General features: G+C 45.9%; 1 protein-coding gene across 2 annotated transcripts; it reads right to left on the bottom strand.

The window, feature by feature from the left end:
- Positions 1-15,943: 15,943 nt before the first annotated feature.
- Positions 15,944-54,867, bottom strand: LOC142573118 (uncharacterized). Of its 2 annotated transcripts, none has more exons than XM_075682638.1 (2): positions 54,398-54,867; positions 15,944-17,063 (listed from the first exon to the last, which is right to left on the bottom strand). In XM_075682638.1, the coding sequence occupies exons 1-2, from the start codon at positions 54,452-54,454 to the stop codon at positions 16,692-16,694; spliced, it is 429 nt and encodes a 142-aa protein (XP_075538753.1). In that variant the 5' UTR covers positions 54,455-54,867; the 3' UTR covers positions 15,944-16,691. The 2 variants fall into 2 exon arrangements, with proteins under 2 accessions (XP_075538753.1, XP_075538754.1); XM_075682639.1 differs by lacking the exon at positions 54,398-54,867 and adding an exon at positions 44,288-44,406.
- Positions 54,868-72,089: the final 17,222 nt, after the last annotated feature.

The raw sequence follows: 72,089 nt of genomic DNA, 5'->3' as shown, positions 1-72,089 counted from the left end.
CTGAAGCCCTATGTCCCCCCATTAAGTGAGGCTCTATAACTTGCACCGGGACGGAGCTACTCCGCCAGGAGGGTGATGTTACGGTGAAGTGAAGGAAGAAGTTGGATTGAACTAGAGGAAGACGAAGTCAGCCTGTTGCCTGAACGTAATTTACCTTAGTTGTAAATATACATTATTTTACACTGGGGGCCTGCTTTCTTCCTGCAACAATACTATTAAAAGTCATTAGTCAGAGCGCTTGATATTGAAGGCATTGAAGGGCGTCCAGGTGACAGTAATAAGTGTTACCCCAAGACGAGATACAATAGGAGAGATGACTGTGAATGTAGGAGCAATATAGTGAAAGAATAGTGTGTCTCTGGAAATAGTTACGGTATTTAATTATTACGTGAATGCCAAAAGAAACTTTCTGTATTAGTGAAAGAACAAAAGATTTTATTTACATGCTCGTCTAAAGTAACACCAAAAGCTTGGTGCAATTAGTGGCCGGTATTACTTCTTGTCCTATCGTGAGCCCCAGGGGAGCCAGATTTAATAATTGTGATTGAAATATTACGTATGCAGTTTTTGAAGGGTAATGCGCTGATAGTTATTCTTGCACCAAATGTTGACATTATCGAAATTAGCAGGTAGCTTTTCTTGCAATACCGTGATGTTTTTGTGAGATGAGTATACAGTTGTATCAACTGTATAGCAAAGGGCCTAGAATATATCGTTTAGGTACTCCTTGGTTAGTAATCTTGGCACTGGAAATGCTACTATCAACTGCGACAACATGCGACCTGTTTTTTAAGCAACTTTTTATAAGATTCGAAGCTGGACCAGTAAGTCTGGAAGTCTCGAGTTTATGAATGAGAATGGTGTGCCTAATAGTGTCGAAAGTTTTAGTAAGGTGAACAAAAACTGCACCAAATAGTGTGCCATTACCAACAGCAAGTTTAATTTGGTCCGTGAAATTAATGAGTGCCGGTTCAGTTGACAACCCTAGACGGAAGCCAAACTGAAGGGGGGAAGTAAGTTGAACTTTTTAAACTGTGACATTAGGCGTTAGTACAGAAGCTTTTTGATTAATTTGGTAAAAAATGGAAGAATGCAGATTGGACGGTAGTTATTTGTACATTCGCGGTCACCTTTCTTGAAAACGGGAGCTATCTTTCCGTTTTTTAGGGTGGTTGGAAACGTGCCTTTCCTAAACATTTTATTGATGATGTTAGCAAGAACAGGTGATACTGTATCATTAATTAGTTTTATTCTTGAAGGCTGAATGGGATCTAAATCCGACCCTGTTGCTTTAAGTGATGATATGACCGAATCAACTTCTGCACTAGAAACTGGATGTAAGTAAAAAGGAGGGGGGCAGCTCGACAAATGGGGAAATGATAGAGGGCGTTGAGTGCTTTCGGTGCAAGTAAAATGATCTATAAAAGCGTTGGCAATATCATTTGGTTCAGTATAAGTGCTCCATGCAAGGTTTAACATGGCTTAGTGAGCGTGGGAATGGTTTTCGTCAAGAAACTCTTTAATGAGCTCCCAGTTTCGTTTGTTGTTACTTCCATTGAGGAATATACGCTTTTGAAGGTGGTCCCATTTTGCACGTTTAAAAACTGGCCCAAGTGTATTCGAATATTTCTTAAAGCGAATAAGTAGTGCTGTGTTGAATGGTACAGATTTTAGTTTTTTGTGCATTCTATCTTTTATAGAAATTGACCGCAACAACCCATTTGTGATCGACGGGTTTCTTCGCGCACTAAACCAACGAGTCATTGAGGTGGGCGATGTACTCTGTTTTATGCAGTTTGCTATCAGACTGGAGAATAAGTTGTAAGCTTGCTGAGGAGATTCAGCTTCTGTGACATCAATCCAATCTAATTTGTGAACTGAGGTAACAAACAATTCTGTGTTGAAAACCGATTTAGCATATTTTATTCCGTTTGAGTGACGGGACGAAGGAGCAGATACTGAACCTCTGTTTGCCACAGCTCGAACTCCCATCCGCCGTCTCGTCGTAACATCAGCAATATTTAGTCCTTCTCAAATATGTTCAAAAGTGTGCCCCACGTTTCATCGCCAAAGAATGCAGTAGGCATTCTAGCGTTACTGCTACAAAGAATTCACTATCACTGCCGTCTCTTAAATGGAAAAGGACAATAACTCTGCTTTGCTTACTGCACGAATTCAGTCACAGTCAACACGCAAGCACGCTACCACTTTCTCCATATTTTCACACATCTCGCTACTTATGTAACAAACACAGTTCTTCAAGTGTGTTGGGCCGCGCAACCGTATTTAATAAATCTGCATTACGTCAGGAAATAGAAGCTTCCAACGAAATTCCAAGCCACATTGTTGAAATTATTACCCTGGAATCTTTTAGAGAAACATTTCAAAAATGATTCCGTAGTTCTGCACACGTACATGTTCTTCCATTTGCCCCATGCGACGTAGCTGTTGTCACCTATGTTTCTTGCCAGCTATTTATATGTGTACATACGTTTCGCAGTCCTTTGGCAAAGGTTACACTGAGCCATGCGCGTTTCTGATCAACCAGAGCGTTAGTGTTGCTGGTGTTCGTTTGGTTGATATTAAACAGCGTCCTTTTACATTTGTTTGATTTGCTGTGTTAGTTATGTTTTCCTATGTTCACCATATGCTATTTCCTTAGCCCCCTCACGCAATGCTCCAGTGTGAAGCATGTATATACATAAAAAATTAATAAATAAATACGGAAATTGGTGGCAACTTGCTAAGAAAGACTTATAGCGAAACTGCTTACATCTGGCCCCTGTATGCATCTCTCGCATGCGTTTCCAGGGGGGTGCGCCGACCGGCTTACGTCCGTATAAGCGAGAGGAATGAGTGCACCAATCTCGGCGAAATTACAATGCGTTACAATTACATACGTTCCCAGAGGGGATACCAGGGCCGGCCTACGTGCGCAACACGGCGCGTGGACAGCAATGCGCGGTCCGATCCCGGGGATAGTGCAATATCGGGACTACCCGTGGCGGAGGTGAAGCAGGTTTCAAACACTCTGCCAACACACACCCACGCACACGCACACACGCAGACACATTAGAAAGTGTACTTAGTGTAGGAAATTGGCCTTCATGGGCTTTGTTTGTTTGAAATTCTCTTTGACGAATAATGAGAGAGGAAAAGAGCGTGGCTATGGCGCTTGTGAACGTTGGCTGTGAACGTTGACGCGCATCGGTGCTGCTACAGCAGCGGTTACAGCAGATGCAAGGGAGGCGCTGTGACCGCGGTGGCGCTTCTTTCGATGTAGTGTGGTGCGTTATTAAAAAAAATATGATTCCATAATGTATGCAGCCATATATGCAGGCCATGTCTGCAGCCTGACAGTTTCGCTGGTAATCCGGCCTCTTGATATAAATGTTGCTTCCCCACGAATTTTGTTGACTTTAAAAGAATGATCGGCGGCCGACCTGTATATTAAGATGTGCATTGTATGTACTAATATATGTGATTCGTTGTCCGTGATTACCGACACAGTTCATTCGATATTGTCGTGCTGACCGAAACGTGCATGACTTTCAAGTAAAACCAGCGATCGCGACATAGTGGTTCCTGAAACCACTTACCTGCTCTTTCAGTATGACCATGACCTACCCACGGGCGGTTGTGGGCTGATAGCTATCAGTGAAGGGATAGCCTAGATGCAGTGTCCCAGCATGTACGTCACCTTTGGAATTGTTAGGCGTGCGTATACGAGTCGGGCGCAGGTATTTAATCTTTTATGCATGTTGCACATCCCTCACTTTATACAGCACATTTCATTAAGACATTCAAGACGCCCGAAGAGGACATATTGTCACGCGTATAAAACTATTTACAAGATGTATTTAAAAGGCCTATATATAACAGCAGCCGAGAATCCCGAGAGGCTGTTGCCACTACATCGTCTTTACCATCGACGACCTTGTCCTCTTTTCCACCGTAACACGACCCCCGGCAGAAAAAGCACCGGGACGGGGCCATCGGTAAGGATATAGTACGGCTTAAGCCGAGAGACGTGTACGACGTCAGGTGATGTGGAACCGGGTGGCATGACGGAGGTCTCGGGGATTATCTCGTAAGTGACATTGGTCACTTGACGTAGAACACGGTAAGGGCCTTTCTAGCACGGGAGGAGTTTCTCGTAGAGGCCCACTCGGCGGCAAGAGGACCAAAGTAGCACGAGAGAGCGTGGTGAAAAATATGTGCCACGATGGCGGCGATTGTAAGCGTGTCGTTGCGACTCCTGTGATTCCAACAGACGAGTACGGGCAAGCTGGCGCGCAAGGTCAGCGTGGCTGATGGCGTCGCGGGCATACTCGGTCCTCGGATCCTGTATCAAGGTGAGGGAAGCGTCCAGTGGTAATACTGGGTCATGAACGAAGAGTAAGTAAAAGGGAGAATACCCAGCAGTATCGGGGCGTGACGAATTATAGGCGAACGTGACGTAGGTCAGCGCCACATCCCAGTCCTTGTGGTCGGGTGAAACGTATTTCGATAGCATGTCAGTAATAGTCCGATTAAGTCGCTCAGTAAGGCCGTTGGTCTGGGGATGATAGTAATAATAATATTTGGGGTTTTACGTGCCAAAACCACTTTCTGATTATGAGGCACGCCGTAGTGGAGGACTCCAGAAATTTTGACCACCTGGGGTTCTTTAACGTGCACCTAAATCTAAGCACACGGGTGTTTTCGCATTTCGCCCCCATCGAAATGCGGCCGCCATGGCCGGGATTCGATCCCGCGACCGCGTGCTCAGCAGCCCAACACCATAGCCACTGAGCAACCACGGCGGGTTGGGGATGATAGCAGGTGGTCAGTTTGTGCTTGGTGGAACATTAGCGTAGGATATCAGCGATGACTTGGGAGAGGTAAGTGCGGCCGCGGTCAGTAAGGAGCTGTCGCGGGGCGCCATGTACTAAAATCATATCCCGGAGTAGGAAATCTGCGACGTCGGTTGCGAAGCTCGTGGAAAGTTCCCGAGTGATGGCATAGCTCGTCGCGTAATCAGTAGCGACAGCGATCCACCTGTTACCGGAGCTGGACTCGGGGAAACGCCCCAAGGAGATCCAAACCCACGCGAAAGAACGGCTCAGGTGGAATGTCGATCGGCTGTAAGTACCCGGCAGGAAGCGTTGATGGCTTTTTGCGATGTTGACAGGGCTTGCAAGCAGCTACATAGCGCCGTACGGAGCGTGCGAGGTCGGGCCAGTAGAAGCAGCTGCGCACGCGGTCGTAAGTGCGAGCAAAGCCAAGGTGTCCGGCAGTTGGGGCGTCATGAAGCTCCTGAAGCATGGTTGAGCGGAAGTGTTGAAGAACGACAAGGAGAAGGGGAGGATCGTCAGGATGAAAACTGCATCGATACAATATCCCGTCGTTGAGAACGAACCACCGTAATGATGGATCAGTAGGAGCAGATTCCATTCGGTCAATGAGGGTCCACAAATCAGTGTCATGGCGTTGCTCGTTGGCCATGTCCAAAAGCTGGGAAATGGAAAGAACACTCGCGAAAGCGTCCATGTCGGCGTTGGCGGGCGTGTGTAAAGGGTAACGGGACAAACAGTCGGCGTCCTTGTGTAGGCGACGAGACCTATACACCACCGAATAGGAATACTCTTGTAGCCGCAAAGCCCATCGCCCAAGCCTCACTGTGGGATCCTTTAAGGACGAAAGCCAACAGAGGGCGTGGTGGTCCGTTATAATAGAAAAGGGCCTGCCGTATAAATAGGGGCGAAATTTCACCACTGCCCACACAACGGCCAAACATTCGCGCTCGGTAATATAGTAGTTCCGCTCCGGAGGTGACAAAAGACGGCTAGCGTACGCGATGACACGTTCATGGCCGTGTTGAACTTGTGCCAAGACGGCACCGATTCCGTGGCCACTGGCATCGATGCGCACCTAAGTAGGGGCGGAAGTAGCGAAATGTCTTAGAACCAGTGGGGTGGTGAGCTTGGTGGTAAGGCGAGAAAAGGTGGTGTCCTGAGAGTATCCCCATGAAAACAGCACACTTTTCTTCAGGAGATCTGTGAGAGGGCGTGCTATGGTAGCAAAATTTTTAACAAAGCGGCGGAAGTAAGAGCAAAGGCCCACGAAACTTCGGACATCTTTTGCGGAGTGTAGAACAGGGAACTCTTTCATGGCGCGAATTTTCTCTGGGTCCAATTGGATTCCAGTCGAATTGACGACATTTACAAGAACAGTAATCTCACGATGGCCGAAGTTACATTTCTTGGAGTTGAGCCGTAGACCGGCCTTGCGAAAAACGACAAGTACAGCTGAAAGGTACTGAATGTGTGTGCTGAATGAGGGCGAGAACACAATAACATCATTTAGGTAGCAGAGACAAGTCGACCACTGTAATGAGTAATGACCACTGGAGTAATGAGCCCATCATACGCTCAAAGGTAGCCGGAGCGTTGCATAGCCCGAAAGGCATAACTTTGAAGTGGTAAACACCATCAGGCGTTATAAAGGCGGTCTTTTGACGATCTAGATCATCGACAGCAATTCGCCAATATCCGGACCGTAGGTCGATGGACGAAAAATACTGTGCACAGTATAGGCAATCGAGGGCGTCATCGATACGAGGTAGTGGGTAGACGTACTTCTTCGTGATGCGGTTGAGGTGGCGGTAGTCGACGCAGAATTTCCATGAGCCGTCCTTCTTTTTGACCAGCACGACAGAGGACGCCCACGGACTTGAAGATGGTTCTAGGATGTGTTTCGCTAGCATCATGTCTACTTCCATTTTGATGACGTGACGCTGCGAAGCTGAAACTCTGTAGCGTCTACGATGGATGGGTGGATTATCGCCTGTATGTATACGATGTCTGACAATCGACGTCTGGCCTAAGGGACGGTTGTTCAGGTCGAATATATCCTAGTAGGAAAGTAATAGGCTTTACAGCTGTTCAGTCTCCGCAGGAGTGAGATTCGGGGAGATCATTTTCCTAATGTTGTTGTCAGTACATGTGGCAGACCGGAAAGACTCACAGGAAGCGTCGATGGCAAAAGTGTCAACGCATCACTTGAAAGCGTGCCTCTAGAGGCAGTATGCAGGCAACATGTGCATGTTTTGTCAAAGAACTAAACATATTGTCCCGGGTGTAAAACTATTGACAAGATGTATATACAAGGCATATATATAACAGCAGCTGAGAATTCCGAGAGGCTGTTGCCACTTCGTCGTCTTTACCATCGACAACCTTGTCCTCTTTTCCAACGTAACAATATCATCAGATGACTACTGTATCCATAGTTCATCTTAGGCAACTTCGGCCATCCAGCCATGAATTGGTGCACTGATTTTCCTTCATTAACGGGAGTTATTCTGAGTGCTTTTCTTTCAATAATATGTTTCGAAAATGGAGAAGTGGCCGACAGGTGGAGTAGCCTACTCTGGCACAGAATTTACATAAACAGAGTAAAATAAAGTGGCTCAGAAAAGATTGTCAACGTTTCCATAGGTGCACCTATCTTTGTCAAAGGTGGCATTGTCTTCCTCGGCAGGTTAGGTTTAGAGGGTTAGTAGGAGGACATCACGTGCCGTAATTGTTGGCAGCGGCTGGTTGTAAAGAAATACGCTGAAATGAACATGAGCCCTCTCATTCGGTGTTTCAATTGCAACTTTAGGAAGCTTGCCCTTAAGCAACCTCAGTGCTCAACATAGTATGCTATTATTTTGACCTTAGCCGTCGCAATGACAACCGATCTAGTTTCCTTGATGACTTACTGACCAGGTCCAAGTAATCATTGTGTATTGCAGTTTGAGTTACAGGCTTCTCTTCCATCTGTTAAACCATCGACACAAAATCTTGAATGTAACATGGCCGGCTTCGACTCTATTAACAAAGTGTTAGTAGTGCTTATAACTAGCTAGTTTCCTAATTTCCACTAAAAAACTGCTGAATAAAGGTCATTATACTAACGCATAAACCTTTCACATCCCATTTAGACAATTCGTTTCTACGTTATAGACTCGCAGTTTTAACGCACGTCTCAAATGTTTTGTATATCAAAAAATAAAGAGGGTTTAATGGTGCAGTAAGGCAGGTAACAGTGCAGAGCATTTGTGCGCCTACGTTCCTGATAACTATGAATACGTCTGGCTTTCGCACTACTCAGGAACGAAGTTTACAAAGCTACTCGGCCTTCAAACCTTCGAGATAATTAGAGTAAATTTTCAAAATTATCATTGACAAGAAGTTGCCTTTCTGTTGTGCGATGAAAACACTTTTTCGATAAACCACGATGACTGCGGTGAAACCTTAAATAGTGTATTCGTCCCATTCTTTCCGACTACTTACACCATGGTTTACCCTGATATCTCGGTAGCCTATTACCTTGACATGAGCCGTGTTTCTTTCTTTTTCTGTGGGTGTCGATAACTGGACTGCAAAAAAAGAACAAAAGAGGAACAAACAAAAATAACTGATAAGCTATTCCACGTGATGAAGGCGAATGACCAGCACAGCTGTAGCACACCGTAGAAGGCTAAACAAGGGTAAATGTATTTATTTTCATCATTTGGTCATGGTAGTGATGATAACTTTGTTGCTGTGATATATTCTGACTGGTTCGGTTACAACCCTAGAGACAATCTTGGCCAATGTTGAACCTATACACTGCCGTTCCTGAGTAGTTGAGTGACTTGAGTTGGTCCGGCACTTCAAACCAAACACTTCTAGCACAAAGTCAATGAACCATTTTTGGTCTGTTTTAAACATGTCACCATTGAAGCCTCCAAGATGATCACAGAGTTAGTGTCATCACCTCTAACCTACGCAACGTGTGCGGTTACGAACTTTTCAGCATCACACTCAGGTAAGCTTGGAGATATATATACCCAGTGTATATCACAATTCCCTCTTTCTTTTGTGTGGAGCAGGAATCCCCAGGTGGCATTGTGCTCTTTCGAGTCAAGGGTGTATGGTCGCACATACATTTTGTCCTTGGTGTATATGGCAAGGCCTCCCGCTCGTGAGCGCATGTGCTCTTCACAAACGGTTACAGTAAACCTACCGACTTGAAACAATCCTTATTGATTCATTTCTTTCACTTATTACTATTTATTGTTGTTATTGTTAGGGGCGGAGTGCTTTAAACCTGCTTTACCAGCTCCTCCGGTCGGCCCGGTATTGCACTACCTCTGGGATTGGCCAACGTTCATCTTTTCGCGCACAGTCACTTGAATTCTGCGCCATACCTAAGGCATGGAAAAAGCCAAAGGCGATCCCGTGGCACAAATCAAGTCATACTAACTCTCCATTTAACTCTTGGCCTCACGTCATAAACTAACATACGTTATAAGTTCACGAAACATGCGATTACTCCAATTTTAGTGCGTTTCTCGAATATTACCCGTTCCTCACTCGTTCTAAGGACTGACTTGATTTTTTTTTCGGTGACGCTCAGCTCTTGGCATTTACCAATGATTTATTCTGAGATAGTGATGGTGGACGAACTATATATTGCATTATTTTGGCCCCTCCAAGAATTTTGTGGCCCACGAATTGCTGTTAAGTTGACTAAATTTAATATTCAAACGAATATCTTTTGTTGTATCCGTATCCAACGCTTCCTTTCTCATCTTTTTTAATGCGTATCTGCTAACGCACATGAGTCTATCAACGCTTTTATAAAGTCTGGGACAGCTCAGGGGTCTATTTCAGGTGTTTGATTGTTTGCGATGCTCATTAAACATCTATGCACGTTACTTCTTCCATAAGCCTTTTTGCCGATGAGTGCATAGTTCGTCACGTCATCACTAACAAACATGATTAGGTCGTACTGCAGTCCAACTTGGACACCATGTATAAATTTATTAAATAAATTATCGGTTTTTACGAACCAAACCACGATATAATTAGAAGCTACGCTGTAGTGGAGGATTGCGGATTAATTTTTACCACCTGTGATTTTTAACGTCGCCCCTTGCACAGGATACCGGGGTTCTAGCATTTAGCCCTCCATGGAATTGCGGCGGCCGCGGCCGAGATTTGATCTCCTGACCTCGTGCTTAGGAGCGGAACACCATAGCCGCTAAGCCACCGCGGCGGGTGACACCAAATCTTTGTGGCACTCCGGTAGGCTAGTGACCCTCAATATTAGTAAACATAAGATCACGGGGATCTCACGGATTTCCTCGCACACCAGTTCTTTCCCTAGTCTTTGTAATACAAGATTAGCCTTTGTTTTACCAGTATCTTAATACACTATAACTCGTAACCTTTCATGGAATGTGCATGTCAACTCATAGTTAATAAGGCTACGTGCAGGCTCTTTTCTTCTGCGTCGCGATTTTTCCAGTGCAATATTTCCTCTCACGTAACAGCTTTTACAGGGAAGCTGTATATGTCTAGCCGATTCGTCCGTCCTTCCGTCCGTCCGTCGGTTGCCTGTACGCCGAAAACTCCTCCGGCATAACTCCATGCGCATGCAAAAAGAAAAAGAGAGAAAGAGAGGCGCGCGATTAGCCAACACCACCTAGGTAGTGCAAGGCGTGTTTACTCCAATCCATGACGTCACACTACCTGGCCCGAAATATTCATTGACAAGGCCGGCTTGATGAAAGCGGTGACGTCAAAATTACTGCTGCCTACATGGAAGCATCCCCATTCGATTCTATGGCGGTCGGGCCAGGCAAGATGACGTCATGGATCGGAGCGAATAGGCCTCGGGTATCTCGGTGGTGTTGGATTAGCTGCGCCAGTAGTGATGTCGTTGTTCTCCGTCACAGTCGAGCGCGCGCGTGGCAGTTTCCCTCCGGATCCCAAATGGGTAGGCCACGTGCCATACGTACTCCTGAGGAGCAGGTAACCTTCGATCAGCAACGCTGCGAGCAGAACCGGGAACGAGCTCGTCTACGCCTTGCCGATGCTGCAGCCTGGACACAAGAACAGCGCGCGCACCCGAGCGCAAGCAGCAACTGCGCATCGAGGATCCGGCAGCCTACCAAGCCGTCGTTTAAAGAACCGTCGGTATTAACCCAGTGATAAACACCGGTGCCGCACGTTTCAACCTCGGTGATTAACCATCTGCACCATCTTAACCATCTGGTGGTTAACAAGGTGGTTAACCATCTGCTTGGGCGGTGAGCTTTAAAATTTTTTCGTACGTTGAAATCTAGCATATGCATATTTCATATCCGACCCTGCGTCATGCAAGTCTTGAAGATCTTCTACAATCACTTCAGAACACGGTCACCCATTTCATCACATCAAATTATTCGAGTCATGGAAGCGTATCAGCAATCAAACTTGTCCTCGAATGACGAGGCCTTGCTTTAGGTTGTAAGTTTATCCCTTAACGCCTCTTTCATGAGAGCCACTACACTAATCCTGTACTTAAATTTGTTATTTTCTTTCCATCTTGCAGTTCATCTCGAATCGATCCCCAAATGAAGTTCGGGATACCGTCACGCAATTGTCAACGCTTGGTTTCAGTCATCCATACCACAGAGCGGCGACGGCTGGAACCCTTCATCCCCCCCCGTCTCCATTGCTGCTATTTGTGCCGCCACTAATTAGAAGAACATAGTCAACAACTGCATAAACACTTATTACGCATCTTTCAGTGTCCGCTGGTTTTGGGCTTATGCAAATAAACAAATAAAGCAATCTCAATCAGGAAAATTCATAGGAAATGTGAATGTTCCTGCTAAGCTTCACAGGTCTTTCGTGAAACTCTGGTTTTCGCACAACAGGTAGAACACCGGTCCAACAAGTGTTTTACGTTGAGCGTGAAGACATACGTACCGTCAAATATTCTAGGTATACTCCTGCGCGGCATACGGAACAAACCAGAGAATAACCGCGCAAACAGCGCAGGCGCTGCAAATGCTAACATTTGAGATATTCAATATCTGCGCACGTCTTTCGCAAAATAAAAATAGGTGCGAGTTGCTCGAGCACTCTTACTCCGCTCTTTTTTTTTTTTTGCTGCTGGCTTATTGCTCCACAACCGTTGAACGGGTAAACAACGCCGCAAGAAGTGACCGACTATTTTAAGAAAATCAAGCATGCGTGGCGTTTGGACTTTCTCGAGAAATCCATGGCAATGTTTTGAATGATATTGCAATCTCTCTTCTTTACTAGCGGTTTTCGGTACCTGTCCATTGGTGGGCCGTAAGTTTTCATAACTCGCCATGGCCTGCATTAGTTTATTCGCCTGCGTTCACGTCTACACTTCTGCGGAGGAAAAGTAAAATAAGCGAATTTAGTGTGAGGCTGGATCGAAGGGTGTGTCCTATGTATGCGTGCAACACACACAGGCTTTACACATAATGCGTTTTTGAAGCCATTATGAGTTTCAAGGCGAGCTAATACGGAAATGCATATTCGTGCGCACTCATAAGCTGGCAACGCAGGTGAACACGTTTCGTGAAGTCAACTTATGGTTCGAGATCATGCGAACAAGCAGTAATTTATTGAAGAGATCTTTCCTCATTTGTTATTGCAGATCCGTGTAATTGTGGACGATCTGCTCTACGGAATCACAGTAAGCTGGTATATGGCAAGAAACGTGATAGCATGTCCCGAGAAAGGTGTATATCTTCTTCGGTATGACGCACGTGATGCGTAGAGAATATTTATTTTGTTTATTTATTCATACCTCAAATACCTCATTTCGGGTTTTACATGAGGGGTGGGCATATCTAGGTCATAGTTTCAATGAATGCCTTGAACGATGAATGACTGGAGTGGTGCGCCGCTTCAGCAGGTAGATAATTCCGGTCATTCGCTGCTTGAGCGAAGAAAGAGTTAAGATGAGTGGCGATGCGAGCTGGAGGGGAATCAACAGACTTTGAATGGCTATGACGAGATGAAGTGCGATATGCAGGCGTGATGTCCGTCTAGTGAAGCAGCCAGTGATAAAATTTGTAAAAGAGGCACAGTCTTGTTTTTGTGTGGCGGTGCCTGAGGGTGGAAAGGTTCAGAAGTGACTTATGTTTAGTGACTCTAGTGTGGTAACAGTAGTCAGAGTGGATGAACGTTGCTGCACGATTCTGTACGAATTCCAGTGCTGTTGCCAGGTTAGATTGGTATGGGTCCCACAGTGACCATGTGTATTCCAGTTTGGGCCGAACAAGTGGTAAATATGCGAGTAGTTTTACTGAAGGGGTGACAAGACGTAGATTACGGCGCAGGCAGCACAGTACACAATTGGCATCATTGCTAATGCCGCTAATGAGTGAGGACCAACCAAGGTTACTGGACAAGTTAATCCCTAAGTACTTGTAAGAAGTCACAGCACATATTTCAGAACCGGGGAAAACGGAATCAGCTGAAATAAATGATTGGCGACGGCGGAAAGTAAGCAGCGCCGTTTTTTGACGTTGAGAGATATTAGACAATTATTACGCCAAGTTTCAATGACGCTAAGGTTGGACGGGAGAGCATGAGAATCAGCGTCGTTAGTCAGCAAATAAAGAAATTTTCGAAGAACATAATCTCGGTAAGTCGTTAATGTTAAGAAGAGTAGTGGGCTCAGAACAGTGCATTGTGGCACGCCGGAGATAACGGGTTATAAATTAGACGAGCATTTGTTAGCGTGAACGATCTGTTGGCGGTTAGTGAGAAAGTTGTGTATCCATTGAAGAACACAAGGGTTAATAGGACGCGATAGTTTTAGGAAGAGCACCTCATGAGAACCTTGTCGAAAGCCTTTTGGAAATCTAGAAAGAGAGGGCATCTAGGGGTACATTTTGATCAAGATGTGAGCTGATGTCATGAACGAAGAGAGCTAGTTGAGTCTGGCAGGACATGCCTTTCTGAAAACCATGTTGATTAGGATTGAAGAAATTGGGGGTGTTACATACTTTACAATAACCGAATAAATTATATGCTCCATTAGTTTGGAACAAACGCAGGTGAAGGAAATTGGACTGTAATTGTGGCACAATGACGATGATGCTTCTTTTGGTACTGAAATTATCTTACCTATTTTCCACTCCTGTGGCACCACTGCAGATGATAATGATTGCTGAAATATATGACACAAAAATACACTAGCGATGTGCGCAGTATTCTTATGCATTTTGAAATCGGTTCCATCGATGTCGACCGAAGATGTTAATTTGACTGCCTCTATTATCTTGGTGAAACCGTATGCCTCAAGTGTTATGTCTAGACATGGTTGGGTGGTTCAGGCAAAGACAGTCTGGGAGGTCAGTGTTAGGTCCAGAAGGGAACACGGAAGAGAAGACAGAGTTTAGTACTTCAGATACTTTATGGTCAGTAACACGGTTATTGTCGTTATAATATAATAATAACGGTTTACGGTTATTTGGGTTAATATATTTCCAGAATTGTTTGGGATTGTTTTGCAACCTGTTAGGTAGTATTGAAGAGTAAAAGGTTTGTTTAGCTGTTGCGGCCAAAGAATCAAACGCCTTTCCACTGGCGTGATATTTTCCCCAGGCACGGGCGGTATAGGAATGTTTGGCTTTGCGAAATAATCTTTCTTGTTATTGTTTAGTTGTCTTAATTTGTTGTTGAACCATGGGGATGAAGGTCGCTTCGTTAAGGTGGTAGTTCGTATGTAGGTCTCAGTCAGTTCGATCATTTTATCTTTAAAAAGCGTCCAGTTGGTGTCTGCGACGCGCTTCGGGAAATCTATAATATACCAGCTGTAAAACTCGGTTACTGCATTGTTAATACTGATGTTATCACCTTTATCGTAAAATGTGACTTTCTTTTTCATTTTTTTTGCTGAGGTAGTTGCCAGGATAATTCTGTATACATTACTGAGTGATCACTTAGTTCTGGTAGATGTGTTACAGAAGAAACACTGTCGGGGTGGGATGTTAAGATAAGGTCGAGTATGTTAGAGCACAGTTCATTTTTTGTGTTAGGGTAGATACTAGCTGCGTCAAACCGAAGGTGAGGCATGTGTCAATTACATTCGAGGTTGTTCTTAGACAGCGTTATATATGGCTGGTTCGGACCATGTTATATCAGGAAAATGAAAGTCACCTTGTAATAGCCGCCAAACACAAGACACAGCAGAAGAAAAGTGATAAGGGGGTGTATGTTATATATATATAAATATATATATTTAAACTTTGGTTTAACCTGCACCGAACAATAAAAGACTAGAAGTACGGTTCTTTCCATCACGTGGGAAGTAATTATAAACAATAATGCAATAATGCGTAATAAATTTCAATGCTAGTAGAAATATAAACATCTGTCGTCCCTGTAAAACAACTGGTAAATCATTTTTACTGTTACTGTTTTCTTTTATTTCTTTTTTTTGCAGGTTGTTTTCTCAAGGAGAAAACACCATATTAAATCCCCATAGCACATATTCAAAACTTGCAATAAACTCGGCACAATTGTTTTACGCCGCACTACGCAAGCTGTCTTTCTCTGGAAACCTGTCAAGGTATCTTGCCTCACACATATGTATGTAGGTCGGGGTCACGCTATCTACATTTAGAGCTGGTGAGAGAGCTAGCATATGGTGCACGTGGTAGGGGCAGCGCGCCTACCAGCATGTCAGAAAGAACCGCCTGCAATTTAGCCTTGGCCTGCTAGGACACAATTTTTCTTTTACCATGTCTGTGAAAGAGGTAGATGGCATGCTGTATCAGGCAACGCTTGTTCGCCCTCGCAGTGCCAGCTGACCTAGCCTTTTTTGGTAAAGGAATACACAGGCGTAGAGACCCAGTTTTCCTCAAGGTAAGTACAAGGAAGATGCTCGTGTGCGCGCTATCTGAGCTATAGCCATGAATGTGATAAGATTTCTGCGTGCCGGTATGCACCGTGGTCACGAGGAATGCGTGAAGTTTTCGTATCTCCTAGGCTCAGAGGAGAGACGACAATATAACGCTTGGGGCAATTGGACTTCTTATGACGTTCTTGCACATATAGAAATATGTCGCAGACCTACCAATGGAATGCAGAAAGAAGAATACGCTGGAAGCTCTCTTTTATGAATAACATTTATCGCTGCAATGAGTTCCACAGCACTTCCATTGCTGATGAGATGACAGAAAAATGAAAATTATTAGCAAACAGGTTGTCCTTCAAACGAAAAGCAGCAGGTAGCCGCCACCACTTCTTGTGACACTATACATGGCCCTTGTTGTTCGGACGTGTTGGTGCCCTCTCGGCGAATTCGCCTGTTTGTCCCCATTGAAATACGGCCCCACGCATATACACACACAAACACACACGTCAGTAGTAGTTCTCATTTGCAGTGTTCACGCTTTCAGTCACTTTCACACAGCCCACACTCAGGCCAACGCAATGGTATCTTCGCTCAAAGTTAGCTGCAGCATTTCTTGCGCTTTCACTACTGTACTTGCTCTCGCGACCGTTCAGTCTTTTTCTTAGAGAGCCACTGTAACTGGTTGCTTGAGAGTTTCGTGGCAGTGTAGTCCATGTTGTGGAGGCTTCTGGCTACTCAAGCGCTTCAATCGCTGTTTGCTTTTTGTTGTTCTGAAGGTCTTAAGGTGCTACCATAGCCTTCACGGTATGGTCAGCGACCTCTTTTTTTTTCTCCGGTGTATAAAGATGGCATGGAATGGCCGTCCTTCGAGCGAGTAGCCTGTGGACAGACATGTAGGAGCGATGGAACAAGAGTGCCTTGGAAAGGCGTACGCCACAAGGCTGTCAGGCTAACAAAATTTTTTTCAGCCATGATTGGAGTCCAGTCGTTCAGGTGAGCGCTCACAAGTGCCGATGCCAGCATCCCTTGATGAGCGCCAGCAGAAAGAACGCCGCAGCCAGGCCCAGAAGTGCGGCCCCTAACAGTGTGGTGGGCACGTCGTAGTAGTCAGTCAAGCTGTTCACCTTGGGCTCGAGCGTGAGTGAGAGCGCTAGCATGACACCCCCGCCTACGAGCAGAAACGCTCCGGCCGCAAGGAAGGCGCACGACCAGCCGACCATGCGGTCGCGCGGACCGTAGCCGTCCTCGGTGAGCTCCTTGAGCAGCGCCGGATCGCCGTCGCGCCGCTCATTCTGAAGACACCGGCAGTCCAGGACCACCTCGCGAGGCGTCGTCGCCTCCGGTCCAATGGGGGATTCGTCCCTTGAGTACCTCTGCGAAGAGAGAACGAAGGTTAATCAGCGTTCAAGTTGACATACATGTCTTACTGTTAACACAAATGCAGAAATCCAATTTGTCTTTTCACTTAATTGCGCTACAGTATCCTGATAGCATAGCTAGGGTAAAGCCACGACGTATGCGAGTGTAGGTAGGAAATCGTGAATGATGCTGACTTAAATTCAGCTCGTACTGTCGGCGATATTAGGCCCCATGTCATGCATAGAGTGTTCTTTAACGCGTATTCAGTCTCTACTGGTACTTCTGAAACCATCGCATCATTGAATGCGGTAAGCTTTTCTTTATGGTGCGTACCTAATACCCTCCGTATTCCCCGTACCTCTAAAAAGAAGACAAAATTCGCCATTATTGCGATCGACGTCTCGTCAACAGCTTCACACACGGTGTCAGCTTCAGAGGGAGTAAAAAATACCAAGGAGCCAGATGTCAAGCAGTGACCCGATCTCCTTGATGTCACTAGTGCATTGTGGGCTGGTACACCCGCAGCAGTGTGCTTGCATGCAAGGACCAAGCCTAGTCACTTTCCCATTTTTGTCATTCTACGCTTCGCAATGAAAATTTCGTCGACCTAGAGACCCCGAATGTTTCAAGGCTACCATATCTTTCCTTTATGTTGAAGGCAAACAGGAATACCTCATTGTATTGCTGAGAACAACGTGTTCATGTGTTATTTTGCAAATGAGTAAAGGCTCTCGGATGCGGAGAAAGAGGGCACAGGTAATTCTTGGTGAACAATTGTTCCTTGAACTAATGAATTCAAGTAGCCGATTTTAATTTGATCATGATTTGTTCAACACAACGACGCCTCAGTCACCCCAAAAGACGGAACAGCTGTGTCAACACTGTCAAATTACTAATGAGCTTGCGAAATGGCGAACATATAAAGGTGCAATTCGCAAATGTGTGACAACTGCAGCGATAATAAAAGTGGTTATGAAATTTTAAAAATTGATTTGGTAGTTGCTACTTCTCGAAAAAGTAATGTCCTTATTGTCCTACAACTCACAGGTGATGGCGGTATTGTGTTACAGGGTGACCAGGTAGGTGATCCCTATCAAGCCGTACACTAGCCTACGGAAGAAATGCAGCGTAAAAGCTAAATGAAGTACCATAAATGGAAATAATAAGCGCCACAAGAAAACGTGACTTATACATACGTGTAACAGCACAACGGCAAAGAATACTTTATGGAGAATGAAATTGTAAAAGGTGCTCTTTGAAGCTAAAGCTTTAGACGGCGACCCCAATCAAATTATAGTGGTAGCAGAATAAATACGTAAAGATATGTAAAAAAAATCAGGGACAGCATGGTAAAAAGTGAACTATAGAACATTCGCAAAATGAATAAGCATGAAAGCAAAAGGCTTTAAAAAAAGAAAACTCACAGGAGCACATCGTAACGCTCGTTCTTTGTGTGAACATGTAGCACAAGCTGTGCCGAAGCACCAGCTTTTTTCACGGATATGTTTATGACCTGAATACTTTCTCATTCTACTTTATCGCTGCCCTGTGCTACGTACCATGATATGCTGATTTGAAAATAGCTGGACTGGCACGAGACCAAGAATACAGCTACGTGGCAGAGATAAGGTAGAACGAAACCATTTGGGTCATGCATATATCCGGGAGAGGATTCTGACGCCTGAACGCAGCCGCGATTTGCATTTGCCTCTCAAACAGGAAAGTAGGGCGTCCACGTGCTTTGACTTTGTCATCCGCTTGCACAGCTTTTCACTGCTTACGAAGATTTTAAATGCATGTTTATTTCTTCGCTGTTCAGCATTCCAACTGACGCGATCATTGTGTTTCTGCGGCAAATTTTATCGGTCCGACAACTTGATGATTCCTTTTGTTGCATTTATGGCTGCTTTACATGGTGCAGCTTAAACTTGAACGTGCACTTTAATAAGGACTTTCGTCTGCGCCTGTTTTCGTTTTGCAATGCGCAGTTGCCGTGAATGTTCGACAAGTTGCAGGAGCAGGTTGCGTGTTGTACTGTTGGATATTCTTCTGCAGTAGTTTAGTTTCAGTTTGATTGTGTGGTATTCGTTAAATGCATATTTGTTTATGAAGCCACAGAAGAAATTTTTAGTTATGGGCAGCCATATTTGTTGTAAGAAACAACTTGGAGTAGGTGTAAATTATTTCTCAATAATAATTTACAACTTCCATAACATTCTCCCTTCGTCACATGGGTGAACCTTCACTGGTTGAGCACGAAGCTGGCTTAGTTGATACGCGAATAGCATGGCAATCGGCGTAGCTGACAATACACGAGCAAATCATGTCCAGCCTTTCTTTCCTGTCCCGTCTTCCTGCGCTGTTGGTCGTGCTCTTCGCTCAGGGTGGTCGACTTTCGTTTGTTGCACACTGCACGTGAATGATTTAGCCATCGCTATAGCAATGACCATTGAATTACTCGTCAACTGTCTTGTAAAGAACGTCGACACAAGACGCAAACCTGCGGTATATTGCCTAGAACATAGATGCCATGAAAACACTAAGCACACGCACCACCCTATCGCGCTCTCTCTCTCTCTCTTTCGTCTCCGTTCGAGAGTTGACGTGGCATGGTTCGGCTATCGCTTCCTTTCCTTCAGACGTCAAATCTGACCGGGATACATAGCGCAAAAATTGCACAGGGACAAGCAGAACACAGGACGAGCGCTAACTTTCAACAATTGATTTATTGCAGCTAGTGAGTATATATATATACTCACTGGGACGCCACTACAATAGAACACACAGAAGGGAAGGGGGAAAAGACAGTCATATGACGATTATGCCCAAAAATTCAACCTCTTTCCTTGAAAGTTAGCGCTCGTCCTGTGTTCTGCTTGTCCCTGTGTAATTTTTGCGCTATTTATCCCGGTCTGAATGCATCCTACCAACACGCCCAAACTTCTTCCCTGCTAAAGTCAAATCTGAGCCTAGTGAAACATGTTTTTGTTTTGTTTCATGCAATATCTCGCTTTTTTGGTACCAACTCCGGTAGCTCAGTGGTTATGGCGTTGTGCTGCTGAGCCGACGAAGTGGCCGGTTCGAATTCAGGCCACACTAGAGGCATGTTGATGGGGTCAGAATGCATGAACGCTCACTATAGTTCTTCGATTTTGACGCATATTAAAGAACTCAGGTGGTCAAAGTTATTCCTGAACCGCTAACTTGGTCGTTCCTCTTAGCTTACTGTGCTGTTTCAGAATTTTGGAAACCGAGATAAAAATTTATAATTACACTCTGGGTGACCACCCAGGAGTAAACAATTAGGACTAACAACCTTATGATGATATCTTGGAGAAATAACATTTGGCTAAAATACTGATCACTGCTTTCCCTCCAGGTTCTGCGAAAGGCTACGCACGCCAACATTTCATTCAGGCATGCTCAGTGCGTTCTTGCACTAGGCCTTAACTGACATCTGTCCGCTCAGAAATTGCATCGTGAACATCGCTAATTGACGTGCGAGGTAGGCTAAAGGGACGGCGTACTGTGCTTGCTAAACATATCCCTAGAACAAGTCTAGCACAATGTTGGAGGAGATGTAGAAATCAGTGTTAGTGTGGTAAACAGTTATCAGCTAGGAATCCTCTTAGTTATTTAATATCCCATGCACTTAAAATAGAACTCAAAAGAAAACAGCAACATAAATGAATCCTCGTCGTTAGTTGAGTTCAAACAAAGAATCTTACTTCTTCGGTGCGGGCTCTCATACCCAGCCTCAGAAGTGCACGGCATTGCCCGTAATCAATAATGAACATTGATTGAAACTGCTGTCATTTCAAACGGAAGGGGTGGGGGGGGGGGGTAGGGTATGCGAGCGCTAGGGTTTTGTGGGCGAAGAGGGACTGTCATACTGCACTTGGTTCAATCTATACCAAATGACGTCTCGGTCCAGGTCCGAGCTAGTCATCGAGCAGCCTGTTATGCTGAGGCTCTACCCGGCCAGAAGCCTTCCTTGCACTGCAATTAGAAGCTGCTTTACCTCTCATATTTATAAACGAAGGCTACGCGTCAAAATGAGTGAGCGCTAATCCTTGTTCTCGTGTCACTGTACGGCCAGACTCTCAATTTCAAACGCGAAACATTACCAGGATCAATGATTAGGATTCACGCCTCAGTGGAGACGGATGTCACTGCCGTGATGAGAGGGGGTCGCCATTTCAGTACAGAATACAACACGATATGGCCTTGTTGTCATAGCGACAAAAAAGGCCATAACAGGCCACATTGTAGCTAGAATCAGAAAATATGAAATTACGTCTTTTGTAACTGAAATGAAACTTTAAAGGTGCCGTTAAATAAACTAAATGCGCTACGCTTGATGTTTACGAACGCTATCAAAGGGAGCGTGCAGAACAGCCTCAGCGAATTATTTAGACTCCGAGATGTAAGAAAGCGCATTCTGCGGTGCCGAAAGTGCAGAATACACACGCGCAAACGTATTGCATCGCTCGTCGTGTGCTTACTGCCGGCGGATCCCTGACAAGCTTCACTGCCAAAGTGTGAAAACAATTTGAAAGACTTGCCCATTGCTGCACGGTGTGCCTAGTTGTACTTAATTTTGTGTCAAGTCCTATTCATGAATACCTTAAAGGTCTGGCGGACGGCATTGAGCAAGGCGGATACTGCTGTTACATCCAACAAAGGAACGCGTTATAGAGAAAAAAAAAACACCATCCTAAAGAGAGCATTATCCGCACAACGCAACAGCATGAAAAATTACAACAGTCAGTACAAAAAAGTACAATCAAAACTGAAAACTAAAAACATGACAAAGTACGCAGAAACTCGTAAATATTGCACGAAGTTCATTGTACACCGAATAAGAGCACAAACGGGACGTAACCATGTCATTGGTAAATTACTGCAGAGGAAGGCGCAAAAAAAAATGTGGATAAGAATAAAAGAAAGCAAAGAGACACTACAACTGAAATTTCTGCCATATATGGATCAGCTACAGGCTCACATACAATGAAATTAGTTGGAGCCTACGCATTACTTCTTTTAAAAATATAAATGTAACATACACAAGGATTAATATGGCAAAACAGATGAAGGCACTTGATAAAGATATGAAATGGCCAGAAAAAATTTGAGGCGCAAGGCTGAGACGGCGGAATGTTCAACCAGTCGACTATAAAGTGTGTCGTAGTTGAACCGGGAAGCGACTTTACCCGCGAGAGCGTTCCAGAAATGGATAGCACAAGGAACAGCTGAAAAATTGACAGAACGTGTAATGCGAATGCAGGTGTAGCTGAACTTGTCCCGCAGTCTTAGTGATGCACAGGAAGCTTCTTTCAGACTTGACATGCATGGAGCAGCTCTGATAATTATCTATGAAATAAGGAGAACAGCGAAATGTAGCGGCGACTGAAAGGCTGATATTCGAAGGGACAAGTATAATCGTTTGAAAAGAAACGCATCGCTCAATTTTAGATGTTTTCTAGAAGGTGAATGACACATTTTTCTATTTCTTTTTTGTGTATGCGGGGGGAAACCATACAGATGAGGCGTACTCAAGCTGAGGCCAAAGAATAGTTACATGAACTAGCTTTCGCAGGATGGAGGGAACACTTGTTAATTTGCGGCGCATGACCACAATGCTCTGGAAGAATTGGAAGAAATGGAAGCAAGGTGGTTGTTTCGCGAAAAAGCAGGCATAGGATTAGCAATAGCTAAGCAGCATTTGTTTGAGGATAAGTAGCAGAATATTCGTCGGCACAGAAACCGCACTTTAAACACTTCACAAGTTAGAAGATCAATACCGGAGGGAGATACTCTAATATTACTCATAAGGTACTGTATTTCCGGTCGAGTGATATCGACAGGACCATATACTGGAAACAAAATTGGGTACACAGGCTTCCAGATTTAGTTAAATTAAAAACGAATGAATTACCACTGTTTACTCGCTGTCAGAATTAGGAATGTTGTCTCCGTTCTCTAAGGAAACAGCGCTACCCTTTTGAGTCGAACTAATCGTTTTCCAGAATTTCTTAGAATTACTTTTTATCCGCGTTTGCAGATAGATTGAAAAATATTGACTCGGCTTCCCGGCCCTGTGAAATTGGATGTCCAGCGAAGGTGTTGCAAAACGACCACTACAACTGCTGAGAGGGTATGCAATTCTTAATGTATGGCTCGAATGCTTGTTTTGAGCGTGTTCTTTATTGAAACGTGTGCTGTTCTGTGTGTTGTACGGGTTATTCCAATGAATGTATATACTGTTTGTTTCACTTTGCTGAGCGCTTGTAGCCTCTACTTGTGGGGGCATGAGCTATTGCATTTTTTTGCTGGCATGGCTAACGGTGGTATGAACCATTGCATTTTCGCTTGTGTATGGGCTATGATTCATTGCTGATGAACATAGATGCTTGTTCTGAGCTTGTTCTTTATTGAAACGTACGCTGTTTTCTTCGTTCTATGTGCGATTACAGTGAATGTATGCACTGTTGGCTTCATTTTGCTGAGTGATTCGTTGTAGCCTCTGCATTACGAGGGTGATGAGACATTACGCTTTTGCTTGCGTAGGTGAGGGGGGGGGGCGTATGAGCCATTGCTGATGATGATAATTTCTGCTTACGTACGGACATGAAAAATGTCGACCACCGAGAGGCTAACGGCTCCGCTGTGAAATCCTTCGTCACTATTTATGGGATAGGACACAAGCTCATGCACCAACTCCAGCAAATTATCCGTCTGGCCCATGGCTGTGATAACAACTGCAAGAAGTTTTTCATTGCTAAACAATGTTAAACGTGATCTATTTCTGATAACGAAGCAATAAATGACAGTATACTTAAGAACATCACGTCGGGTATCAAGGAAACGTTCGCCGCTCTTTTTGCGCAGTCACTTTCGGCAGGGAACATTCTTCATGACTGGAGCACAGTCAAAGTCGTTCTCTTCTTCAAATCTGGTGATCGATCATCTCCATATAAACTATCGACCTATTGCCTTGACGAGCACGACTTGTAAATTTTTGGAACACCTAGTTCAATCCCAAGTCAGCAACTATACCAGAATGATTCTCGAAAATATGGAGTTCAAATTGGCACAAGTTTTATTGATTTTTGAGAGCGTTTGACTGTTTACCACACAATGGGCACACTTTAAACCTAACTCAACATGTCGTTGACTCGGATGTTATTCCTTTCTTTACTTCCAAGAACTGTTACAAACAAAACTCATCGTCTGCTCACGTGTCATCTGGTACTACTCAGGGTAGTGTGCTCGGTCCGTTACTTTTTGTAATCTTAATATCTTAATCAATAACATCGAATTGCTTTAAAGTCACACGGTGCGCTTCGGCTTTTCAGATTACTCGCACTAATCGAGGGTAACACCTTTAAATCAACGCGCCTAGTTGGTACTTTTACTGCACCACCGCGCAATCGCTTGCATTTCTTCATTCTATAAGTTATACAATCATGCGTCTGTTTAATGACATTTTCTAACTACCACCAACAATACCCGCTAAAATAACCGTAAAATATGTATCTTAAACAAAGAAAACAAAACCCACGCAATCGCTTCTATCGCTTTTTTTTGCGTGAAAAAAGCGACGAAATGTATTGGTCTCATCCGCCGCGGTGGCTGACCGGCTATGGTGTTGCGCTGCTAAGCACGTGGTGGCTGGATCAAATGCGACGACCGGGGCATTTCGATGGGGCGAAATGCGAAAACTGCCGTAACCCGTGCATTGGGGGCACGTGAAATATCCCCTCGGGGTCAAAATTAATACGGAGTCCACTATTACTGCGTGCATCATAATGAATTCGTGGTTTCGGCACGTAAATGCTCAGAATTAAATTCAATATTGGTGCTGTACGCTGTCCGTAAAACAGCCGCCAGTTTGCTGTAAATGCAGCAATAACACATATATCCAGCAGTAACATGGTTACACATGCGCCATGCATCGTGTCATGGCATATTTTCATTCCACTGTAAGTAGTGCCGCCTGTGTGTCTCGTGCTCTTTTATGTAGGAATGATTTCGAATTTTTGTTTTGTCGGCTCAGATGGATTTTACGAGATGCTGACAGACTTCCTCAACTAAGTGAAATGGTCATTTAGATAATTAAAAATATACACTAAAATGTCCTTTAAATTATTTACTTGTCGAAACTGCGATACTGAAAGCGAGACGAAGCCATACCTGCCTAGCAAAATATCCTTTCGAGACATCCCATCCGTAAATACGGTAAAATATCTGTCCGCGTTGCAGTTATTATGAACTACAGAGTGCGGCTTTTGTCAAACTATGAATAGGACCACTAATATATTTCGGGACACAATTTAGAGGCGCAGGTGCCGAGAGAGAGAGAAAGTGGGAAGGCAAAGGTAGGGAGATCAAAATTACAACTACTCCGACGCCCATGGAAACATGCTATGGCCCTTCGCAACCAATTGAATCTTCCTTTCTTTCTAAATTCTTTGTGATGTTTCATTATTTATCGAGGTTAGCTGTGAACCGCAGCTTCCCTGGCATTGCTAGAGCTTTCCTTCTCAGCCCGCTACACCGTTTCCGACGCGATATGCCACGTCAGGCCGTCTGCAGTTTTTCCAGTGGTGGAGCTCGCCCTCAATATTTCTCTCACCATTAATGTAAATTGTATAATTGTGTCTTCTTACATTACCCTGCAGTTTTTCATTTTACTGTCGCACTTATGTCCTCTAATCATCGTCCTTCGTTTTGTTGCTTTTCAGAACCATTCCATCAGTGTGCGCACCCCTTTTCGTCTTTGATAGCTCTTGGGGGATTTAGGGGTATTCTGAAATAAAAAAAAAAGTCATCCTTGGCGGCCGATAATGCTAACCGGTATTGTGGTTCATAAATTGCCTATTTATCCCAATTGTAATCGGTTCGCGACCATATTGCTTTTATACATAATCGCCTTTTTCGTTTTGCATTCGGTCAATGCTTATAATGACTTATTCAAGCTATCGTTTGCTATTGTAATTAATGGAATGGGCTTTTCAACTGGTGCTGACAGATTTCTTCTGAAAAGTACCCAGTTTTCTTCAGCTAAACTTATTTGCAATGATTGTTGCGATTTATTGCAAAAAGTTTTCTAGTAGCAGATGAATCTTCAAATTGCTAGGTTGCGATACTGGTAAACGTGGATGGAAAAATGGTCACTTGGGTCAGACTATAGTCAGTGACACCATCTAAGTAGGCTACATTGCGTTGGACAATTTCTGGAACTCTTCAAAAATTTAGATCTTAAAAGTTCCATTGATGGAGTTGTGTGAAAAATACACTGAATAGGCGGAAGTCTAATGCCATCAACATTTGTGAACACGTGATAAGACGAAGATGATGACACCTAGTAGAGAAAGATTGAAACCACAAAATAAGTACACTATGCATTATATATGATCTCGATAATGACCGGCTTCTGTATTCATAAAAGTATATTACACTAGAATTGTTCCCATATATATGCATTATACAGGTTGTCTCACATAACTTGAGCCAAAGTTTTAAAAATTAAAGGCACTCCGGACGCGAGTTGAACCGAATGCATGATGTTGGCACTGGCCCAGAATTACTCAGGCTATTTTTTATTTTCCCCTTAACTAACTGATTAGTTATGTTAATTAATCATCTTTTGAAGTATTGGCTGCTGACTTCAAGTGTGATACGCAAAGTTGTAGAACACCCTGAGAAACCTCTGGAGAAATTGTTTCCAACGCAATAGATTTCACGTGGTCCTTTTTTCCGCATTCCAAAGAAAGCCCGCGAAATGGGAAAAAAATATTACGTGATGGGTCGATTGCGCACTGTTATTGTGCTGCTCTCAAGCGCGCGATGGATGAACAAGGTCGGCTGCAGAGAGACTGGCCCTAGACAGGGCGTTATGCCTGGTGTAGATATCTGGGCATGCGGCTCTTATCGCATGACAGCGCAAATTCAGGCTGCTGGCCGAGCATTGCCGAAACGATAACAAGTCTAAGAAGACGGAAGAGAACAAGAATATCGCTTTATTTTTTGATGCTTGAAATGGGAAGGAGCTGGCAGCCTGCCGGCGGAGTGTAATGGGGTTGGGTGGGGAGGCGGCGTTAAGGCCGGAATGATTTTCCAGTGACCTTCAATCCAAAAAGCGCCCTTTGATTATAATTCGTGTTAGAAGAGGCCAACATCTGCTGCAATGCACATTTGGCATCTCATAGGCACATTTTCCGGGGCATTCTTGATCATGGTATCAGTAATGGAGTTCGAAACTTGTCTTATTTTTTCTTTTAGATTCTCTGATGTTGTGGTTGGTGTCCAGTATGCTTTATCCTTGACGTAGCCGTAGAGAAAGAAATCGAGGCGAGTTCAATCTGGCGACGGCGCCTGCCAAGCAATGGGCCTATGCTGCCTAATCCACTGCTGCGGGAATACTTCATGCAGCCATTTGCGAGCTGTGTTGCTGCCGTGCGCGGGAGCACCATCATGCTGATACCAAATATCCTTGATCCTAGCCAATGGAACTTCGCAAAGAAAATCCTCAAGCGACCCATCAAGGATGTTGTTGACGCATCTTTCGCCTGTAAGCGTGTTATCAAAAAACACGGTGCCAACGATAGTGCACCGTGAATTCCACACCACACATTAAGCAACCACTGATATTGGTGATGTGTCTTCAAAATCCAGTGAGGGTTTTCGTCGCTCCAATAGAGAGCGTTGTGGATGTTCACTTGGGCATTACGTGAGAAGGTAGGTTCATCGGTCCACAGTATTTTCTTGACAAAACCTGGGACCTCTTTCGTATCGATTATAATGCAGTTTTCAAAGTCCTCTCGATTTAGTAAATTACGGGGCTCTAACATCTTGTACGGCAGCACGTGGTACCGATGAAGTTGCCTCTCCTTAAGTGCTCTTTAAACTGAAGACTTTGACACACCAGCTTCAGCGCTCACACTACGAACACTTGCATGTGGGTCTGAAGAAAACTTTGACAGAATATCTGTCTCCACGTTCTCCCCCAGGATTGAAGGTTTATGTCGTTTCTTTGTAAAAGCCCCAGGGTGTCTCAGCGTTTCATATGCACGTACAATCGTCATTGAGCTCGGACGCGAACCTGACTGCCAGTGTTGAAATAGTTCAACTGCGCACTTTCTATGTCCACTTGACACTGCTAGAGCCAAAACCATGTTAACAACAGCACCTAATAGAGTTAGCACCATTTCAATCACTGATGGGTTCAGTGACCACTCGTTATTAGAATTTACAGTTCGCACACCTTCATGTACACGTAATCTAACAACAAAACGAATATTTGACTACAAAAGAGCAGACTATAATGCCATTAACCGAGATTTACAAAGCTTTTCATCTAGATTTATCGCAACATTTTCTCAACGATCAGTCAACAAAAATTGGTGCCTGTTTAAAGAACAACTACTAGGTTTAGCAAATAAATACATACCTCAGATCTCATTTCGCACCAACTGTTCCAAACCATGGTTTAATAAAACTTTGAATGCGTTAAAAAACAAAAAGAAACGTTTATACAGGGCAGCCAAAAGTGTCAACACGTTAGGTTCGTGGAATAAACATAAAGCCTGCGAAAAAGCCTACTGCAGTTCCCTTCGTCGTGCAAAGCATAAATTCTTTTCCGATGACCTTCAGTCACTGATAAAAAATAATCCTAAGAAATTCTGGAAAACGATATCTCCTTCAAACAGCACTGACACTCCCACACTCGTGGATAACACTGGTCTTCCCATACCGCGAGAGCACTGCGCATCTGTATTTAACAACTACTTTCTTTCCACGTTCACAAAGGAAGACCATTCCAATATGCCAAAGATGGCAGACTCTGATTACCAATATATGACTCCTATTACCGTAACAGCCGCTGGAATCGCTACTTTGATTAACAATCTCAAATTATCGAGTAGTTCCGGATTTGATGGCATCAACACGAAAATCCTAAAGAATACAGTAGTCCCTTCCAGTACAATCCTTAGTCATATATTTCAGCAGTCGCTGTCAACAGGGGAGCTGCCGAATGATTGGAAAGTTGGCAAAATCATACCCATTTTTAAGTCAGGTGACAAGAGCGATGTGAGTAATTACCGTCCTATATCACTAACCAGCGTTCCCTGCAAGTTACTCGAACACATCATTTTTAGTAATGTCGTTCATCACTTAGAATATAATAACTTCTTTTTTAAACATCAGCATGGATTCAGAAAAGGCCTTTCATGTGAGACACAACCAATTGAATTCACTACGGATCTTTTTCAAAATATGGAAGACAATGCTCAGACTGACTCAATATTCATCGACTTCTCTAAAGCATTTGATCGCGTGGCTCACTGTCGCCTCATTTCCAAACTCTCATGCTTAAACCTTGACGAACTAACAATTTCTTGGATAAGAAACTTTTTGTCTTTTCGAAAGCAGTCCACTGTCATTGACCAGTACTCTTCCCCTTTCAGTAACGTAACATCAGGCGTACCTCAGGGAAGTGTCCTTGGACCCTTACTCTTTCTAATTTTCATCAATGACTTGCCATTAAACATTACATCCAGTGTTCGACTATTCGCAGATGACTGCGTTATCTACCGTCAAATCCGCTCCCCCGCTGATCATATTGCTCTTCAACGTGACCTTCAAGGTGTCACTAACTGGTGTTTGGATTGGCAAATGACCCTAAACACTAACAAATGCAAACTGATGACATTTACTCGCAAAAAGTCCTACTCCATTTTCAGTTACTCACTTGACAATAGTATCGTCGATCGCACATCTTCATACAAGTACCTTGGAATTATTCTAACACCTAGCCTTTCATGGTCATCCCACATTGAGAAAATAACGGCTAAAGCATCGCGCACTCTCGGATATTTAAAACGTAACCTTCGCAGCGCTCCTTCCCTCACAAGAAAGATAGCCTACCAAACATTAGTGCAACCGCAGCTCGAATTCGCAGCTTCTATATGGTCACCTCATCAGACATATCTAATCCATCTTCTCGAGTCGATCCAAAACCGTGCTGCACGTTTCATTGCCAGAGATTATAGCCCATTTTCGAGCGTAACTAACATCAAGCTGTCGTTGTCGCTTTCATCTTTGGAATCGCGCAGGAATATAGCATTACTTTGTCTTCTGCACAAAATCATGCATAATGTACGCCCATCTACTTTACCACTCGTTCGTCCCTCCCGCACATCTAGACGCCTGCATAATCATCTCAGTTTCCAACGCATCTTCGGTCACACCAATGCATTCAACTGCTCAGCTTTGCCACGTGCGATTGCACTGTTGAATGGTCTTCCTGATAACCTCGCTGACATTAATGACTCATTAACCTTCAGACAAAAAATCACTGCATATTTGGCTAGTACTTAGCTAAAAACAAGTATCTGTTCAGTTTTGTTACTTTTAACTTCATTGTTATTTATTTATGTAAGCATTTGCTCTAAGGTTGTTTGCTTTACTGTATACTGAAAGCTAACACCTGTTCGTTTACCTTTCTTGCTTTTTATCTTTGTTTACTTCGCGTTCTTTGTTTATTATTTGATTCTCGTTTTGTTCATATTTATGTAAAAAAAAACTATGTTTTTGCTCCGCATTTGTTATTTTGTTATCTGTACCGCCCCCCTCACGCAATACTCCTTCTGGAGCCTGTGAGGTATATGAAATAAAAAAAAAATATCCGCTCTTTTGTCATTGGAGTAAATCATATCTGCTGCTCAACGTTGGTAACAACTAGAAAGCGTTGCTGTGGAGAACATGCAGAGGGATATGGGTGCCTGAGGAGCACTATTGCAGTTCCCTGGGATTGGTTCAAACGAGGTACATAAGGTATGATCTGCATCCGGTAAACTGGAACAGCCTGCTGGCGCACTCTCTCAGGGACTGACGCGCCGGTCAGGGTGCACAAGTGTTAGGCCAGATACGGACACCCGATATTGAGACCACGAAGCGATGCGCACGTGCGGTGTGCGAGATCAAAAAAGAACATCTGGTAGACAGTAAGTATGAGAAGGAGAGCAGAGGGCGCCAGTGTGAGAGGAGTCATCGTCTGAAGAAGACATGCGTAATCTTCCTTGATTATAGCCAAAGTTTTTTACCACTAGTTACTTTTGTCCTCGTGTGATTTATGCGCTGTTATTCGCGCCATAAGGCTTGAAGTTATAGCGTCAAGGGTGATTATTGGGCTAGTTGGTGTGCCGCCCGGCGACTTTCCGCATGCATCACCCTTCGTTAGAGCAGTTCATGTGCGATACTCCATTGCCGATTTTCGCCGTCGGATGACGGCGAAAATGCATGCTGCTGGCCAAGCACTGCCGATGGGATAAAGAACGCCCTGCTGCTTCCTCGTCGCCATTCACGATACAGCCGACCTTGTTGACCGAACGCACGCTTGAGAGCAGCACGATACCACGGCGCAAACGCTCCGTCACGTGTTTTTTTTTTCATATTTCGCGGGCTTTCTTTGTAACCCGGAAAAAAGGACTAAGTGAGATGTATCTTAAAGGAAACAACTCGATCGGTAGTTTCTGAAGGTGCTCTACAAATCTGCGTATCATACTTGGGGTCCTCAGCAAATAACTAAATGGTTGGCTAATTAAGCTTAATTATTTAGTGAGTTATGGGGAAAACAAACATTGTCTGATGCACTATTATTGCGAATAGTATGCGTTCGGTTTAATTCGCTTCCAACGCGCTTTTAATATTGAAATTCTTGGCTCAAGTTATTGGAACACCCTTTATATCAGCTTGCAACGGCCGGGGTCCGCATTCACAAAAGTCTATTACACTAGAACTGTTCATGAGAAAAAAAATTTTAGCCAATCCAGGTGCTGGACTTATCATTAGCGAAGGTGACCGACCAATGCCAAAAAGCACTTCGAGCGCAAAGCTTTATGAATCTAGGTCCCGGCGCCTAACTAGTACTGTCACACAGCGCATATAAAGTGAAATGCTCTGAAGCTGGTGCACCTATATCAGTTACAAATAAATACGCTCTTGATGAAATTCAGTATGTCAGCGCAACTATTACAAGGTTAGAATTTGTGCTATGAGTAAATGACGTAGGAATTTTCTTAAGGTCTCACATGATCGTTATCGCGAAAAGGTGAAACCAGATCTACTCTTTCACATTATAGATAGCTTCACAACAACAAATAATAGTGGCAATTACTGTGAGCTGAGCGTTAATTGGGTTATTGGGGGCTGTGCGCGCACTGGTCAAGTCATAGCTATATATTTAGTCGTAACAATTTATTAAGTCAAGACTAGCATGACACCTATCATGTGCACCAAGCGATTGTTTATTCTAAGACAACCCAGTTGAAGGAGAGGACCAGTCTTTTTTTTTGTCATAGTTTAGTACAGAGAGCTTAAGGCATAAAATAGAAACGCCGGCTTCTATTTCACAGGTCAGTCATGGATTCGGCAGCCTTAGTGTGTTTTGTTGGATCTCTCGCTTTTACGTTCACTCGCGGTGTCTCGTCTCACGGGTGCATGAGTGGCACAGCCTAGCGCTGAGCTCTGATGTTCAAGGACTGGCTACGGTCTGTTTTTCACCACGCCATTCCCGCAGATTTGGCTAGCCTTGGTCTCGGAGGAAAGTTCTACAAGTGGATAGGAAACATTTAACGGAGCGCAAAATATTTATGAGTTTTCTGAATGGACCTACACAGTCCATCGCAGTGGAGAAGGGCGTACCCGAGGTTGCTGTGTTCAGCCCGCTCCTATTCAACATCACTCTGATAAACACAACAAGAAACCTACCGCGAGGAGTACACATTGCAATCTATGCCGATGATATCTCCATCTTGGGCGCATCAAGTTCGTGCTATATCACCCAACAATGATTTCAAAAAGCGTGACTAAAGCTCTCCATGTATTTGGCTTCCTGAGGTCTTCAGCTCTCGCCAGAAAAAAGCACAGCCAAGGCTTTCACAAGAAAAAAATGACAAAATATCCGCTCTTACTCGGTGAACGACCGCTGCCGTACGCATGGTCTCAGCGATTCCTTGGAAGACCACAATTCCTAGATTCCTCGGAATTGTGGTTACCTCAGGTAAATAGGTGCGTGCGAGGTTTGCTGCAGCATCGCAAGTTTTCACATTCATGGCGGGAACGCGATGGGGCTGCGACTGCCGCTCAATGGTACTACTTGAAAACGTGTATATTGAAGGTCCATTGCGCTATTGCCTGCCGGTGCTTCAGAGATTATCACCAGCAAACAAAAGAACTCTGAAGCCGCGCGGAAAAACAGCCTGTCGATTTGCCTGGGCCACCCGAAGGGCTCTTCAGCCTCGGGAACAGTATCGGAAGCAGGATGTCTACTTCTAGATGTCATTGCTTCCCAAGAAACAATGAGTACCCATCTTCGGCACGTGCTGAAAGGGTTTAAGCACTTCATGTACCACGTCCACGTAACCCGCAGTAAGCCCGGCTTTGGCCAAGCTGTGCAAATCTTACACCTTCCTCCGACTATTCAGTGACAGAAATTACTGCCTCCTACATTTCCTTTCTGGACACTTTCACCTCTAGATATAAACCAGTTTATACCCGGTATAAATGGGACAAAGAGACGCATGCCACAGGCCGTGCTGCTGCAGCCACTCTCCTCTATTTAGCCGAGAAATATACTTGGCACACCCACATCTGCACTGATGCCTCAACCACTCGGGAGGCTTCCTCCCGCGGTCTTTACGTTCTCTCAACAGGAGAAATGCTTTCTTATCCGCTGTGGCGGAGGACATCCTCAATGAATGCAGAGCTTCACGCCATCAAAGAAGCTGTCCTCTATATACTGCGCCGATAGCCTGATCAATGGCCGATTTTCATTCACTCTAAAGGAGCACTACAAAGATTGCGCAGTCTGTTAAAAAACAGAAAAAAAAGACTAATCGCCAGCCTGTTTCTTTCAACATTGCGTATTTACATCACTTGGCTATTGCATCAGACCACTGTATCAAATTTCAGTGGATACCTGCTCATTGTGGTATTCGTACAAACGACAAAACAGATGAAGTGGCACACAAAGATCTTCAACACCAAGACTATACGCACGCACCGTGGTTGCTCAGTGGCTATGATGTTGTGCTGCTGAGGACGAGGTCGCGGGCTCGAATCCCGGCCACGGCGGCTGCATTTCAATGGGGGCGAAATGCGAAAACACCCGTCTACTTAGACTCAGGTGCACGTTACAGAACCCCAGATGGTGGAAATTTCCGGAATCCTCCACTACGGCCCGCCTCATAATCAGAAAGTGGTTTTGGCACGTAAAACCCCATAACTTTTTTTAAAACTATAAGCGGATTAATTTCACAAGATCTGATGCTTCCCAACTTGCTAAAAGATTTGCTTCTGAAGAAAAGCACCGGCTGTGGAGCTCGCCGAGCCAGCATTACCCTTTCCTTTACTCGATCGACCCAAATCTCAGATCCAGACTCCCATCCAAAATTCCTCGCCAATTGGAAACTATATCTTCGTCTTCGCCTGAACACCGTCTATGGATGGGGTTTACGGTACCACTTCGGTCAAGTGACAAGGCGACACTGCAACAACTGTGGCTCAATTCAAACCGTGAAGCATATCGTGTTTGGGTGTTGAGCGTATGCTGACGAGCATGCATTCTATGTACATTGCATGCATTCACCTACACAGATACATCTGACAGTGTCTGAGGCCCTTTAGCTTGCCTCACCCAACAGAGGCGTGCGATTAACTTTTTATTCACATACTTAGAAAACATTGGTCAACTGGACAAACTTTAGTTCTACTCAGTCACCCTCATGTAACTTTCACGCAGCGAATTCCGTGATCGCATTGTGGGATGGTGCATAGACTGAAGGACTTTGCCACAGCACTCCGTTCCCCATGAGTCAGGAAACTCAGTGCCCAAATTTTAAAGTTATTCCTTTTTTGCGCCTCTCTCCTCCTTTTCTGTCTCCGATTCCCTTCCCCACGCAGAGTAGCATGTCAGCGATGTCTGTACGCCGGCTAAAGTTGCTGCCTTTCATTAAAGGGTTTTCTCTCTACCAGTTTCTTTGTACATCATCCACTTGCGATTATGACAACAAAACATTCATTCCTCTGCATGGCCTCCACGCCTGTCCCGCTTGAAATACACATGCGGTGCGCTTGGGTCGACTGCAGGCATATAAATCTTGCGAGATGACACCGTTCTGAAGCTTGCATATGTGCCATGCAATATTCGAAATACGCGCGACAATTTGAGCCTAAGGGCATGCGAAAAATATTGCCTTGCCTCAAATAGAAGACTTGTCTTGACATGAGTGAAGGAAACTTATCTATAGCGCAGTATGCCGACATGTATTTTTTTTTGACATCCGTGATGGAGTTTTGTTACTGGCACTGGGAGTTCACTGCACATTCTCTCTAGGAAAACATCCGCTTCGGGCTTGAACTCGGCACAAAAACGACAAAAAAGCGAGTCGCGGAGCTCCGGCGAAGCACCGGCCTGAATGTTGCTGCTTTTAAAGTTTGATCGCATCACATATCCTGTTGTCGAGGTGAGTGAACCAAAGAATTAACGGGTCAGTGGCTGCGCCGCGTCGCAGACTAAATGTTGCCGTTCTCAGCTTCTCTGAAGAGATCGGTGGCTGCTGTGAAAGCCGAGTGCTGACAGAAGACGTGGGCTTGTATCAACTGCCTCTTTATATTATTTGCACAGGTTAACAAGTGCACATATTGCGTGAACATGTTTCAAAGACGGACGCGAAGCGTGCTTCAAATTTTATTTATAACACTGCTTATAGCTACAAATTATAGGTTGTTTCAAATGCTAAACTCATTTTGCTGAACGTTCAACGATATGCGAAATCATGAGCGCGGTTAGATCTTCATCTAAGGAGGGACTTCTCAGCCCGTTGGCTTGTTGGAAAGTTGACACCACGTTGAAACTTCGCAAATCTGTTCAACTTGACATTCGCCAGCTCCAGATCTTTGATCTGTCTTTGATATAAGGTCTAAGCCGAAAGAAACCATGACAAAAAAAAACTGTTCGTTGATTCTAATGTCTTCCGTTGATGACGATCAAATGATTTCGTTTATTACAACATGTACCGTGCCATAATGACTGAAATATTGTGACGCTTGTGAATAAGCGTACTCTTCGGCAATAGAGTACTATGGTTCAAAGCGACACGATAGAAATGACACCGCGCAGTTGAATGTCCTTGGAGCTTTGAACACGGTATAAGTGTACGCTGTGGGAGCCGACAGTTTTGGGTTTGCCTCCCTCATGCGGCAAACAAGTGCGGCCCGGTGCGCCCCCGGAGAGCGCGTGTAAAAGAATGTCGCAGCTCATCCAAAAGGTGAAGCATCTATAGTGATAGCGAAGTGATAGGCGAAGAAAAGTTTGTAGTTTTATCGGTCGTACAAATTGAAGTAGCTATTTGCTTAATAAATAAAATAGGAAGCCACGTGTCAAGCTCGCACAGGCAAACGAGAACAGATCTCGCCCGATGACCTCGAACACTTGCCGTCGCAACGCTGGCCTGAAGAAGAGTGCAGGCTGAGGAGGTGGAACGCTTCGTGCAGCCCCTCGTTTCGACGCGTCTCCAAAACTTGTGATTGCACTCTCCAACACTAAGTGTGCTCAAAGACAGTCAACACGAAGCTGCCAGCCACTTCGGCTCGCCAACACCATCTTCGCGCCGGCCGCCGACTACCTTTAAAATAGGGCATGGGGGCCGAGTGTGCGCTCAGCCACGCTGGCAGGCCAGCGCGTGGACGGCCGTTCTTTAGAAGGAGACGTGCTTCACCTGTCCCCATTAACGCGTCTTGATCACGTGATCTTCAACATTAGGCGCTCGGGAAGCATCAGGCCACCATTTTTCTCGGCTCGTCACGCCGCGCTTTTCCTCACGCCAGCTGCATATGGCGCGCGGGGTTTCGACTTTATACGGAACACCACATCGACGCCGACGGCGAAAATTCGCCTAGCGTGACCTTATATTTCCAATCTGAATAAAACATAGTATCGCGTCTCGTGGGAACGCGGAGAGCAGACCAGGTGCTGGCGAGGAAAATAGATGGGCTTGGGGGGCCTCCGTCACGCAGACGTGTTTCACATCGACAGTAAATAGTACAGCTTTTTGCAGTGACTGCATATATAATTTCGTCTGGGCGCTTTTCATACAACGACATTTAGATTCCCGGGAATCGCTGGTCTGAATCGCTCTTTCTAGGGTCTTCGGTGTATGTGGAAGCAAGGTTTGCAGTCATATATTTATCACAGGCTTGCGGCACCTTCGCCACTGTTTAGCGAGTCACGCCTTCATAAAACTTGCAGTTGTGTGCCCATCTATGTGCCTCACACACCCCTACAAGGTAAGACGGAAGCAATGCAGGTTGCACTCGGCTGGTGCCAAGCCTTGCGCAGGACGTCTGCTACGTTATTATTGCTGCAAAGCCATGATAAAAATTCTATGGCTCGGTTGTAATGTAGTTATATTACCGAGACAATGTGTCCCTTCTGAAGGTTTAAGATAGATACCACATGAGGAACTGATAATTTTACCAGAGCGCAGTGAAGGACACTTAGGTGTGCTAGCTTACAATGCAGGTGTTACGTAGGCAATGAAAGATTGAAGCCAGCTGCGGTCATGGTAGCTGCAGGAAACGTGAACACGCAGAATTCATTTCTACGCCACCTGCAGCAGGCTAAGTGATAACGTCGGATATGAGAGCTGCTTTTTGTTCCCACCAACTGCCATGCGGACATCTAGGTACTTAAGTCGCTGTCAGATAAATGTTGAGGACAAGTAAGAAGACGTGTTTTGAAATGTAGACGTGAACAGGAGGCACAAAGAGAGAGCACGCGAAGAATTCTGCAGTTTTTATGCTTAAAGGGACACTAAAGGCAAATATGAAGTCAAGCTAACGTGATAGATAAACGCTTGAGGAACCCTAAGATTTTATATTATCGAGAACAGTGCTGTGGTAATGCAGAAAGTTAAGTAAATGCACGACACGATTTGACGCTCATCAGGGGCTATGAAGTACTAGCCGGATGGCGAAGGCAGTCCTCATATAATTTCTGTCGCTGCTACTCAACTTTTTTTGATCTATTCATACTATCGATCCCATCAGGGATATTAACAGGAAGGGCATACGTAGTTATCTTGCAATGTAACTATAATAATTAGCGCAATATTAAGATTACACATAATAGACATGCAATTAGCAGAGGCAGACGATATAGTAGGCAGAAAAATAACGTAATACTTCGTAATAATGTTACAAAAAAACAAGAGGTAATCGAAAAGGTATAAAATTTACAAAGGTGAACAAAACGGTAGGCATAAATTACACAATAACATGAAGCATTAAATTTAAGAGTAACAAGGGGTAATGAGGTAGTCTGTCAAATACCAATGGTGGTGAGCAATAATTACAAAAGGAAAGAAGTAAACAATTTGCATAAATAAACAATAGTATTCAGTAACGGCAAGTAATACAAGTTATAAAAGTAAGGTATACACAAGAGGTAACAATCCATAAGATATGTTGGGCTGCTGAGCACGAGGTCGCGGGATCGAATCCCTGCCACGGCGGCCGCATTTCGATGGGGGCGAAATTCAAAAACACCCGTGTGCTTAGATTTAGGTGCACGTTAAAGAACCCCAGGTGGTCAAAATTTCCGGAGTCCTCCACTACGGCGTGCCTCATAATCAGAAAGTGGTTTTGGCACGTAAAACCCCAAATATTATTAATCCATAAGATACGTTTAAGGTGTCGTTAAGGAAATTGTGATTATGTACACAATATAATGTAATAAAATCGCACAAAAATAAATGGTGACGCAGGTACGTCATAATTGTGAAGCACGCAATTCTTTTTCGGCTAATGTCAAAAAATAGTTAACGATGGGCTGTTTGTAATACTAGGGTCCAGCTTATTTCATTCACGTGTCATTAAAGGCAAAAACGAGTGCTTACGGCTTTCAGTATGAGATGGGTGTTCGTTTAATGATACTGAATGTTTATGTCGGGTGAGTCATGTTTGTGCTAAAGATAAGTATTTGGAACTGTCTATTTTCAAATCATTATGAATAAGTTGATACATAATTTTTAATCGTGCAAGCTTGGCTCGTTTTTGTAAGGTTAGTATACCGGCCTGATTTAGCAATTCTGTGGGTGAGTCTGTTAACCTATTTTTGTTGTAAATATATCTTAGTGCCTTCCTTTGAATTGCTTCTAGTTTGTTAACGAGTTCTTTGGTGTAAGGAAATCAAACAACGTTAGCATACTCTAATAGAAATCTGACAAATGTGTTATATGCTAGTATTTTTGTGTTTGGGGGTGCTAGTCTAAGTCGTCTGTTTAGGAAAAACAACTTTTTTTGTGAGGTCGAGGTAACGTTGTTAACATGGCGCTCCCACCTGAAATCGTGTGTTAATGTTAAGCCAAGGTAGCTGTACCTTGGCTTCACTTTTCGTTATAACTTCTTATAACTGCTCGTTATAAAAACTTAGTTGCATTCTATGATAAGACGGAACAAAAGTCTACTTGTCCAGTCCTATTGTATGTTTAGAAAAAAATAACTAATTGACTTTGCCGTTGACAACGACGTGGGCGTTGAAAGGCTTCGTTTTCGCTCGACTCTGCCCCGCCTTGGCGTTTCTGTAGTTTCGTTATCGCGCAGTGCTGCGCTGGTTTTGCTGGCTCCTGAAACTCCTGCAAAATGCAAGCAGCAATGGTTTTCAGGTCTCTGTTATGTCGCGGGATGCCCGAATGCCACTTCCAACGCTGCGTCTTGGCTTGGTTTCTCTATGGCCACGCGTTTGTGTTTTAAACAAAAATAAAAAATAAACATTGCGCCGTCTGTCGGGCGCCGTTTTACTCTCAGACAGCTGTAAAGGGCTGATATATCATGTGAACGTCACCACTCCCTCGCTCGGGGGTGGGCGATTTGAAGTGCGCTAAAGGTATCCGCATCCTTCAGACACGATTTTTTTTCTTACACGAAGTTTTTGGGGAGCACGAAACAAGCGCTGCGCGGTTTTTGGTACGGTAATTTAGCAGTTGACGTTGACTTAATATTTGCGTTTTGTGTCCCTTTAAATGGCACACTGTTTCTACATCGTAGTTACTAAATACAGGCAAGGTAAGAAGAGCGTATGAGTGCCATTTTGGTTCAATTGAAGTCATAGCGCTGTACCGACACGAAAATGAAAGACGACAGGGCGTGCGATGGTTTCCACTCGTTTGGCCGGTGTAAGCACCACGCTTCTCTGAAATTCGGCTGATACTTAGCGCACGGGCTGTCGTCTTTCTTGTCCATGCCAATCCAGCGCTATGACTTCAACTGATGCAACGAACGAGCTAGCCGAAAAACCTGCACTCCCGCCATTTTGATTGAGGCCATCGGTGATACGTCTCGCCGTTACGTAATTCACTCGGCTGCTTACTGATACTAGTGATACTATTCGCCTACTAAGAATAATTAGGGGTGGTCAAACATTCGAAGTTTTGTGTGCGAATCGAATATCCCGCAATACCTATTCTTATTCGAAAATAAAGTATTCGGCGTTTTCAAATTAAAAGATAACCGAATTTGTTCCAACAACAGAGTGTTAAATTCTGGTTACTGTTCTCTTTCTGCTATACGCAGTACCGGCAGTTACCGGAAGTTAAGCAACGACAAAAGATTTCGGAGCAGTGCACTAACAAAATGGGTTGTGAATCTTTTTTATTTCGGTCTGATGGTGGAAGCCTTGCGTACATGACAACATGTGACTTTACAGCGAAGCTGGCTAGGCTTCCGTGCATTTTTTCGTGTGCGTGTGCAGAAACCGTGGGCCGATCTCGAAGGCCGTCCAGAAGGGGTCCGAGCGCAATGGCACGTACCCATGTGGATTCCGGGCAGTGGGCTCCGGGATCTGTATCGCGCACTTGAACTACTCTTGTCACACATTGGACCCAAATAGGTCCCAGGCACAAGGGTAAGAACAGGTACTACTGTCACATCTTAGACCAAAAGACCGATCCGCTTCGGCCATGTCTACCTTCACACCGCCCTTTTCTTTGTGGGCGTTCCAAGCACTTCCTTGTCTAGTTTCTTTTCCTTACGCTCTCCCGCGGTCGCAGTCCCGTGGAAGCGTCATGTGTGTCTACTTTTATCCGGCTCCTCGGGGCGGCGCTACCGTCGTCCACGCGAATAACAATAAATGAGTGTTCGCACCTCTCGTCACTACGACCGCCGGTCAAACAATAAAAGAATTCGTACCTTTGTTCGAAATTCTCTGTCCCCCCTGTGTCGTACGCTAAACAAATTTGATGGCCATCCACCTACACAGAGTGAAATGGCTAATGATATTTTTTTTCTCGTATTCTGACATTTACTGTATTTGGCAGCCTAGTTATGTAGTAGTTCCATCTTTTACTCTACAGTCAGTGACACTTTCCTTACAGCGAGTCCTTAAACATGTGATAACGCCACACAAATCTTTCAGCAGCTTTTTTGTTGTTACGTTTTTCCAACTTGTGATAATTTTTTCGGCAACCATTTATTTAGCGGCAATCATTTATACAACAACTATACGTGGTGTGACCCGTAACTTGTGCCAAAATTTAAAAATATACGAGGGCCACGCAGCTGGACACAACCAAGATAATGTTGTTTGCCGCCGCTTGGAACAAGCCTATTTTTTGTATTTAGCCTATTTATATAATTAGGTATTATTAACGAATATAACTTCACAAACATCTTAATCGGGGCAAATTGTCAATCAGAATATTGCAGGCAGTCGTGAAAATTTCGCGATCCCTTTTTCTGTTGCTCTTTACGTGTTCCATCAAGATTGTTTTCTAAGCCAGAAAAAAGCTCGCAAGAGCCATCGAAAGTGGTGCGTGACTAATGGCGCGGCCCATTTTTGGTGTTTTGGGGGCTGGTACGTTATAAACTACCTCGCCCGGTCCCAAATATTAAGTCAGATTACTCACTTCCCAGATCGGTTATGATACACGCGCAGGCGGATGGTTCCTAAAAAAATTGCCAATTATTGCTTCACAGGCTTCCCAGTATTCGTTTCTGTGCACCGACTGCTCCTCCTTATGCCTATCTTGCCAGCCTTTTCCTCATGGGCGGTTCATCGTGAAGTAACTGAACTACGAGTAACAAGAGGACCAATCGAATATGAAGGGGTAAGAGAGAAAGCCAAGTTACGAATAATCTTCTTTACCATGCTACGTATCGTTGGTGCCAATATTTCTATGAACGTAGTAAATATTAGTGTGAGTTATCGAGATAGATATAATCGAAGCACGCAGCGTGTCAAATTGCTACTTGTTTGTACACTGTGTATTAGCGTGTGAACAGTTCCTTCGATCTCAGCACTGAGACACCTCAGTGGACCTATATCAATTGACGTTACCCTACTACAGCCAAAGCTACTCCATGGTTGCATTATACGTCAGTGCTATCAAAAAGGTTGCCGGCACTCTCTCAATAGTAGATGTTGTTTGAAATTACACAGCCCCACCTGTGCGGCGCCGGGGGCTCTCCAAAATATTCATGATCACCTAGGGTACTTTAGCAAGCAACATTCCACTGATAAGCAAATACAGTAGTAAAGCTTGCGGCACGACTTCTGACCACACGGTGTTCTTTAGCGAGCAACTATTGCAGCCCCTTAAGAACCAGCTGATGGAGTGCAAGAAAGGAAATTACACACTGAAACTCCTGTGGGAGTTTTGTAAATGATGCGTAAGCAGTTGTTATTAATCACCTTGTCTTTCGTCGTCGTATGCGACTTAGTTTGGTGTAATTGAGGCAAACACCACGACGAAATCTCGAAACGGAATAGGGCGGTTGGAACACCGAAATATTAACTAAGACCAGCGCGAGACGAGGACGAAAAGTCGAGTAGCAGCAATGTTCACTCATGTTATATGGTGGTGCGTTTGGATGATGCCGCGGCTTCGTGGAAGAAGAGCACTGGCCGGCGCGTTCTGTAGTACGTGACGTAATTGAACAGCGTCACGTTTGGTAGACCTCGTACGTAAAAGTGGTCGATGACGTTGCTTCCCGTCAATGCGAACCATTATCAACCGTGATTAGCCGTACTCCGGCGGCAGCTGCGAATGGCCCGGGCGCGCGGGCCTTGTATGGAACGCGATCTCTGATGGGGGCAAATTGCACCCAGTGCTGATAGCTTCGTGTGCGATGTGTTGTCGTTGCTTAGTTCGCGTTGAAGCGAGCGGCAGCACAGTCAATCTTGGAAGCGATCATCTTACGTGGAGGATAGGCACAGGTATACAGGCGTGAAGGCATAGACATGCATACGCATTTAAAAAGAAAAGACTGATTGGGTAGCTTGTAAACATGATGTAACCAACGCGGCGCCAGCTTTCACACGCTTCGTATTAAGCTTTTCAGTGACGTCGACTATGTAATCTACCCTTTTGTCTAGGCGGTTTGCAGTTGACAATCCTAAAGTAAAATAAGTGGGAATAGAACACCAGCAATACACACTGCACGATTTCTTAAGGAGGCAAGTTATTGCCATTGCTTGGCTACATATTTTAGCGCCGCATACTGTAGAATAACACCAGCAGAAGAGGGCAGCGTCGAGGTAACCTTCATTACTTGGTGTTGAAATTTAGATGCATCCTGTATGAATCTGTCCAAGAAAAAAAACTGTCTTGCTTGTGGAGAAAGGCAGGGGGCAGAAGGCAGCTTCATATTTTTCGCATTATTTTTTTCATATTTTTTCACAGAAATTCACTTGGCTGATTTTTGTAGCGTCTTGGTAAGATACGTCGGTTTGGAACTTCTGAAAGCTCGCTAGTCTTGACGTCCTGGCAGAGTAAAATTGATGGCCCGAATGGCTGAAATGGGGATGACGAGGTGAACATGTACAGGTTGAGAAAAGAATGACTACACTGGGCAAAAGGAAAATAGCTGAGGAAGTTTCAGCCGATTCACAAAGCAATTAGGCTGATGTGTTTCTCGTCATCTAATAATAGGGTGCTAGAAGTATTGATAGGCGTGCATGAAGACTCGTTCTGCGTGCGGAATGATAATTACGGAGGCACAAGATTATGAGTCAGTGAATACTGAGCGGTATTCCGTCACCCGAAAAACAAAGATACGAGTGGTCGACGGATTGGGTGAAATATTACGAAAACATCACCTTCACGGACCAATCGACTTGAATGGCAGCGCGCGAAGCAATAAGAATGCTACAAGTTGGAAACGTACTACTTACCGAACGACCCATCATGCCCTAGTGTCGAGACGACAATTCACCGTGGTTGCATGCATCTTTGCCCCGGGGAAAGAACAAAAGAAAGGAGGCGGTAGAAGCGTTTCCGCAGCTGGCAAACTTCGACCGAACGGTTGCGCCAGCATTTCGCGGAAGAAGCTGTGCTGACACCTACTGAAAAAGTGCGCTGCGAAGGCCGTTTTCATGACGGCCCGGTTTGCGCTTCGCGTCGTTGGTTGCATAGGATCACCTTCTTTCCAAGGTAGAGGTTGGGATACATTAAACAAGCCGCTCTTGACTACGTCGGCGCAACTCTGCGCTGGAAGCGCTGGAATAGGTGTAGTTTGCAAGGCATATGCCGCAGCTGCGAGCGCGAACGAACCTGAGTGCGCCCAGACTTTGTGGCTTAAAATATACGAAGTGCACTTAGCAGTATCTTGAATTCAGCTAGTTCGTCACGCACAGCAGAAGTACTCGTAGGCACCAAAAAACGGGACTACGGCTACATAACTACGGCTACACGATTGTTGCCTATTCAGAGATACAGTCAATATGTTATAGCCAGAAAGCAAGTATGCGTTTTGGAAGTTTCAATTTCTGGTGAAAATTGGAGGGATCTAAGCTAGACATTCAGAAAGTCTATGCTTGTTTAAGGTGCCAAGATGCGACCAATGACCGCACATGTGCGTTGATAGCTTTTTTTCTTCATAGCATTGCTTTAACACCGACATAGACATTACGTAATCAAGGAGTACAGGAGGCTTAGGTAAATATCTTGGAAAATATCTACAAAGATTCCACAGCTACCATAATTCTCCACAAGAAAAGTAGGAAGGTACCTATAAAGAAAGGGTTCAAATAAGGAGACACAATCTCTTCAATGCTATTCACTGCGTGCTTGGAAGGAGTATTCAGCCTAATAAAAGTAGGATGGCTTGGGAGTAAGGATCAACGGCGAATGTCTCAGCAACCTTTGGTTTGCAGATGACATTGTCCTGTTCAGCAAGACTGGGGAAGAGTTACAGCAAATGATTGAGGACCTTAACAGAGATAATGTAAGAGTAGGGTTGAAGATTAATATGCAGAAAACAAAGATAATTATAAATAGCTTGGCAAGGGAAAAAGAGTTCTGGATTGCCAGTCGGGCTCCAGAGCCTGCGAAGGGATACCTTTACCTAGGTCAATTACTCACAGGGGACCCTGATCATGAGAACGAAGCTTACAGAAGAATAAAATTGGGTTGGAGCGCATACGGCAAACACACTCAGATACTTACTGGAGCTTACCATTATCACTAAAAACAAAGGTGTACAATCAGTGCATTCTACCGGTGCTAACGTACGGGGTAGAAACTTGAGCCTGACAAAGAAGCTGAAAAACAAGTTAAGGACCGTACAAAGAGCGATGTAACGAAGAATGATAGGCGTAACGTTAAGGAGACAGGAAGAGAGCGGTGTTGATCAGGGAACAAACGGGCGCAGCCGATATTCTAATTGACATCAAGGAAAATAAATGGAGCTGGGCGGGTCAAGTAATGCGTAGGTTAGATAACCGCAGGACCATAAGGGTAACCGAATGGTTGCCAAGAGAAGGGAAATGCAGTCGAGGACGGCAAAGGACAAGGTGGGCTGATGAAATTACGAAATTCGCAGGCGCCAGTTGGAATCAGTTGGCGCAGCACATGGGTAATTGGAGATAAGAGGGAGAGGCATTCGTCCTACAGTGGACTTAAAATAGGTAGTTGATGATGAGGACGATGGAAGTAAGATCCTCACAGCGTTTAAAAGACCGGTTCTTAAACGTCCAGTATGCATGGAAGGCCCAGTTGCGGAATACAACGGGTCTCAGGTGCAAAACGAATGTACACGGAAGCCGTGACGCAAGAGCAAGCATAGAACAGAAAGAAAAGCCATTACGCGTTCCCGGAATGACGGAAGAGGCCGCCTGCTAGCGCAGCGCCAGCTGTCCAGCAGGCACATCTTTCCTCTGAAACGCCAGGTTGGCCGATAGCTTAACAAGACGATGAGCACGCAGAGTGTAAAACGGTCAGAGAGACAAGCTTGACAGGCGGAAACTGTCACCGCAGGCAGCGCAGCCGTACGCATGATCATAGACACGTGAGAGCCAGGACAGCTATAGAGGGAAACCACAGCTAAAAAAAAAAAACACCAAGAAAGTTTAGTGCCGTAAGTTGGCTGTATCGCGGCAGTGTCAAGTTCATTAGCGGTGACGCGTCGCAATATTTTCAAAATTGTGGATACATTCTTTAGCAAGAGTGCAAGCTTAGGGACCGGCTCCACTCTTTGACAGAAGCGATAAACTTTATTTGTGTGCGATGAGGAACGACGTTGTTGTTAGGGCTCTTGCAACATATTATGAATCAGCAGATTTTTTTTCCTGGAAACAACGCGAGGTCCTCAAGCTTTCTGCGCACTTCGCTGGCTAAAGCTACGAGAAAGCACAATCAAGCAAACAATGGAACAAACGTCCATGTCAGAGCTTTGCCACTGAATGGCACTAGTATACACAATTAAGGCTGCGAAATGCAGAGTAAGGCAGGGGATGGCAGAGGGGGTATTTCATGACAGCATTGAATTTATGATTAGGGGAAAAATTGCCCTTCATTGCCGATCAGTGCCGATCAAATTGCCGATCATTGCCAAGAAAATGATGCGCGAACGGAAGGATGACGGTACAGATAAATCTATAAACCGTTAGCTTCGTTTACTTCTAAAGCTAGCGAAATAATGCGTATGTTGTCTGATTTCAAAAGCTCTACAGCGTTGTCTGCGCTAACACGTAGCTTTATGTTTATTTAGCTATTGGCAGTTGGCGTGGAAGATTCTGGTAAGATAAGAAGCGAGCGCGTTGCATGAATCAAAGGATAGCAGTCGCCAAAAAAGCAGGGCGATACACGGTGTGCGGCTGCAGTAAGTTTTCACGGACTGGCTTGAGGATAAATCGTTTGCTGTACAGGCCGCACAGTTACCTGCTGACTTGCTTTTCTGAGTCAAGTCACACTTTTTAAATAGATGTCTTATCGTTTCCGTGCAACCAGCGATTCAAACAAGGATGTTTACAATCCCAAGCAACATCTACGACCCACAGCATCTTTAGGAAGAGTTTTCAACCATGTTTTTTCCACGTTTTCTTGTTTTTTTTGTTTGTATACTTTAGGGACCTGAAAAAAATTTAGGCCTCTGGCATTAAAATAAGAGGAACACAGAGCGTCTTCGTTGTGTATTGTCACTTCTGCGCTCAGAGTTTTTTTTTATTAATGAGAAACTGTAAGCCTTCAGCATAATGTGCACGGAAGCAGCTCTATACTCAGCAAAGGCACGCACGCGTCATTGTTTGCCAAGGTAATTTAGGACATTATCGGAAAGAATTCGACACTTTCCGATCCTGATTCGTCATATTGTGTGATACTTTGATTTGCTTTCATGAATAAGATCCGGAGGCTAAAAAATCACCGCCCATGCACTCCGTACAGATGGTTAACCAGCGAAGCTGAAACGTGTGGCCCTGGTGTTCATTACTGGGTAATCCTGGCGGTGCATTAAACGAAGCCTTCGTAGGCTGGCAGATCCTGGATACGCAGTTGCTCCTTGGACTCGGCTGCACGAGCATGTTCTTATGCCCGGGCTGCAGCATCGGCACGGCGCTGACGAGCTCTTTCCCGGTTCTGCTCGTGACGTTGATGATCGAAAGCTGCCTGCTCCTCAGGAGTGCGTATGACGCGTCGCCTATCCACTTCGGAGCCGGAGCAAAACTTCTGCGCCCGGGCTTGGCTGTGACGGAGAGCAATGACGTTACTACTGGCGCAGCCATTCGCTCGCCTCTCTTTGATTTCTTTTTTGGGCATGCTCATGGGGTTGCACTAAAGCATTTTTCGGCGTACAGGCGACAGACTGACGGATGAATCGGCTAGCCATATACATAATGCAAAGAAGGGGTAATGCACGCAGACACGGACACAAAGGAAGAGAAGTGGGCAACATGAACGCCGACTATCAACTGAAGGAAGCACTGAGGCGCAAAAAAAATAAGTCACCTAGACCGGCACGCGTACCCGATTGACACGTGGTGCCACCATTCCAGAGCATGCGCAGATGAGTTTTTTGTCTTCTTTTTTTCGCCTCAATGATTCCTTCAGTTTATAGTCGGCGTTCGTGTTGTCCGCTTCTCTTGTGTCCGCTTCTCTTCTGTCCGTGTCTGCGTACCTTACCCCTTCTTTGCATTATGAATCCTCACCAACTAGCTCAGCTTTCTGTCGTTTTAGCCATATCCAGCTTCGCTGTAAAATAAATCTAAACGTTATTTGAATATAGAGATCATCGTTCCAAGGAGTTTCGGATGAAGAGAACAGTCAAGGTAATGGCGCACTTACTTTCGGACTAGGACTGGATAATTCTTAATCACTACGTGCAGAAGTGATCGACTTTCACCATAAATTACTATGTGACAGATATGAAGAAAGTCAAAAATTGCACACATTTATTCATTCTTTTTCATTCAGGGCCGATCCTTTGCGCAAGGACTGAACATGCAATCAGAACTGCAGGTGCTTGGTTTGACGCCACACGTTCTCAATTTTATTTGGAGGCTTTGGAAACATACCGCACTGTTTCAAGACATGTTTTCATAGGGAATATATAGGAAATCTTTTTATCCTCCTACATTTGCCATTGTGGGAGGATAATTGTGCGTCCGTTGAAAAGCTGAAGTCCTATTAGAACCATCTTCCAATAGGCAAAGAAATAGATGTTCTTTCAAAAATGTGGAAAGGAAATGCTCGACGCTGAGTAGGTAGACGTGTCCGTGAAAAGTATTGCTACTTGAGGCGATTTGCTACGAGATAGAGGCGCTTTATGTTTCCTCGAGGAGGATAAGAAATTGGGTGTTATTAAAAATAAAGTATCAGTGGCAGCCACTGTTGTATGACGTGTATAAAGACAATGCTTATCGTTTAATCGACGCATCAAATCACCACATGACAAACGTGGCTTTGCACAGGCCATAGATTATATCCCGCTTCGGATACTGGTACCGCGCGCTTCAATGAAATAAATGCTCATACTTCAAACACGCACCTAAAAATATAAAAAAAAGTTACTCGTACGAGAAGCAAGAAACTATACATTCCACCGAACTGTAAACCAGCGACAATACATGTGAGACGTTATGAGGCCAGGGTAACCTGCAAGAACCTCAACCCCCTCCCCCCCCCCTCTTATTTCGCGCTACGCAAAAAAATTCGCAAAAATGCGCGAACCGTTCACTCTAGTGAAACATAGAATTTCCTTAGTTTCTTGTCCAAAACCTGTCTTCCGAGTCATATCTTATCATTTTGTTCGCTTCTGCCGCCATGTCGACGCTCGTGACGCTTTGTGGCATGACGCATCGAAACTAATCAGGGAGTCCTGGCATTGCATTGTTTCTGGAATATACTTAGCACCTTCCTCGACCGATAAGTACAAGCGTAGAGTCAAAGCAACGCTGGGGAAACGCACCTACGATAAGAATCGAAGGAGTTATCTCAACGTATACGATCGTTATAGCTTTGGGTGAGCCCAGGAACGCTGCCAATCGCAAAAACGATGCAACTTTCTCTGTTGCAAGCTTGCCCCTCCACTCCTGATAAGGGATTGCTTTAGTATTCGATGACTTATATGCCCTCAAATCTTCTGTTTGTGGCATTTTCATATTTTTCTTTTTGCATTCTTGGCGTCTCTGGGAGCTCCTAAATGATAGCACATTAACAAGTGCAACTGCTAGTTGTGCAGGAATACAAGCAATGAAATATTCCAATTCCCGAGCAAATGATCTCTGGTCAACTTAGATTTTACATTTTAGCTGCAGGTATGTAGCGTCAAAAATTTACCGCTAGTGATTCTGAGACTCACCACAGCTTGAATCCATTTATGCATTGTATGACTAGAATTTTTCTTCACGAATTTATGAAGCTTTGGTACTTGGTTGCGTAAGCGAATTACGTACGTAATTGCCATACGGCAAAGCAACGCTTGTCCTGAGTGGTTGAGCGATCACCGACCAAAAGGCCGTGCTGTAATACGCTCGACAGAATGAAGTCAATAACGAGGCCCAGCGGCCATGCGCAGAATAACCCGTGTTTATGAACCACTCTTCGACCTTCGTTCACGCAACATCTGCAATGCTTCGCGATAGGGATGACACCGGGAGCAAGAAGGCCTTCACGTCATTGTTGACCACTGGACGTCCGGGTCTTTTGTTTTGCCGATACTGCCTATTGGCGAGCCGGTAGTTATCAGGACACTGCGGCGAGCATCGAGGCAAGGTCGTTCCACTGTTAAGCCGTTGCGTGTAAGCTCGCTAGCCACATATTTTTGAATCGCCGAGTTCGCTGTAAATGGTACAGTGCGTGTGTTTCCTGGCAGTGGAAACCCTAAAGCTACACGTAAGCTGTTTAGGCACGGAGATGCAAAACCCGAGCTCTTTCCTTTTTTTACCTAAATTGAGTTTATAGCCAGCAGCTGGATTACAGGAGACTTGTTTTATCCGCCAACTGTCGACTGAAGTTCCTTGCTAGGCGCGAAGCAGAGCCCTTCGAATTTACCAGCAGGACGCCACGCCGCTGAGCGCTAGCACTACTTCACTTAATTTCGGTTTATTACGTTGAAGGCCACATTCGCTGTATTAGGTAAGGGGTGGGTAACATGTATACACAGGAAAAGGCAGGTATTACGGTGAAATACAAGTTTGAACTGTTCTCAGAAATTCTGAATAACATGTGATTGGCTTATTGCGCTCATTGTGCAATGATTGTGCTTATTTGGCCATTTTTATTGTACAAGCTACCAATAATTACAAACAGAAATTGAAATTATGATTAGTTGGAGAATAGAACGTCAACCTATGTTTTCTACTGCTAGCGATAAATACTTTCAACAATTAAACGTCTGTTTCCCTGAGTGTAAGAGTATGGTATCCGTTCATGGTAACTTTAATATAAAGAGTGCATATCTTAGGAGAGAATTTGCTCTGAATCCGTGTCAAGCTGTCAGTTCTTCTCTAAACTGGCTCCTGGGGTTATTACATGGTATAGTTGCGCCACTGTTAATTCGAACCTGTTCTACTCCTTTGGTATAAAAAGGGATAAGTCCCTCTGCCATTTGCAAAGCAATTTGCTACCCCCCCCCCCAAAAAAAAAGCCCTAATAGAAAATATGGTGGCTATCTTGCTTGAACGGGCCGTGAGGGCGTAGTGGTTTTTGTGTTGCGATGCTTAGCTCGAGGTTGCGGGATCGAATCCCAGCCATGGCGGCCGCATATCAATGGGGGCGAAATGGCCAAAAGGCTGGTTACGGTGCATTGGGTGTACGTTAAATAACCCCAGATTACCCCGGAGTTCCCCAATACGGCATGCTCCTTAATCACATCGCGGTTCTGGCACATAAAACGCCAGAATTTAATTTTTGAGTCTTGCTTGTACATAGGTTGTCTTCATATGCATAAAGGACGGCACAGATCAGACAAATGCTCTTCATTATTTTCACCCACCGCGATGGCTCTTCAGCTATAGCGATGCGCTGCTAAGCACAAGTTCGCGGGGTCGATTCTCGGCCACAGCAGCCGAATCTCATATTTAATCTTTTATGTGCGTCAAAGGACCCGCAGTTGTCAAAATTAATAATGAGATCCCTAATACGGCGCGTCTCGTAACCATATTGTGGTTTCGGCACGTGGAAAGACTCAGAATTTAATTAATAATTGTCCTGTACTACTTGCCTGTCAGAGAGCCGTTCTTACATCATGAAAATCACGCATGCCTTCGCTGTACGCTGTAAGCTGTACGCTAAAGGTGCGGCGCTGTCATTTAGTTGGCTACAAGCCTTTGTCGGATGCTAACATAGAACATATTTCCTGAACAGCGATGTTGAAATACCGTACCGCTCATAAAGAGTGCCGGGGAAGCTTGCGCTGTCCGAGTCAGTGCGTGCCTGTGAAGCGAGACATCATCATCGGAATTGTTGAGTCATAGAGTCGGCTGTAGCCTGACGTAAATGACGCGAAAAAGCATTGAATGCTCAGAAATCACGCATAAGACGCTCGGGGTCTTAATCGCGTTCAAGTTTGCTCACTCTGAGGCACATTTATTTCTTGCACAAGGTGTAGTCCTGCCGAGACCTAGGTCATTCAGCGCATACACCTTCTGCTCTCTACGCCATTAGTGAGTTTCGCAGGATGCATGTCCGTGCATACAAGGTATTAATACGTGCTTTAGCTCTTCTTTATTTCAGCCCGCTTAGAGAGACATTCTCCCAGCTTGGCCTACCTCAGAATGCTGAAAGGTGTATATACAAGCATGATAATTTGTACGTGTGCCAGTCTTCTTCTCCAATATTGTTCGGCCTCGCAAAGGAGTTCATGGGCCTTGTATGAAATTTTAGCCTCATGACCGCGCCTTACTTGCGTACTCCTCGATATTGTAAACTCTCGAGACCTTGTGTTGAAGGACGGAATAAGTAAGCTGGCCCATATGCACATGTTCTCATTGTATATCCTTCGCAGACCTAAAGGTAACAAGGGGCACTAGCGCTTTTCAAATCGTATCTTGTCACTGAGTGGTAGGCTACAACACTTAGAAGTCAATTTTTGTTTTGTTTAGTATACCATGGTTCGATGCTGAATGCAATACCACCCTGTGCTTGGCGAAAGTAACCTTTCCATTGTGTTCATTATCGTAAAAAACACTTCTCTTTGCCTAAACATAGTTAAGAATGTATAACTCGGGCCGATAGGTTGGCAAGCTGATGCTAAGTTCTCGATTTTCATGTGAAGTCGCCATATTCTAAGGGCCCTTCACAATTGGTTGGCGACGTCTGTGACATCAAAGGAGTATATGTAAAATTAGTCATGTTTGATAAAGGTGACGGCAAGAATATCCGTATCAGTCCATGCGATTTTATCTTCGGATGAATGCCTACATAATTGTTTCAGATTTCTTTTTGAAGATGCATCAATGCGATCTACATTACAGTGTACATACAAGGGATCTCATGAGGATACACTGTAGGTCACTGACAATGTCCAAATCGGGCCTAAGAAGTGTGCGCCCTCCTGCGGCACATTCACACAACGTGTTGCGCTTGCCGCACGCCTTTGGGTTTCCTGCGTCCCGTGTCCTGTCGGGTCCAAGCAGCTGCAGGACTAAAATTTGTTTGCCAAAATTTAACCCGTCGCAAGGAAGCCGGCTTCCGTTCGCCGCTACGGAATGAAAAGTAGATGCAAGGCCTATTACTGGCCGCAGTAAATTGGGCGTTTCTTTGGAGGACTTAATTCGTCCGACCGATCTAGCTCGCAAAAAGACATGGACTTCGGGCCCAGTGTTCACAGGTCGCGTCACTATACGAAGCCGCGTTTATTCATTTGCATCTTCTCCTTCTTGCGAGGCTTCGAGCCGTCGTTTCAATTTCTTTATAGGTCTATTCCTTTTCCACGACTCGGATCTTCTATTGTGCTACCATGTATGTACCTAACAACCCTGGACGCAAAGAGGGGGTCTCGGCTGCAGATGATCAGTCGCAGTGCTGCCGCAGTTAGCCGGGTCTTATCCCCGTTGAGTAAGACCCGGCTACTTTCTCAGTATATTCTAAATCTCAACAAGAGGAAGGTAGCACTTTCGGGAAGCGTGAAATGTTCTGTATAATGCGGCGTACCTGTGCGCCTGAGTGCTGGCTTGATCTACGGGTCATAACGTGCTAGTGATGTTAAAAAAATGCCTATGGTCTTCAGGATTACAGACCAAATATAATGTTGCGTATCTGTTGTGGACCAATGCGCGGCTTCTATAACTTTAAGTTTTGCGGTGCATCATTGTGTGTTGAGCGCCGCTTTGTATTTCGCAAAGCAGAAGACACAAGTTTGTTGTCGTATATTTCAGTGTCAACCTCGATTCGTCCCACGTTCTCCCTGAAGTCAAGGTGCGGTGAGACGTGAGGCCTCGTCTAAGATATCAGGGAGGCGTTGTGTCGGGGTTTAGGGAACAAACTTCCACGGCCACTGGATCCAGCGGCCGTGAAACTACAATGCGCGAAGACACTCAACGCTCGCAATCGGCGGTTTAACTCACCTGTGGCGCGGCATGTCCGTTGGCGACGCTCGCTACGGCGTACGAATGGCGGCCCATCGGAGCAGGCGACGGGATTGATCCCGCACCGGACGCTGTTATGCGGCGAGTGGAGTGTCGGCGATGCAAACGGCTCGCGACCGCGGCAGCTGGCGCTCCCGCCTGCCTGAGCGTGTGTCAAGGGCTCACGGGGACGACACGTGAGCGCCAACTGCAACTTCACACGACGGATTCTACGGAAGCGTACTGCAGGGCTCCCGATGTAGCGGCGACCGCGACCCCGTACACGGGCACTTTAGCTTTTCATCGAAACAGACTAGGGACCCGACATGGATTTCCCTTTTTATCTTCCCCGTAATATCGCGCGCGCGGCCCTGGAAAATACCCTACCTGACGTAAAACTCTTTCGCCTTCCCCTCCCCCACGAGTCGAGCTCCGCGCATCGCGTGCAAGGTGGTTGTCACTTGACCCTCTTTGTCCCCGCGCTGTTGGCGTACTGCTGAGGACGCACTCTTGCCCACCAGTTTGACAACCGAGGTTGCGCAGATAACACCGTCGATGCGTTCTTGTCGCCGGCTCTTTTTACAGTCTGTTCGCGGGCTTTCTTTTGTTTCGCGAGCATGTATGCAAGCGGGCAACTGCGGGACATCGGGCTTTCAGACGACCGCAGGGTCGAACGTGGCGTCGGCTTATCGTTTCGTTCGCGTGTACTTTACCCTCGTGATGTGCAACATCGCAAGCCACTCGGGCGCCGTCCGAACTCCCGAAATAGAAGCGATAGGCACCCTGCAACGCTGCTTTCTCTCAATTGTTCTCCTCTTCGCTTTTTACGGCGTGCGTCTTCGCGAAGAGGCTTCCCTCAAGAACGGACGCGGTCGTCTCGCCTTTACGGCGCTTGTCGCAATAAACGCGCTAGTTTAAGCACATCTTTGGCGCCCTGACGCGAGCCCTGTCGCGCGTCCCGCTCACGTGCGCAGGGACGGTCGCGTGGCAGCACGTGACTGACGAGACACTTGTCGGCGTCGCCTCGCTCGTAAAAGAGAGGCAACCCGATTCCGCCTTTGTCGGGAACGGTGTGTTGCAGGTATGATGGGGAAAGCGCTTGCTTATAGATAAAGGTCGGAAACGTCGCGAAAGGAGTGGAAAAAGACGTCGAAATAACTGCAAGAAACTACGGCGAAATAACTGCTCGTCGAAATACTCAAGCAACAAAAACAAAGTCGTATATAGGGGCTTATGATCGCTTTCAAGTCGGGTCGCACCCTGAGTCTCTTAATGTGTGAAAATACGCTCGAAATACTGACTGCTTCAGGAATCGTTATCTCCGGCATGGGTGTGGGCACTACGGCATGCGATGACTCACAGCTTGGCACGGTTCAGCTCTGTGATGCCAATAACAAGGAGTTATTCTCTTGGGAGCAGCCGCTCATGCTTCGCCAGCGCATTTTCGGTTGCACAGCGTCGTATCCTACCCACTCCATGTGCGCAGTCGGCGGGCTTGTTGGGCGTGCAGCTATGGGCTCCTTGCGATACTATAGCGTCTAAAGGTGAGTGGAAAAGCATGTTAGTATTGCGCATTCGATTTTAACCAATAGGGAAGCCAGTGTCAAAATGATACAACTAATGAGATCCAGGCAAGAGAAAAGCACTCGACAGGCCAGGTTGCATTGCTCATACTTACGTTATCAGTTGTGTTACCTTTTTTATTTTCGCACTCAGGAGCCGCGCTCAACAGGTCACAACAAAAAACTCGAATTCGAAACTTTGCTCAATTAGTAAATCGTCGCACATCGAGCCTTCATTATTAAACCCATGCGAACACCGACACCCGTAATGTGTTCGTTAAGTGGCAATAGACGCGTGGTCACTCCTGAGGCTGTCAAAGTCCGCATTACCAAGCCAGTGCTCCTAGCATTTCGCAGCATGACAGCTGATCATCACTACCATCATTACCATCAGCTATGTCTCCTAAAGGATAAATGCATCTCCCACATGTCCCTAATTACATCTATACCAAGTCATCACGGCACATTCTATGACGCAGATTTTACGGACTGAGTGCGCATTCCTTTCGCTCGGTTCTAATCCTTTCTTATCATTCACCGTTCACGAACGACTGTTCCCAGTGATAACGCCGGGGCGAGGGCACAGCATAGACATAGGTCGAATCGTATAAAGGATTACAATTGCACCGGGATAGTTCCGTTATCCCGTCCCTGGTAGCTGTGTATAATCTTATGCCACATTTCAGCGCCTTTCTTAACTGGCGTTGTAGCCCAATAGCTCCGGTGTTGCGCTGCTGAATTCAAGGTTGTGGGTTTGGTTCCGGAAACATTTCGAGGGAGGCGGAATGCAAAAACGCTTCTGCATTGTGCACTGAGTGCACGTTCACAGTTCAGAAATAATCCGGCGGCCCAATAATCCAAGAGATCAGAAATAATCCGGTGGCCCTACCCACAACAGCGTGTCTCAAAATGAGATCGTGGTTCTGGCAGGTATGAAAGCCCAGAATTTAATTGTCTGTGCGTTTCTATTTTTCTTGATTCTTCGTTTTAGAATTGAGAAAGCCGCGTGCATTTTTTTCTACGCCCTCCCTGCCCTTTACAGGTTTTATGCTGTTCCTCTTAACCGAGGCTTGAATTTCATGTATAGCGTTTGTGAACTAGACGCTGCTTCCGTTTTGAAATTGACAGAAACTATACGAATGAATTTTCATTCCGCGTTCCCACGCTCTTAGCTTTCTTCTTCGTACCTGTGTTGTCTTCTGTGATTTGCACCTGTAACTCAGCACCACAAGAACAATCGTGGTATACTGTTCAGATTATATTCGTAAGCTGACATTGACTACTTAGAAGTACCGCCAGAGACCATGCGTTTCAGTGCCCGTAAGTTGTTGTTACGTCAAATTCGATTTCATGCTTCAGTTGACCCATGTCTTTGTCGCGAAGAGAATTTACCACGGCCCCCCTTTCTTTCTTTCCGTGAATGTTGAGGGCTCCTCGATGCGGGGGAACCCTTTGTTTGGAAATGACCACGACGGCGCCTCGGGCATGTGATCGCGCCCGGCGGACGCCGGCGCACCTGACAGTCACTGCGTGCACGTGTCGCGCCGTCTTCCCACGCTCGGCTGTATTGGGCGTCAAACATTGATTAGTTATGGGCGAAATGATTTTGTATGCAGCGTGATTTTGCGACCACTTTTGGCCTCGTAAACTCTGGCCCTTATTGGATGCTGTTGGCCTGCCTGATATGTCGAAACAGGGCATTGGTGGAAACGCCTGCGCCTCCCGCCGGTCCGCGGTACCATTGAATGTTGCAGAAAATCATTTAAGGAATGTTCCGAGTAGTTTTTTGAAGAGAGCAAGGAGACAGCAGCACACGGCGCAACTTCACCGCGGGAGACCAGGCCGGTCAGGCAGGTCGTCGATGACGGGTATGACTTCGTTTTGCGTTTGATGTGGGTAGAGTACAAATCCTAATGCCAAGTTAATAAACCTAGTTATTCGAATGGCACTTTTCGTCGTCTTCGTACCTGAGGATCTGGACTTGCCCCTGCCGGAGCTCATCCCCCCTATTGTGGTCTCCCTGGTGAGCTTATGCGTCACAACACTAACAGCTGCGTCACTTCGCTACATCTCCTTGTCCCATGATACATGTGAAACTTCCTCACAACAGCACATTAGCGAGCACTCACTCATTCTTGTTTACTCTGCACGTTCTTCCCTTAGAGCTGTCTAAGACATGAAGCATGCGTTGTTTGAGAACCTGAATGCGGTAGGATAAGTCAGTATGCTTTTAAAGAAAAGCCGCAGTTTCGTTCGAAAGGCGAAGCATCGATTGCGATAGCAAATTAATGGACAGCTATACGAAGTACGCATAGTAGCTTTATCGGCCCCGTATAAACTAGTAAACATAAGCATACATACTAAATTAACAAGCACGCTGCCACGCACGCAAAAGCAAAGAAGAACATATCTCACTCAATGTCCGCGAAAACTCGCTTTCAATATGCTGGCGTGAAGAAACGCAACAGCAGCAGCGAGCGAAGTGACATCTGTGCTGTCCATCGCTTCAGCGCCACTGCGAACGCCCCGGTGTATTCTACATCGACGTCTCGGGCCCTTCCCCCTCAGGTCACTTGACGGCCGCTGTGATCACCGAGGGTCACCACGTCGATGGCCTCTCGTTCAGAGCCGACACTGTAACTCATGCAGAGGAGCTTGCCATCGCTTTGGCCGCCTCCCACCCCACCAGTGGCACCATCTTGACAGATTCGAGCTCAGCCTGTTCAAGATACATCCAGGGTTCCATCGCCCCACTGGCGGCTAGTCTCCTTCGGGCCACCTCCTGGCGCTTCAACCCTCACTCCATCAGGATGGTCTGGACCCCAGGCCACACAAGTCTTCCCTGCAAAGAGGCGGCGAATGCCGCTGCCCGCGCTTCTTTCCTCCGGGCGGCTGGCCCTTCATGTCCTGAGTCGGATCCTGGCAACTCGAGCCTCACACGCTACAGCGATATTCTGGATTATTATCGCACTTCGCGCCGACTCTACCCTAACCATGCACGCGGTTTGGCGAAAGCGAACGAACGACTACTACGCCGCCTTCAGACCAATACTTTCCTTAGTCCGGTGGTCGCCCGGCACTTCATGCCGGAAATCTCAGGCACGTGCCCGACTTCTCAGGTCCTCGCCGATACCTTTCATGTTGTGGCTTCGTGCCCCGCCACTCCACTTTCCTTCTCTTCCCCTTTCCAAATCCCTACTATAGAGGCTTGGGAGGAGTACCTGCTCGGCTGCTCTTCCTTGGAAGCTCAACGTTCGTTGGTGGCGCGCGCCCGGGCAGCGGCCATCGCCAATGGCGTCCCGTACTAGGGGCTGCCACTCAGGCGCACAGCAAGCAACTATCTTATCAACTTCTTGAATAAAATGTTTCTACCACCACCACCTAGAAAACACAGCACGCACAAAGCTATGACCGCCGACGCACCTAGATTCTGCCCCCAACGCAGATCGCTCTCAAAATTGGGCCGCATGACTACGGGCAGACGCCATATGCGCAAATGCAGCAGGAGTAGAACGCCGCCTGCCCTCCGCACTCTCCCCCGGAGCCTCGCGACGTTAGGTGCCTTGCGCGCTACGGAGGACAACGCACTTCCTCCCCGCTTTCGTCTCTTTCGTGCGGGCGAGATTGAGCCGCAATCGACGGCTCCCCGCTCTCGCTTTCACTCGCGCATACAGCGTGGGGAACTCGCCGACGGTGTTATCGTCCTTGGACTTTATGCAGAACCTCACAGTGACGCCGACCGCAGAAATGCGCTTGAAGTGTTTATATAATTGCTATCGCAGTAATGAACGTATAGGATTCAGTTTCCTGCGCTCTTGGTAGGACTTGACCAACGCCGTTATAAACACAATTGATTTTCACTTATGACGAAGGAATAGCTCTTGAAGCATTCAGAACCAGTCTGTATTCGCCCGCTTTGGTGGTGTAGTGGTTATGGCGTTGCGCGCAACGCCCAAGGATGCTGGATCTAATCCCTGGCCGCAGCAGCCGCATGTTAGGGCGCGAAATGCGAAAACGCCAGTGTGCCGAGCATTGGCTGCACGTTAGGGGATTTCAGGTAGTCAAAATTAATCCGGAGTCCCTCACAACGGCGTGCCTCATAATCAAATCGTGGTTTTGGCGCGCAAACTCCAGAATGTGTTTATTTTTCATCCAGTGTGTGTTTTATACAGCATCAGTCAAAGCAGGTAATGTGCTGTAAGGCGGCGCAGACACGTAAACTTGTGATTGCTGTAAGCGTTTTTGTGTTGTTAGCCTGAAATAGAAATAGGAAGTGTTCAGTAAAGACTAGTGCCTATGACGCATGTTAGAAATACTTCGAGTACAGGACGCATACGCTGATGTCTTTTCAAATATTTTAGCTACCCTCATAATTAGCCAGCAATGCTGTAATTGTGGCGAGGGGCTAGACAAAGTGAAAAAATATCTCCTGTGCCATTGGCTCCGTGCTTAGAAGTATTCAAGCTATTAGACTGGGAACGATTTGGAGGGAGCATAGGCCGTGTATATCTGAGTAACTTGCGATTGCATGGTGATGTTATTTTTTTCATCAATGATGCAGGTAAATCACAGGAAATGATTGAGGATTTTAGTTAAGGAATCATAAAGAAATTGGGAGTATCGATGAAAAATAATACCGAAACAAAGGGAATTTTCCGTAGCTTGGCAAGACAACGACAATTCATGGCAGGCAGACAGCCTGTAAAATCTGTGGAAAGGTATGCTTATCTAGGCCACTTGCTCACAGGGGACCCTGATAATGAGGCGGCAAAACAGAGCAGAATAAAAATTGGTTGGAACGCACACGGATGGAATATATACTCACGACGAGTACATAAAAGTGTAGAATTATTGCGTTATACAGGTATCGACACATACAACAGAAACATGGAGCTTAATAAAGTTAGCAACCGCGCAACGAGCGGTCAAACGAAAAATGTTAGGCTTTACGTTAAGAGACACGAAGGCTGCGGTGCCCATTAGAGGGCAAACGTGTGTAGCCAATGTGATACTCGACACTAAATGGGTGAAATGGTGTTGGGCTGGTCATGTGATACGTAGGGTGGATAACCGCGGCTCTATCCCAGCTACCGGATGGGTGTCAAGAAAAGAGATGCCCAGTCGAGGACGGCAAAGAAGTAGGCGGTGTGGTGGAATTAGCAAAATCGCAGCTTAAGATAGGGGCAGATGCCTCCAGGCAGGAATAACTGGAAATCGTCCGGAGTGATCATGGTCCTGGAGTCAACAATAGTGTAGTAATGATGATCACGATACAATAACGAGGAAGATGGTTGTGGTAAAAATACGCATTACGCAAGTATGTGCCTCAAAAGCACCCGACAGAGTTGTTCATATGCAGCTGTGCTAGCTAGCCTTTTGATCAAACAGCTTATAGCAGCATCAACGAGGCACGGAAAGACAGCGCTAGTGCCGACGCTGTCCGCGTTCGCATCAAATAGGCGCAGTGCCCTTGACTAAGGCCAGCGTCTCTGACGGCGGCTTGGCAAGTTTCGACGTTTGAAGAAGAGCTGGGTTCGTGTGGCATCGGAAGTCACTTCCTCTTCTCGCCTCGCAGCGTTTCAGATACAAATTGCTCTGGTAGATCTGTCCTGTGTTTACTTGTGTTTACGCAATCACATCACCTAAACATATGCACGCTACACCTACACTTATCGTGACTTTCGAAAACTAGGGAATATTTGCTGACTACAGGTTGAATGGAATACACCGGCGACTTCACACAAGCCTCCTCCGACTCCGCAGCGTCTCTGACAGTCTCCGCTTTTTCGTTGCATCTCCCGGAAATCTGGCCAGCTGATCACTGGTTAGCGCAAGTCAACAGCCAGTTCATGAATGGCCCAGATACCATCGCAGACTTCCAAATTTTACCATGTTGTGTCTACGCTTCCCCCAGAAATTGCTGGGGAAATCTGAGACATCATTCTTACTTTGCCCCCTATGACATTTTGTCGGCTGAGCTCCTCAAGAGTACTTCGTCGCCGGAGAGGCAACGACTCCGGTAGATACTCTCAGAACTAGGCGACTGTAAGCCGTCACAGGTGTTGCGCCGTCTTCTGCAGCTCCTCGGTGATAAAGCTGCTTCTTTCGATCAAGATCTACTCCTAGAACGTTTCTTGCAGCGTCTGCCTTCCTCCGTCCGAATGGTACTCGCTGCTGCAGCTGGTTTATCTTCGTCGAATCTCCCGCAACTTCCCGACTCCGTATTGCACATCGCCTCGCCACCCAGTTCTTCGGTCGCGACGAGTTCTGCCACAAACGAATTGACTTGTCTTTCACCACCTGATCAGAAGGCTCTTCGAGATGACTTCTACAGCAAGATAGATCTTCTATCCGCGTAGATTGCCACCCCATCTGCGCGCTCTCCATCCTCATCACGCCGGCCTTTCTCCTCCCCATCACCGTGTCCCGGTGAGTGCTGGATCACCGCAGCTTCGGCGCAGCCGCCCGAAAGTGCTCGGCTCCCTGCACTTTCTAGGTGGAAACTCTCCGGCTTACGAATAGAAGCGACAAAGAAAAGTGGTCCAGCTAGTAGCCGCTTATTCGTCTTCGAAAAAGTGTCTGGGCTCCGTTTCCTAGCGGACATGGGAGCTGAAGTTAGCGTTCTTCCAGCCTCGCGTGCGTTTCCGAATTGTCGCCGACCTGCAGTTACGCTGCAAACCGTTAAGACCGAGATCTTGACTTACTGTGAACGCCCCCTCACACTGAGTATCGGACTCCAGCGTCCTTTCGGATGGGTTTCCCTCGTAGCGGACGTGGCTTGCCCGGTTCTTGGTGCAGATTTTTTAATTGGTTTGACCTGCTTGTGGACATGGCGCACAAGCGTCTTGTCGATCTACGACGCACCTAATGGTGCAAGGCATAGCGTCAACAGCCGGCATCAGCACTGTTACCAACAAGCCACCTTCATCGGTCTATCGGCACTTATTCTACCGGTTTCCAAACTAGCTCCGTCCATCCAGTTTCAGGCGTTGTGTCAAGAACGATGTCACTTACCCTGTTTGTGTCACAGAGCCACCTTTCCAGAGTCGTTCACGACGCATCGCACTCGATCCACTCAAGAATGCCAGAGCCGAATTTGATCATGTGCTCGAGCTTGGCGCTATGCAACTATTCCGAAGTCCTCCGCACATGGTGCCCACGAAGTACCCAGGTGACTGGCGGCCCTGCGACGATACCGCACCTTGAATAACGCCGCTATTCCCTATCGCTACTCCCTGCCTAAAAACATCGCGGATTTTACAGCACTGCTACATTGAGCAACCATCTCTTCAAAGAGAGACCTCCTCGAGGTGAATGATCAGATACCTGACGAGCACTCGGACATTCCCAAGACTGCTGTCGTAACGCCTTTTGGCCTTGTTAGATACGGGTCATTAATTAGCATCTGTCAAGTCCTTCGAGCGCAACCACGTGCCGTCACGTTCCGACTATCGTGTGCCGGTACGCGTCGACCGCGCTACCGGACCCGCCAGACAGGCTCGCACTGGATCTTCCGCCCTCGTGTGTCGCACGCGGAGCTCTTTTCACCCCTCCGCCCCACCCGCCCCCTGTGTGACGCTTCCCGAAAGTGTACCTGGAGGCCGGCGTGATTCGAGGTAGTTGACCGTAGTGTTGAAAAAAGCTGCTTTTCAGCTCTGGAAGGTCTTTCAAGCACAACCAGGTGAGAAGGCAACGCCGCAAGGATGAGGCCATCGGAGGAAAGAGGCCAATGGCGTGTCCCCATTGGCCGAACATGACGTCACTTACACGGACCCTACGGTTGGATTAAAATGACGAGACCCCGACGAACTGAAGAGCTTATAAGCCACAGAACCCAAGGAAAGAGAGAGACGTTCTTCTTGCCCCGACCGCAGCGTACCATTTACTACCGATCGTCGAGAAGCACTGTGTTTTCCTGTTTCTAGTCCTGTACGTTCTGTAAGCAAACCTTCATTTCCCCAAGTGCCCCTCAACGTTGGCCAACTCCCGCACTCAACAGTACAATCCAGTAGCCGTTTTGAATACCTGCAGCTGCCCTTTCGTTTCCGCCACGCCGCTCAAACTTTCCAGCGTTTCGTGGACACAGTCACCCGAGGTCTTCCGTTCTGCTATGGCTACACCAATGACGTCCTCATCTTCAGCCACGATTCATACTGCTGTCTGTGACACCTTGCACATCTATTCCAACGCCTTGCCGAGTACGCCCTAATCGTAAATAAAGCCAAGTGTGCAGTCGGTGCGCCTAATCTTGACTTTCTTGGACACCAGGTTACCGTCATGGCATGCGGCCGCTCCTTAACAAAGCGCAAGTGCTTTACGACTTTCCTCAGCTCACTTGCGAACGTAAGCTACGCGAGTTCGTGGGACTCATAAATTTATATCGGCGTATCATCCCCCGCTGTACTTCCCCCGCGTATCATCCCCCGTGATTCGTCCACTTACCGATCTACTCCAGGCAAGCAAGAGCTCTACTCCCATTGCATGGTCTGAGAAGGCGTCCAGATTTTTCGCGGCTATTGAGACAAAGCCAGATGATGTCACCCTTCTTGTTCACCCAATACCCGACGCTCTGCTTTGTCTCATGCCAACACGTCAGACGTGGCAGTTGGAGCCACCTTACAAGAGTCCGTTGACGGATCGTGGAAACCGCTAGCTCCTTTTCACGCAAGCTCTTTTCCACTGAAGGCGATTGCAGCACCTTCGGCAGTGAGCTTCTAGTTGCCTGCATGTCTGTGCGTCACTTCAGGCATTTCCTCGAAGGTCGAAGTTTCTTCATCGCCACCTGCCACAAGCCATTGACGTTTGCCATCAAATCGGACAGTAGCAAGTTTCCACCCCGTGAAAGTCATCACCTTGCTTATGGCGCGGAATTCACGACTAATATCCGGTACGTACAAAGACAATCTGCAAAAGCTGCCGCCGATGCGCGTTCTCGCCTAACACGGGCCATATATTGCCACCACCACTGGCCACCGCCCTGGCTAACGCTGAAATCGCTAACCTTCGCCTGTCACCTGGAATCCTCGAGTTTCGTGAAATTACCCTTCCGTCCTCCGCTGTTCCTATTCTCTGCGACATGTCTGCAGGCAATCCCAAACCTCTTGTTCCCAATGATTTCCGTCGCGCTGTTTTCGACTCTCTACACGGCCTCTCCGAACCTGGCATCCGCGCCACGCAACACTTTATCACCCGGCGTTTTCTCTGGCAATCAAGAAGGACATCCATGAGTGGACTCGCAGTTGTTTGCATTGCAATTCAAGGTCCATTGATGCAATGCAGCTTTTTACCTTGTCTCCGTACGATTCCTTCCCACTACCTTCGGACGGTTTCGACAAGGTACATATTGACCTTCCAGGACCATGGCCTACATCAGAGGGGAACATCTACCTGCTGACGTGCGTTGACCACTTTACTCGGTGGCCAGAGGCGTTTCCCATTCCCGACATGAAAAGTGAGATCATCGCTAAAGCTTTCCTTTCGCTATGGGTGCCACGTTTCGGCGTTCTATCTACAGCGACCACCGATTTGGTGGACAGTTCGAGGGATCCTTTCTCGATAAGCTCATGGCCTTGCTAGGAAATTGGCAGATTCGCACCACAGCATGCCACCCCATCGCAAATGGCATGGTATTATGTGTTCACCTGGCACTAAAGGCACCGTTTAGGGTGCCAACCGACGAGGTCAGCTGGACTGTTTCGCTGCCTCTTGTTTTCTTTTGCTTTAGGGCAACGTTAAAGCAGGACACCTAGTGTGCACCTGTCGATATTATCTATGGTTCGCCACTCCATCTTCCCGGAGAACTGTTCGGCCCTACATACACCTCGCCTTGCCCAACACGCCCGACTATGCGGTGCAGTTGCGCTACGCTCTGCGCAATCTTTGTGCCCCGCACGGTCGCCCCCAATACCGCGATTCCCTCTACATCCCTCCTGACTTAGAGACGGCGTACCTGTGTTGGTCCGTCGCGACGCACTTCGCAATGCATTTGCAGCGCCGTTAAGCTGGCTGTTATCCCATTATAAAGTGCAGTGACAAGTTCTATGTGATTGATTTTCACGGTTGCCACGATTCCGTGTCTACTGAGTGCCGAAAAGTAGCCACCATGGAAGACCCGCTGTGCATGGAAGTCCCGACAATGCCATCCCTCCCAGTCCCATTGCCGCTACTTCACCGTATTCTCCGACCCCTTCCACGGCTACAACCAACGAACCTTCTTTTGTGCAGACTACCGAATTTCACCGGGCTTCTTCACTAACCGGGGGTCTATGTAGCAGCGCCAACGAGGCAGCGCCCCGAAAGATGAGAGACGCCTTTGGCCGATGCCGTAGGGACGCGCTGCCGGCGCTGCTGTGTCTTCAAAGCGGTCTGCGACGTGGCAAAAGTGCGAGCCCGCGCGGGCCTCATTTTCAAGGTGATCTGCGATGCTTGCCGAGAGCGCGTAGTGCCGGTAGCATGGTATGCGCTGTGCTTTAGACGTTTCGTTCGCCCTGAAGCGACAGATGCACGGAGGTCACTTGGCTCGCGGCTGCTGAAGTGATTCCTAACTCCAGCCTTATTACAGACAGTTCCGCCGTGATCGAGCGAGATGTGTTCGTGTTTGCCTGTGCGCGCGTGACACCATGCTGAATAAATTAGTTAAAACACGTTGACGGGCTAGTTGGTTTGAAATAATGATAGAATGAGTAAGCGCGATTGAACAAAGACGTATAAAGAAGCAGAAATGCAAGACCAGACTTTTCTTGCTACGCAATCGTTCAATCACATTTACATATTCTATCATTGTTAATTTAATTAGTAAGGGAATGTTTACAAGTTTATACGGCCGATAAAACTACCATCCTTACTTCGTACACCTATCTACTAATTTGCTATCGTAATCGGTGCTACGTCTGTATATTCGTATATCTGTGTTTCGTATATTTGTGTTTATTTGTGTTTACCTGTCTTTATGCAATTGCATCACATGAACACATGCACGGTACACCTACAGGCTCATTGCATTTGACGTGGCTGGCGTTGCTGATGTCGAAGCATACCACATGCACATGACCTATGCAATGCTTCAGAGGTATGCGGCGTAACAATCTGTTGGTAGTGTAGTGTCTCACATAGCTTCGCAATAATCACACAATTGCTGAAAGCGACAAAAGTCAATTATTGATTCAGAGTTAGAAATCTGTGCAAACAAGAAAAGTGCCCTTGCAATTAGCGGAAGTGACTTTATCTATTGATTTATATGCTTGAACAACTCACGCGGTGTCCCGTTGGTTTGGAGATGCGCTCTCGTTTAAAAAAGTTAGGCAGCATGTTACACTCCTGTGACACATGAAGGTGAAAACCTGCTGCGCAAGCTGTAATGCATTAAGTTATATAATCGGAGGCGTCAGAACTCTCGCAAGACATAACGAGCGGAAGTGTGAAGCAAACATATTAAGCTGTATGTAGGTCGACCTCGTCAACGGCAAATTCGAGCACTTAATGCGCTACCTAAAGGTTCTTTCGTTCTTTCTTTCGTGCTTCATTCATATTCACCCATTTCATCTTTGCTTCCGTGGGCGGGTATGACCCATTCGTGATCATGAAATTCTTTTGCATCACTCGACTAGACGCCGCTTTTTTGCGATGTGAGCCTTGCAAGAAGCCACTTAAGGCTTTCTCCTTAAAAGTGGTGAACATCCAATCGAGTACTGGAGCGAGAACAGCCCATTACAGGCCGAAACCTCCGTACTCTAGGACGCTCCTCCGCTCAGCGCTCCACGATGACTCAAGAACGCGGAGGGCCGCGCCATGCCTCATTTGAAATGGTCACCGTGCTTCAGTGACATTCCAAAGCAATTCTAGTGAAGCGTAGGGTCGTAGGCCGAGAGGCGGAGCTGTGCTCAGCTCCGGGGAGTGTAGGAAGTGTTTCATGTCGGGGACCATTTGTGAATACGCGGGTAAGCAGTCGGGTGGAATGCCATAGAGGCTTCCCAGCAGGAAATGTCTAAAGTTTTAGCGATGAGGTCTTCCATGATTAATGCAATGCAGCTTTTTACTTTACCGTTTTAATATCAACAAAGCGGTAAAATCTGTCGGAGCGCTTCTCCCTGCGCAGTGTCCTGAAGCAAACAGTGAACACAGTTGCAAAATTTTATGCACTTCGGCCATGAATTCTATGCAGACGGATTGGCTGTTTTATGACAATGGGTAAAATCACCAACTATTGGTGAAATGGCGTATAGTCAACTTGTGCTTTTTCAATGTGGTGTAAAAGAGTTCTACGTATCGAATGCAAGACAGTGCCGCCTAGCAAGACAGGAGGCTGTTAGCGGCAGGCTACCCCAAGGCTTTGATCACTGCAGCGGCTGAATCTGCGCACAAATGTTTCAAAACGAAAAGCGGACGGGATCGCGAAGTGCGGGACAAAACAAAAAAGAACCTGATAGTTATACCGTATGCACATGGTATTTCACACAGATTTGAACAGGATGCGGCAAGAATCAAAGTCAGTTTAGTTTGTTCTGCGTCTTGTAAGCTTACAAAGCCTGGCGTGAGGGCTTCACAGCGCAATTCGTGAAGGAGTGCACGCAATACCAAGCATGTTAAGAAGTTTCCCATGTGCGCCACATGTGTATTGTGTAGTATTCCGTTGAAATGTGGCAAAGTTTACATAGGGCAAAGCGGTCGCGAACCCGCCGTGGTTGCTCAGTGGCTATGGTGTTAGACTGCTGAGCACGAGGTCGCGGGATCGAATCCCGGCCACGGCGGCCGCATTTCGATACTTACAAATCGTACACGATACGATTTCGTGTACTTAGATTTAGGTGCACGTTAAAGAACCCCAGGTGGTCAAAATTTCCGGAGTCCTCCACTACGGCGTGCCTCATAATCAGAAAGTGGTTTTGGCACGTAAAACCCCAAATATTGAAAAAAAAATTGAAAGCGGTCGCTGTGTGAACGATCGGATGCATGAGCATGATAATCTGGTACCCACAGGCACGTGAGGTAATCTTCCGCTACATTGTAAGGAGTGCAGTTGCACTCCTATATTCGACAACGTATTAGCCATGGAGAAGGCTAAGACTCAGCAAAAAAGAGAGTTCACTGAAGCTTATCACATCTATAAACTTGGCCCCGAGAAGTGTGTAAGCGTGCTGTCAGTGTTCGTAACCAAGAAAGAGCTTGAATTTCTTGATCAGTGCATTGTGTATAGGTAAAAGTGATTATCGTTTACATATGTTGCGCCTTGCGCATGCTCAGTACGGACTTGGGGGACGTCATTTTCACGAATAAATTTCAGTTGTTAGTCCAGCCACCTTCCTGTAGCTAGGTCGATTTCTGCCTCTAAATTTTTTTCCCTTTTTCAAGTTTGCTGGCATTCTTCTAGCGCCCTGTTGGTATGTGTACTCTTGACATGTCCTTGGGCAGTAGACTTTTTACAACTGAATTCGTAATTATTTTCTGGTACATGCAAGACGTAAAGTTTAGGCATTACCTTTTTGTATCAGTAGGGTGCTACTGTTGACTAGAAATGGGGAGTTTTCAGTACGCAGAAACGTTCTATCCGGGCTCCTGGAGGTCAGCAGTTCCCACCACGAAAGTAAATTTTCTCTCTTTGGAGATAACATTGTGCTTGCCTTGTCAGTTGTTTGTGTTCAAGTTGCTTGCGCCGGCACTAGATACTCTATGGTATGCCACTGTGGAGCCCTTTCGTTTCGCCCGTGCAATAAAAAACATCGTGATGCCACACTATTTAGTGCCAGTGGAGAACGGGGCGTGCTGGTTTGTGGGCTGTGAATTACTCTGAAGAGCCCGCAATACCTCCTGATGCCGTGAAACTCACCACTTTCTCAGAAGAGGCGCGTTTGACAGAGGTTTCGCTAGCAGTTGCAAATCCCTCTGACTAGAGGGTAATCCCTGGACCGGCGGACTGTTCTTTGCATGGCCAACAAGACGCTCAGTAACTATGAGCACCCTGCCTCTGTTGGACTTTCCGCAGAAGGCGAAACCACATTTGATTCCTCTGCCTCGCAAACGTCACAGGATGAACGCAGGTAGGGCGCATCTTATGACAAAAGCCTTACGGAATATTTCCAGCAAAACGCATGATAATCGATGGACAAGTTTGCGAAATGCTTTGAAATGGAATTGTTATTCAGGATTCATGCTGTCCTTCGGTGGCTCTAGTGATACTCGTCAAAAAGGAACATGGAACAAGAAAATTCTACGTGGATTACCGACGCCTGGATGTTATCACTAAAATGAACGTCTATCCCTACCCGCGGAATGACGGAACCATTGACTACCTCCTTTACGCTGAGGTTACTGGAAGATTCCGATGGACCCGGTGGACAAAAAGAAAACGGCATTCGTGACCCGCGATGGTTTCTATGACTTCAGTGTAATGCCGTTCGGGCTGTGAAATGTCCCCGACAGTCTTGAGCGCTTTATGAATACAATTCTGCGTGCCCTAATGTGGAAGATTTGCATATGCTACATTGGTAAGGTGGTGATTTCGGTCGCAGACTTAGTGAGCACAATAAACCCCTGAACGTTGTCATCCCCTGTATCGACGACGCTGGAATAATTCTGAACTCAAAGTGTCATTTCGGTGAACGACAAGCATTAGTATTAGTAGGTCATTACTAGTAGTAGTAGGGTGCTCATTAGTATTAGCATTAGTAGGTCATCTTGTGGATAAATGTGACATCCAGCCTGATCAACAGAATACCGATTCCATCGAACCATTTGATGCACCACGGTCTGTGAAGGAGCTGCGCTCTTTCGTGAGACTGCGTTCTTGTTGACGTTGCTTACCCGTTGTCATGTCTTCTACGTACCCTTCAATTGAGCTGCCGAATGTGACGCCTCTTTTCGACAGCCTAAGTTTTTTGACGTCACAGCCAATTCTACGACACTTTGACCCTTACGCACCAATAGAAATTAACACACATGCTTGTAGTATGGGCATTGGTGCTGTGCTGGTACAACACTATGTTATTTGTTGAACCAGCCGCTCACTAAGCAAGCAAGAGCATGACTACGCCGTGACCAAACAAGAACGTTTTGTCGTAATCTTCGGCGCTCAGAGGTTTCGTTCATACTTGTACGGCCGGCAACTTCCAGTGTGTCTGCTAAGTTTCTAAATTTTACTAGTAAGTTTCCGAAGAAAGCAAAAGATACGAACGAGCAAGAAATTGGCGAAGCTTTTGTATTAAACGATCGGCGCACAACTGCACGATTAACCCCTCCATTTTATTAACTTAGGCTGAATTCAATTTTCTGTAAGGTTTCGTTTCGGTCCTATATGTTTCACCCCATTTTAAAGAGGTTTTGCATCTTCTTCAAGGACACCCCCTCAAGCCAAGTGTGTGAAGTCCCATGGTCTGTGCGCATGCTCCTTGTTTTCATTATATTTTTGTCTCCATAGTGACTTCTCCTTAGCCTTAAGCATTGAGACACGTGGCGATAGCCAAACAAGTTCGATAAGCATATTTTCTTATTTATGTTGCTGTGCATTCAGCCCAGTCGTTTGCAGTATGTTGTCTTGGTTGTTGACGTGTGAACATTTCTGAGTTAAAGGTAGTGTCATGTGGCATAAGTAAGCCGGTTTCGCTGCAAACAAAACCAGTTGATAAACAGTGTTTGTAATGCGGTTTTGTGTTTATTTCTATGCTCCTCAGTCGCGCTGCAACTTTTGAATAACTTTACATTTTTCACAGGCCACCACTCACTCTGTTGGCTTGTGAACTTCCGTGATCCATCTGGTCGACTTGCTAACTGGGCCCATCGAATTGAAGAGTATAATTTCACTGTATCGTGTAAGACAAGGACGGTGCCATGCTGATGCTGACTGCTTTTCAAGGATGTCGCATGTTTCGATGGACTGCGACGCTGACAATATAAGAAGATAAGGCAGACAGAAGATAAGAATAAAGTATTTTTTGTTTCGCGCAGCAGCACTCTAATAGAGAAGGTTCAATCAGCTCAGCGAACGAAGGCCGCCATTTCTCTGCAAAATCTTGCATCCATATCTTCGTGTTTATCGTGCGCAAAGAAAAACGAGTAAAAGAAGGGTAAGTTGTTGTGGCTTCGCAAAAATGCTGTGTAGCAAGTCGTTTTTGCTATCTGTTCGTCTCCGTTTTAGTACT

Source organism: Dermacentor variabilis, chromosome 2, assembly GCF_050947875.1.
Source record: "Dermacentor variabilis isolate Ectoservices chromosome 2, ASM5094787v1, whole genome shotgun sequence".
Classification (NCBI taxonomy): domain Eukaryota; kingdom Metazoa; phylum Arthropoda; class Arachnida; order Ixodida; family Ixodidae; genus Dermacentor; species Dermacentor variabilis.
This window is presented reverse-complemented; position numbering and strand designations above follow the sequence as displayed.

Bases quoted from the DNA above. Each gene is read 5' to 3' on its own strand.
- LOC142573118 (XM_075682638.1), bottom strand. From the start codon at position 54,454: ATGGGCCGCCATTCGTACGCCGTAGCGAGCGTCGCCAACGGACATGCC. The intron at 17,064-54,397 runs GTGAGTTAAACC...CTCTCTTCGCAG, and splicing joins ACGGACATGCCGCGCCACAG to AGGTACTCAAGGGACGAATC.